Below are 72,089 nucleotides of genomic sequence, written 5' to 3' on the forward strand. Positions count from 1 at the left end.
TACTCAAACTCCACATATCAAAATGACCAACACAATATCCATCTACACATTAGAAAACTTTAATTGTATGAACTGCGTTATCCATTACTCACCTGATGGCTGTGTGCTCCTAACGAAGCATGGACAAATGACAAAAATGCTTGTGACTTTAAATCTTGAGTTTTATTTTTTTGGAACATAGATGTGTGTTGTACATGGCGTACATTTCAAAACAAGATAGATACAGAGAAAGGCAGAGTGACAGAGAGTGAGAGAGACAGAGACAGACAGATACACACAGAGAGAGAGAGAGAGAGAGAGAGAGAGAGAGAGAGAGAGAGAGAAAGAAAGAGAGAGAGCTTTCAGTTAAATGATCATTATTCTGCTTGGTTAGCAGTGATCTTCCATCCGGGTGTCTCCTCTGCACACCGCTCCACTGGCGGCTCCGTCTGTGTTGCACCGGCGCGTCCTGCTACGTCTCCCTCCGCTGCAGCCGGCCCAGCTAGACCAGCAGGACCAGTTACCTTCCTGATTCACTGCAGGTCTTTTGACTGCAAACACATTGTTAACAAAATTAATACATGAAAGAAGAATTAACTAGTTATTGGAATATGATACAATGTATTTAAATGTGCTATTTATAAATATTTCTGAAACAATCTTGTTTTTCCTCTGATGATCATAAATGACATGTAGGCAAACGAGACAATCAGTGTAAAGAACGCTATTTTTATATCGTTTTTTCTTAATGCTTTTGTCATGGTTACGCTCACCCAGGAACTACAGCTGGCGTAGTAAACACACTACCGCTTTTGTCCAAAGGGTGTGGCAAGAATGAACACAAACTGAAAGTTCCTCGGAGCACCTTTAATGTTTTGATTGATATTACCATCCCACTGTTTATTCTTACTTTTTACTCCAGCTTTGTCCCCCTTGAAATTCTGGCAGGCCGCACCGTCAAACACATTGGAGCAAAGGCACATGCACTTCCCGTCCAGCAAAGCCAGAGTGCCTCCGTTCTGACAGGGCTTACACTTGCACACGTTGTACTCTGCCACGTAGGCCTCCGTGGCCCGCTTCAGGTTGAATATCCTGGAGTTAGCGTCCGGCATATCCGTCGGAATCAACATATAGATGGGCTCTGGCTGTCGGAAACAAGTGAAATATGTGCACAATTTCACTCAGCAGAATATAATAATAGAACAAATTATATTACATCATCTTTAATTGATGGATGGATGAAGATAGATAGATAGATAGATAGATAGATAGATAGATAGATAGATAGATAGATAGATAGGGATGGATGGATGGATGGATGGATGGGTGGATGGATGGTTAAGGATTTATAATTCCCACCCTACCTCACTGTGGAGCAGTGCAGGGGCTAAAGCGATGCTCCGTGCCCATTCCTGATATGTAGTCAGGTCCATCAACCTATCTATGTCCAATTTCTGCCTCATAGAAGCCGCACTTTGTAGAGTTCCTCCTTTGACCGATGTCATCACCCTGTCCACCAATGCTTTTCCTCTCACCCTCTCTGTGAAGGAATAGGGGACCCAGTTTTAGCAGTCCTCCATAATGTAAGATTTAACACATCTATCTATCTATCTATCTATCTATCTATCTATCTATCTATCTATCTATCTATCTATCTATCTATCTATCTATCTATCTATCTATCTATCTATCTATCTATCTATCTATCTATCTATCTATCTATCTATCTATCTATCTATCTATCTATCTATCTATCTATCTATCTATCTATCTATCTATCTATCTATCTATCTATCTATCTATCTATCTATCTATCTATCTATCTATCTATCTATCTATCTATCTATCTATCTATCTATCTATCTATCTATCTATCTATCTATCTATCTATCTATCTATCTATCTATCTATCTATCTATCTATCTATCTATCTATCTATCTATCTATCTATCTATCTATCTATCTATCTATCTATCTATCTATCTATCTATCTATCTATCTATCTATCTATCTATCTATCTATCTATCTATCTATCTATCTATCTATCTATCTATCTATCTATCTATCTATCTATCTATCTATCTATCTATCTATCTATCTATCTATCTATCTATCTATCTATCTATCTATCTATCTATCTATCTATCTATCTATCTATCTATCTATCTATCTATCTATCTATCTATCTATCTATCTATCTATCTATCTATCTATCTATCTATCTATCTATCTATCTATCTATCTATCTATCTATCTATCTATCTATCTATCTATCTATCTATCTATCTATCTATCTATCTATCTATCTATCTATCTATCTATCTATCTATCTATCTATCTATCTATCTATCTATCTATCTATCTATCTATCTATCTATCTATCTATCTATCTATCTATCTATCTATCTATCTATCTATCTATCTATCTATCTATCTATCTATCTATCTATCTATCTATCTATCTATCTATCTATCTATCTATCTATCTATCTATCTATCTATCTATCTATCTATCTATCTATCTATCTATCTATCTATCTATCTATCTATCTATCTATCTATCTATCTATCTATCTATCTATCTATCTATCTATCTATCTATCTATCTATCTATCTATCTATCTATCTATCTATCTATCTATCTATCTATCTATCTACTATCTATCTATCTATCTATCTATCTATCTATCTATCTATCTATCTATCTATCTATCTATCTATCTATCTATCTATCTATCTATCTATCTATCTATCTATCTATCTATCTATCTATCTATCTATCTATCTATCTATCTATCTATCTATCTATCTATCTATCTATCTATCTATCTATCTATCTATCTATCTATCTATCTATCTATCTATCTATCTATCTATCTATCTATCTATCTATCTATCTATCTATCTATCTATCTATCTATCTATCTATCTATCTATCTATCTATCTATCTATCTATCTATCTATCTATCTATCTATCTATCTATCTATCTATCTATCTATCTATCTATCTATCTATCTATCTATCTATCTATCTATCTATCTATCTATCTATCTATCTATCTATCTATCTATCTACTATCTATCTATCTATCTATCTATCTATCTATCTATCTATCTATCTATCTATCTATCTATCTATCTATCTATCTATCTATCTATCTATCTATCTATCTATCTATCTATCTATCTATCTATCTATCTATCTATCTATCTATCTATCTATCTATCTATCTATCTATCTATCTATCTATCTATCTATCTATCTATCTATCTATCTATCTATCTATCTATCTATCTATCTATCTATCTATCTATCTATCTATCTATCTATCTATCTATCTATCTATCTATCTATCTATCTATCTATCTATCTATCTATCTATCTATCTATCTATCTATCTATCTATCTATCTATCTATCTATCTATCTATCTATCTATCTATCTATCTAACTATCTATCTATCTATCTATCTATCTATCTATCTATCTATCTATCTATCTATCTATCTATCTATCTATCTATCTATCTATCTATCTATCTATCTATCTATCTATCTATCTATCTATCTATCTATCTATCTATCTATCTATCTATCTATCTATCTATCTATCTATCTATCTATCTATCTATCTATCTATCTATCTACTATCTATCTATCTATCTATCTATCTATCTATCTATCTATCTATCTATCTATCTATCTATCTATCTATCTATCTATCTATCTATCTATCTATCTATCTATCTATCTATCTATCTATCTATCTATCTATCTATCTATCTATCTATCTATCTATCTATCTATCTATCTATCTATCTATCTATCTATCTATCTATCTATCTATCTATCTATCTATCTATCTATCATCTATCTATCTATCTATCTATCTATCAATCTATCTATCTATCTATCTATCTATCTATCTATCTATCTATCTATCTATCTATCTATCTATCTATCTATCTATCTATCTATCTATCTATCTATCTATCTATCTATCTATCTATCTATCTATCTATCTATCTATCTATCTATCTATCTATCTATCTATCTATCTATCTATCTATCTATCTATCTATCTATCTATCTATCTATCTATCTATCTATCTATCTATCTATCTATCTATCTATCTATCTATCTATCAATCTATCTATCTATCTATCTATCTATCTATCTATCTATCTATCTATCTATCTATCTATCTATCTATCTATCTATCTATCTATCTATCTATCTATCTATCTATCTATCTATCTATCTATCTATCTATCTATCTATCTATCTATCTATCTATCTATCTATCTATCTATCTATCTATCTATCTATCTCTATCTATCTATCTATCTATCTATCTATCTATCTATCTATCTATCTATCTATCTATCTATCTATCTATCTATCTATCTATCTATCTATCTATCTATCTATCTATCTATCTATCTATCTATCTATCTATCTATCTATCTATCTATCTATCTATCTATCTATCTATCTATCTATCTATCTATCTATCTATCTATCTATCTATCTATCTATCTATCTATCTATCTATCTATCTATCTATCTATCTAATCTATCTATCTATCTATCTATCTATCTATCTATCTATCTATCTATCTATCTATCTATCTATCTATCTAATCTATCTATCTATCTATCTATCTATCTATCTATCTATCTATCTATCTATCTATCTATCTATCTATCTATCTATCTATCTATCTATCTATCTATCTATCTATCTATCTATCTATCTATCTATCTATCTATCTATCTATCTATCTATCTATCTATCTATCTATCTATCTATCTATCTATCTATCTATCTATCTATCTATCTATCTATCTATCTATCTATCTATCTATCTATCTATCTATCTATCTATCTATCTATCTATCTATCTATCTATCTATCTATCTATCTATCTATCTATCTATCTATCTATCTATCTATCTATCTATCTATCTATCTATCTATCTATCTATCTATCTATCTATCTATCTATCTATCTATCTATCTATCTATCTATCTATCTATCTATCTATCTATCTATCTATCTATCTATCTATCTATCTATCTATCTATCTATCTATCTATCTATCTATCTATCTATCTATCTATCTATCTATCTATCTATCTATCTATCTATCTATCTATCTATCTATCTAATCTATCTATCTATCTATCTATCTATCTATCTATCATCTATCTATCTATCTATCTATCTATCTATCTATCTATCTATCTATCTATCTATCTATCTATCTATCTATCTATCTATCTATCTATCTATCTATCTATCTATCTATCTATCTATCTATCTATCTATCTATCTATCTATCTATCTATCTATCTATCTATCTATCTATCTATCTATCTATCTATCTATCTATCTATCTATCTATCTATCTATCTATCTATCTATCTATCTATCTATCTATCTATCTATCTATCTATCTATCTATCTATCTATCTATCTATCTATCTATCTATCTATCATCTATCTATCTATCTATCTATCTATCTATCTATCTATCTATCTATCTATCTATCTATCTATCTATCTATCTATCTATCTATCTATCTATCTATCTATCTATCTATCTATCTATCTATCTATCTATCTATCTATCTATCTATCTATCTTATCTATCTATCTATCTATCTATCTATCTATCTATCTATCTATCTATCTATCTATCTATCTATCTATCTATCTATCTATCTATCTATCTATCTATCTATCTATCTATCTATCTATCTATCTATCTATCTATCTATCTATCTATCTATCTATCTATCTATCTATCTATCTATCTATCTATCTATCTATCTATCTATCTATCTATATCTATCTATCTATCTATCTATCTATCTATCTATCTATCTATCTATCTATCTATCTATCTATCTATCTATCTATCTATCTATCTATCTATCTATCTATCTATCTATCTATCTATCTATCTATCTATCTATCTATCTATCTATCTATCTATCTATCTATCTATCTATCTATCTATCTATCTATCTATCTATCTATCTATCTATCAATCTATCTATCTATCTATCTATCTATCTATCTATCTATCTATCTATCTATCTATCTATCTATCTATCTATCTATCTATCTATCTATCTATCTATCTATCTATCTATCTATCTATCTATCTATCTATCTATCTATCTATCTATCTATCTATCTATCTATCTATCTATCTATCTATCTATCTATCTATCTATCTATCTATCTATCTATCTATCTATCTATCTATCTATCATCTATCTATCTATCTATCTATCTATCTATCTATCTATCTATCTATCTATCTATCTATCTATCTATCTATCTATCTATCTATCTATCTATCTATCTATCTATCTATCTATCTATCTATCTATCTAATCTATCTATCTATCTATCTATCTATCTATCTATCTATCTATCTATCTATCTATCTATCTATCTATCTATCTATCTATCTATCAATCTATCTATCTATCTATCTATCTATCTATCTATCTATCTATCTATCTATCTATCTATCTATCTATCTATCTATCTATCTATCTATCAATCTATCTATCTATCTATCTATCTATCTATCTATCTATCTATCTATCTATCTATCTATCTATCTATCTATCTATCTATCTATCTATCTATCTATCTATCTATCTATCTATCTATCTATCTATCTATCTATCTATCTATCTATCAATCTATCTATCTATCTATCTATCTATCTATCTATCTATCTATCTATCTATCTATCTATCTATCTATCTATCTATCTATCTATCTATCTATCTATCTATCTATCTATCTATCTATCTATCTATCTATCTATCTATCTATCTATCTATCTATCTATCTATCTATCTATCTATCTATCTATCTATCTATCTATCTATCTATCTATCTATCTATCTATCTATCTATCTATCTATCTATCTATCTATCATCTATCTATCTATCTATCTATCTATCTATCTATCAATCTATCTATCTATCTATCTATCTATCTATCTATCTATCTATCTATCTATCTATCTATCTATCTATCTATCTATCTATCTATCTATCTATCTATCTATCTATCTATCTATCTATCTATCTATCTATCTATCTATCTATCTATCTATCTATCTATCTATCTATCTATCTATCTATCTACTATCTATCTATCTATCTATCTATCTATCTATCTATCTATCTATCTATCTATCTATCTATCTATCTATCTATCTATCTATCTATCTATCTATCTATCTATCTATCTATCTATCTATCTATCTATCTATCTATCTATCTATCTATCTATCTATCTATCTATCTATCTATCTATCTATCTATCTATCTATCTATCTATCTATCTATCTATCTATCTATCTATCTATCTATCTATCTATCTATCTATCTATCTATCTATCTATCTATCTATCTATCTATCTATCTATCTATCTATCTATCTATCTATCTATCTATCTATCTATCTATCTATCTATCTATCTATCTATCTATCTATCTATCTATCTATCTATCTATCTATCTATCTATCTATCTATCTATCTATCTATCTATCTATCTATCTATCTATCTATCTATCTATCTATCTATCTATCTATCTATCTATCTATCTATCTATCTATCTATCTATCTATCTATCTATCTATCTATCTATCTATCTATCTATCTATCTATCTATCTATCTATCTATCTATCTATCTATCTATCTATCTATCTATCTATCTATCTATCTATCTATCTATCTATCTATCTATCTATCTATCTATCTATCTATCTATCTATCTATCTATCTATCTATCTATCTATCTATCTATCTATCTATCTATCTATCTATCTATCTATCTATCTATCTATCTATCTATCTATCTATCTATCTATCTATCTATCTATCTATCTATCTATCTATCTATCTATCTATCTATCTATCTATCTATCTATCTATCTATCTATCTATCTATCTATCTATCTATCTATCTATCTATCTATCTATCTATCTATCTATCTATCTATCTATCTATCTATCTATCTATCTATCTATCTATCTATCTATCTATCTATCTATCTATCTATCTATCTATCTATCTATCTATCTATCTATCTATCTATCTATCTATCTATCTATCTATCTATCTATCTATCTATCTATCTATCTATCTATCTATCTATCTATCTATCTATCTATCTATCTATCTATCTATCTATCTATCTATCTATCTATCTATCTATCTATCTATCTATCTATCTATCTATCTATCTATCTATCTATCTATCTATCTATCTATCTATCTATCTATCTATCTATCTATCTATCTATCTATCTATCTATCTATCTATCTATCTATCTATCTATCTATCTATCTATCTATCTATCTATCTATCTATCTATCTATCTATCTATCTATCTATCTATCTATCTATCTATCTATCTATCTATCTATCTATCTATCTATCTATCTATCTATCTATCTATCTATCTATCTATCTATCTATCTATCTATCTATCTATCTATCTATCTATCTATCTATCTATCTATCTATCTATCTATCTATCTATCTATCTATCTATCTATCTATCTATCTATCTATCTATCTATCTATCTATCTATCTATCTATCTATCTATCTATCTATCTATCTATCTATCTATCTATCTATCTATCTATCTATCTATCTATCTATCTATCTATCTATCTATCTATCTATCTATCTATCTATCTATCTATCTATCTATCTATCTATCTATCTATCTATCTATCTATCTATCTATCTATCTATCTATCTATCTATCTATCTATCTATCTATCTATCTATCTATCTATCTATCTATCTATCTATCTATCTATCTATCTATCTATCTATCTATCTATCTATCTATCTATCTATCTATCTATCTATCTATCTATCTATCTATCTATCTATCTATCTATCTATCTATCTATCTATCTATCTATCTATCTATCTATCTATCTATCTATCTATCTATCTATCTATCTATCTATCTATCTATCTATCTATCTATCTATCTATCTATCTATCTATCTATCTATCTATCTATCCATCCATCCTTCCTTCCTTCCTTTACTTATCAGTGATATCATATAAAAAACACTCACCGTAGACGTTTGATGTGACATTACCACAACGGCTAACGTTTGCGTGCACGCCTCCAGTCACGCCCTTGATGGTGACGTCTGCACTGATGCCCGCTTTGAAACACTCTCGGATCGATTTTTCCGACACCTCTGGAAGAATCACGAAAAACGATGGAGTGTGTGAGCGCTTTACACTTTTTTTATTTTGGTCAACAACATTGTGATTTTGAAAATTAAAAAAATTATTGGTTTTGAAAAAAGGTTGACATACTTCTGTGCTTCATGATCTCCTCGTTGAGAACATAGACCAGCTCGTATTCGCCGCCTGTCTTGCCGTTTTTGGTGTAGTGAGTTCCGTAGTCCTCCAGGAAGGCAAAATAAATCCCCTTCTCGTACTCCAGAGGCAACGACTGCACGTGCTCCAAGAATTCATTGGCGATTTGGAGATCGCGGGAACGCATCCTGTAGGTGCTCAGTTGCACTTTGCCCTTCACCCGCATAAAGCTGTTGTTCTGGAGTGTGCAGGAGACAGGTTTTTAGGAAGTACAGATACAGATGGTCTTTAGATACTTGTATTTGTGCAACATTTTCTGTTAGATTAAAGGTGGAGTCAGCAATCCTGGAAAATGCTTGTTAGTAAAAAATCACTTATTGTCAAAATCAGGGATCTCCTCACAAACCTGTCTTTACTGTGTGTGCGTGCTGGAATTAAATCTGGTGTTAATATACTGCAGCCTAGACTCCGTAAACACTTTTGTAAACAAAGAGTGAGGCCACTGTAGCTTTCAAACATGCCTGTTTATTAACACAGGATTAATTTTTTAAGCGCACACACAGTACAGACAGGTAGTGTATCGTGAGGAGATATTTACTGATTATTACAAAAAAGTGATTTTGACAACAAGAATTATCAAGAATGGCTGACTCCACCTTTAATGTTCCTAAATACTTTTGAATTACATTGTGAATGGCTTGTCGTCGGCTGACATTTTACCTTAGCGGTGGTTATCTCTGAGATGTCCTTGATCATTGTTTTCTTCTCGTATTGTAATCCTGCATTCAGAGACACAGATGCATTGAGCTTGGACATGGACTTCTCACTTGGCGATAACTTTAGGGAAAGTCCCACATCGACTGACAGGCTCATCTCTTTTATCATTTCCCTCAGAAGGCTGTGTGAGTTCTCGTAGATTTCTCGGGAGACAGTTTCTTCCACAAGGGTCTGCAGAGAATTTTCGACATCGGCACAGCATTAACATTTTACACTGAAGTGTTACGTAAAAAAACACACGAAAAAGGCATTTTCCGGGATACAATATATAGGAAAAGGATTCTGGCTGACCTGATAGTGAAGAACACCGACGTTCCAAGGGCGCCTGTCGTATTTACCATCGTTCGGGTCCCTCACTCGATCACACTTCCCGTTGAAGTAGTCGTTGTAGAAGGGGTTCATTCGAGGATCTGCACCCAAGATGTTGATTCTATTGCATGGACACAGTATAGCCTCCTTTTAGACTAGATACATAAAGTATTGTGCCTACTTGAGTTTTTAAATATACAGGTTCTACTTCACACATGAATAATTAAAAGAAATTGATACCACTCAAATGTGCACTTTAAAGGTGGAGTCAGTGATTCTGGAGGTTGATTGTTGTCAAAATCCTGTTTTGTCAAAGTCATCGAATATCTCCTCACAATCCGCTGCATACGGAGCACACACATGCTCTGCAAACTGGTATGTTAACCAAGGGGGCCCACCCTATAGCTGGCAACATACCAGTTTACAGAGCCTAGGATGTGTATTGATATTGGATTTATTTTAGATCACAGTACGGATATGACTCTATCATGGTTGTTACCCGTATCCTGCCGTCCTGCCTTGCTCATTGGTGTCCAGCTCCTGAGAGCCACAGGGTTTACGTGGATTATCGCAGTCCTCATCTGCTCCATCCTCACAGTCATAGTCCCCATTGCACACTAACCTCTTCTTGATGCAATTACCTGCATAGAAATGAATGTTTAAGGCAAGGCAAGTTTATTTACACAGCACCATTCAGACACATTCAAAGTGCTTCACACGGGCATAAAATACATCAAGATTAGATGTTAGAAATTTCATTTAAGACATAGTAAAAACAAATGAAAATACATCAAGAATCAAAACATCGATGTAGAATGGCTGCAATGAAGATTACGTGACTGACAATATGGATACTTTCTGTATAGCCAATTTAAAAGAAATACTCTTTTCAAAAAATCTAAAGAAAAAAAGGTTCTATAGATGACTTTGAAGAAGAAATACCTGCTTCGCACTGGAACTCTGAGTCGGTGCAGGGGGCGGGAGGCAGTGGCACACAGTTATTATCTGGTACACAGAACTCCCTCTCCCCTATGGATCCCTGGCAGGACCCCCCTCCAAACTGGCCAAATGCTTCTATACCTCGAGAACGCCTCTGAGGATAAAAAATGATTTTGTTGAGCATCTACACGTTCTTAAAGGCAGTAAGCAGTAACTACAGAAACAGTGAAGTCTTCCAAAACTGTGCAACAATTAAAAATGTCAGAGTCAGCAATTCTGGAGAAGGCTTGTTGTCAAAATCAGTGCATATCTCTTCATGATCTGCTACCTGTACGGATAAAATCGGGTACACAGCCCAGGCTCTGTTAACCTGGGGTGTAATAAAAAGGAGAGGCAAACAAAGGAGGGCCACTACAACATGCAACAGCTACTTTTTTAAGCACACACACACACACACACACACACACACACACACACACACACACACACACACACACACACACACACACACACACACACACACAGTACTGACAGGTAGTGCATCGTGAGGAGATCTTCACTGATTTTGATTGAACAAAAAAAAAAGAAGTCAGAATTGCTGACTGCACCTTTTTAAAGTATATCAACCAAACCAAATCACACCCAAAGCCCTAAAGGTGACCAGAGTTACTGCACTTTGGACTCACTCTGGTTTTGGTGCAATCACAGGAACTCCACTCCGTCCAGCTGCTCCAGGCACAGTTGATCGCTTGTGGATCAGGAAGGTCCGCCCCCCTGAAATACACATACTGGCTCAAGATTCAAGAACTTTAAAGGTGCACTATGCAGTTTCAGAGGAGGGGGATTTGTTTACATTTGCCGAGCCTGTAGTTCGTTTACAAAATATATTTTTATTTTTGTACTAATTCTTAGTATTGAATAATTCTATCATCATAAATGAAAACTGATTATTTTGAGGCACTTTCGAACCAATGTGTAGGGCCCTGCTGCTGTAAAAAACAACAACAGTGAAGGGTAACTTTTCAGGAAGCTTTCCAACTTCAATCTGTGTCCTAGGGAGACAATTTTCCTGCAAGTAAAGTTTGTTTATTTAGATATGAGAATATACCTAGAATATTTTAACTTCTCCGAAACACCCAAAGTTACATAGTGCACCTTTAATCATCAAACAGATGATGGATGGGTAGTGTAATAAAAATGGCAATGCTTGAAAGGATTGTACAAGGAAACAATAGAATAAAGGATAAGATAAAGGAGATAGAAAAAATATTATTAATAATAACAATAATCGCAAATTACTATATTAATTGATTCAACTCTTGGTCCAATAACAACCCCTAAGTTTCTATAAACAATTTATGAAATAGGAAATATACATACATTCCTTCTCCAACGAGGGAAAGTGCCAGACAAAGGCCACAGAAGCCCAGCTGTAGAGCAACGTCAGTCCTCATGATGAATCTTTGAAGAGACAAACAGCGTCTGTCCCTTTTTACTCTCTCAATCCACCTCTCTGTCAATTATTATCTATCTGCAACAGTGCCATGTTGTTGTCAAAGTCAATAGTTTTGATTAAAGGTGCAGCAATGTTGATTCAATGCCGGGAAACTTCTCAAAACCAGGGTCTACATTACATGTTTGTTTGAAATCAAACTTCTTGTGTATCCAATAAGCAACATCTTTCTTTAGTGTGCAAAAAAGGCCTTTTAATATTAAACAATTGTTAGTAAGTCAAAGTGATGTTTCATTTCATCTCATCCTCTCTGCAAAAAAATAAAATAAAAAATAAAGTTTTCGTCAGTAAATTGTGGTTTAAACTGCACCTTGATTTAGTAAAAAGCCAATAAAACAGATACATTCGCACTCAGATTGAAAGATGTGATATAACTCTATGTTTTGTAGATGGCTGTGAAAGCTGTTTCTCTTTTAATAATCCACTTTTGATACTGTATATTCAAACTACCAGAAATTCCTGCAAAAAAACAATTTAATTATAAAGAAAAAAAAGTCAAATTTGAAGACCTTTTGAAGTCGTGGGACACATACATGAATGACTGCATCCTAGATGTCTTTAGTTTTCATTTATTTACACTTTTTTATTACATCTCAGAAACCATGGTCATTAAATTATTAGGTGGTGCATATTATTTAAAAAAAAAAAGTTCTACTTATTCAGTCCTCCTCACAGTCATGGAATCGGGCTGGAAACGATCCCAGCATGCACTGCGGGAAAGGACCAGACACACTTGGGACACAAAGTCCGGCAAACAGTCTTAATACTTCCAGTTTGGGCCTTTCTTTTAGTTTAGTGCATACACACTGTCATTAAAATGTGTTTTTGGTGTTTTGTTTCAAGAATCCTTTTATCAATTTGAGACCCGGTTCATTCCTGTGTTTCCAGACTTATGCAATCATTCAGGCAGGTTTACAGCAAACACAGAGCAAATATTTGCAGTGGCAGCTTTTGACTTTTGTGACACATTTACGGGAAACCTGGTCCATGGTACATTCAGGGCCTTATGTGAATATTGGATAAACTCAATGACAAATTCAACAACGCAACAACTGCTAACTCCAAGGATGTTGTCATAGCTGCCAGGCTAGGGGATAAGTGTATTGCTGTTGCACCAGTTTATTAGATTAAAGGGTTAGTGCAACTCTTTGTCCACCAGATGGCAACATTGAACAGTTAACAGCACTGGTTGGCAAGTTGTGTCAATGTCTTTATATTCCACACACTGTTTATATATAGGGTGAAGACTCATACCATTATAGAGACTATAACAGTTTATACACACAAGCACGCTATCATTAATTTCTTTCTCTTACCAGTCAAACATTATAATGTATATTTTTGAAAAGGCCTTGCACAACGCAGAGGAAGTTTTAAACTGTTGCACCTAATGATCTGTCATGTGATCTGAGAGAGACTTTCTGCTGAGTCTGCACTACTTTGTTCTTCAAAAGGACAGAGTGCAGTGGCTTTAAATGACAATAGAAAAAAAAACATGTCTCGGCGTAACCAGATAAAACAAAAAACAGCTGTGCTAAAATCTTAAAGTGGATCATGATCTAATTAGCTCAATCATCCACAATCAGGTGAATCATTTATTCCTAAATTTACCAGAGGTTTTTATCCATCTTGAGAGAGAACACATTTTTTTTTCTGCTGACTTAAATAAACACAAGTGGGACTCTTTCCCCGATGCCTCCCAAAGTCAATGTGGGGGTCTTTCCCTGTCCCTGCTTTCTTTCTTTCTTTCTTTCTTTCCGTGGATATATCTGCCGGGGTAGTCTAGGGGCTATGTGGTCACGGCCCGTTGGAGAGAGGCTCAACTATGTGCTGAGGTCACCACTTTTTACGAGGTTCGGCAGTTTTCCTCCCCAGCTCTTTTCTCTCAGGAAACCAGAGGGTAGGTAAGGTGCTTGCCCAATATTTCTCCTGACTAGAAAGACTTCCTGTTTTTTTGTGGGGGTTTGTGGGGGGGGGGGGGAGGGGGGTTGGGGAACTTTGTGGAAACCCTTGTGGCACCTCCCTTGTATTGCCCCCATTGTACTGTACTGTACACTGCTCTATATCCTATCGAAATTTGTCATCATGTGCGACAGAATTTGATGACGTTGCTTCCTGCATTGCCACTTACCATTAAGGCTCTATGTTGTATTTTTAGAACTGAAACGGTCAAAAAGCAGCGAAAGGCAGTCGAGAGTTAAAAGGACACAGAGAGAGAGAGAGAGGATAAAAATCTTAGGACTGCCTCAATTATGGACTGGAGATAAGTGGCTATCTTAAGGTTCTGGTTGTGGGTAGAAGCCATGGATTCACGCCCTATAAAATGCTTGATGTTTGGATTGTGGCCTTCCTGTCATAAAGTGGGAAGGACACTCTTCCCATTAGATTGTCTCTGTCAGCATTCTATCATACAAATAAAATAAAAACTCCGATGTCCAATGTGTATGTGCTGACCTGTGTGTGTGCCTGTCTGTTGTCTGTTTCTTGGAATGGTTGTCCCGTTCTTTTCCTTTCTGCTATTGGAGCCGACAGAAAGATTTGAAGTGCTATTGGCAACCATCATTTCCTCCTCCATTGGAAATGTATTAATATACATGTGGGGGTATACGAGATACTGTCTATGTGCATATGTCGTACATAATAATGGATAGAATTTATAAAGCGTTTTATTCCCTAAGGACTCAAAGCGCTTACAGGGTTCCAGGTTCCATTCATTCACACACAGTCATACTGGTGGTGGTAAACTACGATAGTAGCCACAGCTGCCCTGGGGCAGACTGACGGAAGTGGCTGCCATTCCGCGGCAACGGCCCCTCCGACCACCACCTCAAACATACATCAGTCAAACACATTCACACCAGGCAAGGTGGGTGAAGTGTTTTGCCTAAGGACACAGCAACCATGACACAGGTGGCCGGGCGGGGATCGAACCGCCAACCCGCTCTACCAACTGAGCCACGGTCAATCTATATACATGTGTGTATACAGAATGTATGTACAGTATATCTAAAGTTAAATGTTGTAAATGGTACACAGTGTCTACCATCTCTACCACTGTGTCCTTGAGCAAGACACTTAACCCCAAACTGCTCCAGGTGTGCTGTACTATGGCTGACCCTGCGCTCTGACCCCATCTGAAATGTGGTAACTTGAGAGGGGATATGCGAAGAATGAATTTCGATGTACCATGTGCAAATTGACTAATAAAGTAACTGAATGTTGTATATTGTACATAGTGTTTGCACTTAGGATAAGTAAAATAAATAAATAAATAGCTAATACTTGGTAAGTACAACTATTAGCCCCCATCATGCCTCCTGTTCATGTGTAGTTGTGTTGGGCGTGCTGCTGATCAGAAAACAGTGAATCACATTCAGAAGAATAGGGAACCATAATTGTTGACCTAGCGTCATCAGACAGTGATGCGGAGATATACAGTACGTCATTGATGGGAAAAGGTATACGATCTTTTGCGAGAAAACACATTTTACTAATGCAGTTTTCAGGATTCGCAGTATATATTGTTGAGTTGATGCGCATCACAAAAATTAAAGGGCATAAAGAACTTCATAAATTACAATTGTTTTATGTCAAAGGTGATGCAGCAGCAACTCTATATGTTTTCATGCATTTCGCTTCAGGTTAGGCAATATGAATTAAAGTCTGATGATGTTAAAGGCACAGTGTGTAATATTGGTGCATTTTTACATCAGCTAATGGTGAAAGTTCACAATTGCAATGCTCTGTTGCTAACCCTCTCCATCAAAATAATTTACACAAGTTACTGTGGCCTTTAAGGACAAGTATAGACAGTTACTAAAGATGTCATCATCCACCACTGCCTCAAGTCTTTCCACAATATCAAGTGATGAGGTGAAGTTGTATTTAGTTATTTATTCTATAGTACTTCTTCTTCGTCTTCCACCCACTATGTATAAAACGTGTAAGGCCGTTAAGTTTGTCTCTTCTGTGCTACTGTAGAAACATGACGGCACACACCGCTCCTATGTAGATAAAACATTTTCAATTAAAGTTAATAAAATAAATAACTTTTATTTTTGTATGCAATTATACACTAATTAAAACATAGCATACTATGAACAGACTATCAGATTCCATTAACTACCAAGTCTGCTCTAAAAAAAAGTCCTTAAGTTACACACTGCACCTTTAAGTGATTTAGAAGGGGTTAGGAAGAAGATTGTTCCAGTGGTTGGTGACTTGTGGGGAAAACAGACACTCTCAGCCCAGTCAGTAATCTGGCTTGTGAGGGGCTCATCTCCAACAAACCAGCCTCTGTCAGCAGAACACAGGATGCTAAGGCAGGAAGGACGTCCTTCCTCTGTCCCTTTCCCTTCATTTCTTAGCTCATACATAGCAAACTGTAAAACTCTTAAAACATCTGAAAAAAAAATCTTTGGTTTTTGGTGGGAGAAAAAAATGTGTTTGAGATGTCAGACTTATACATTGTACATAGGCTACTGCGCTTGGATCTTGGAGTAGATGTGATTGTTATGTCTTGCTGTTGGTTTGCTCTGCAGCAAGATAACTTCTTAGTTTTCATCTAAAATATCTGAATGTCATTTTTAGTTTCTTTGTTTTGGGTCATTGTGAAGGTCCGATGTTCCTAATCCTCTTTAAGCAAGTTGGCGCCATGGACCACTTTTATCAAAAAAGCAAACTTGGAGTTTATCAGTGTGAATTAGTGTCTAATCACTTGAAAATTCAAGTTGTTTTTATGACCTTAGAATGAGCCTCTACATAAAAGTGTGGCACCCTATGTTATAGTAGTACAAAACGGACACACTAAACAGCCTCAAACATTTTTATATATAGTGGAAATGCACCTGTTGAAAGTAGAAGAAGAAGTTCTATAGAATGAATAACTGAATTCATCTTCACCACAACTCTTGATATTGTGGAAAGACTTGCGGCAGTGGTGGATGATGCCATCTTTAATAACTAGCTTCTTATCCTTGAAGGCCACCGTAGCTTCTGTAAATTCTCAGAACAGGAGGGGTAGACGCGGAAAGTTCACCACTAAAGATGCCCCCCAAGATATAGCCTTTTTGTTTTTTACACACTGCACCTTTAAATTCTATTGAAAATCCTTACTGAATGTAAACGTGAATACTGATGCTCCTACGCTTCCCACACACACACACACACACACACACACACACACACACACACACACACACACACACACACACACACACACACACACACACACACACACACACACACACACACACACACACACACACACACACACACACACACACATCAACGGATTAGACTTTCTTTTAACCAATAGCACACTGCCAACAGTAATATTATCTCAACCCAAGGCCATCAGCTGAGTTTGTACCACACAGCTTGTATCACCCTAGTAGGAGGTTAATCTGGTGTTCTCATTTAAAAGTTGTATATTGTACATCACTGTTTAGCGATAGATAGCTCTCCATAGTTATAAAACACACACACATTTTACAGAAGTGAAACCCTCCCACCCCCACAGGAAAAGATCCACATTGACGTCACTACTCCTGTTGGTACATACATAGTGTTATGCTATGTTGTAATGTTTGCTCTAGTTGTTTAGCTACAGAGTTGATTTCCTTTCCCATTTTTTTCTATTTGTTAAGGTGCACTTTGCAGGGTCAAGGGAGGAGGATTTGTTTACATTTGCAGAGGCTTCAGTTACGTTACAAAACATATTTTCTCTGCAGGTAATTCTTAGTATTGAATAATTCTATCATCATAAATCAAAACTAATTTATTTTGAGGCACCTGGAACCAAACATAACACTAGAATAGGTTTATAAACCAAACTGGGGGCCCTGCTGCTGTAAACAACAACTAGTGAAACAGTACCTTTTCAGGAAGCTTTCTAACTTCAAACAGTGTTCCGGGGATCCGATTGTCCTGTGAGGAAAGTTTGTTTATCCAGTTATGAGAATATACTTTACAAAATGTTCACTTCTCTGACACACCCAAAGTTACATAGTGCCCCTTTAATTTTTTTTTTTTTCTGATGACAAAATGCAGAGTTCTTTGTCATTTTAACTGTGGATTCCCCTTGCTTATGCCAACTACCCGGTTCTCACCTTAATTATCCCAAACAAACATCTATTGACGCTTCAGCAAACATGAAACAAAACTCGTGGTGCTTGAGTATATTTTCTTCCCGGGGGAAATATCATGACTGGCATTTACAGAGCTTAGAAAAGCAAACGTGAAAACGGTCATTACGTGGCTTTATCGCTATACGTGGTTCCAAAGGCAAAATAGACATTTATACGGAGGAAGTTGATGACCTGTTTTCAGCCATCAGTTTACTGTAATTGCCATGACACCGGTGCATGGTAAAGGAAATGTAGTGCAAGGTCTTTAACAAAAAATGTGCTGTGTGAGCAACCTTGGAGCTTTCTTTTCCAGTTTGGACCCCTTAGCTCTCCCCTCACTCCTTCTGCATTTTTATGATAAGATCCCCGGGTGTGTGTAACGTTAAAGGTGCACTATGCAGTTTCAGAGGAGGTGGATTTGTTTACATTCACAGAGCCAGCAGTTAGTTTACAAAACATATTTACTACATGTCATTCTTAGTATTGAATATTTATATCATCATGAATCAAAACTAAATAGTTTTGAGGAACCTGGAACCAAATGTAAGACAAGAATATGTTTGTAAACCAAACTGTGGGTCCTGCTGCTGTAAACAACAACAGTGAAACTGTAACTTTTCAGGAAGCTTTCTAACTTCAAACAGTGTTCCTGTGAGGACAGTTTTTTATTCAGTTAGGGGAATATATTTTAGAAAATGTTCACTTCTCTGACACCCCCAAAGTTACATAGTGCACCTTTAAACTGACATCAATAAGCTTTTCTTCATACCAGTGTTGGAAGGTATTTACTGTATGCCACAGATGTTGAGAAACAAGAAATATTTGCTTCATCTTCTAAGCCATCTTTGGCCATTCTGCCCCCCTTGCACCATATGAAGAATGTGCATACATGTTTCATATTTTTATTAAAATCAATAAAGATATGCTTTTTTGTAAAAACAACAATGAAAAATCTAACTGGGCCTATCTTTAGACATTACTCAAAGGCTCGGAGCAAGGGCATACTTGGAAGTCATTATATTGGAATGCAATAACTTTCTTTTGGAGACTTGGGGGAGGAGAATTGTTAAACCCTTTACTGTAAGGGTGCACTTGTTTCCAAACTGTATCTCATTTGTACATCATGCAGATGCAGCTTACATGCTTGAGGCAATTCAAAATAAATATGGAAATCAATCTTGTTACATTAGCGAGCTAGAGAGCTCATGAGAAAATATTCACGATTCACCAAATGCATTGAATTACATTCACATAGCCTGCAGTTAGTTTACAAAACATACTTACTCTACATGTAATTCTTACTATTGAATAATCATCATAAATATAAACTAAATTATTTTGAGGAACATGGAACCAAACTTAATATGTTTCTAAACCAAACTGTAGGGCCTGCTACTGTACACAACAACAACAACAGTGAAACAGTAACTTTTCAGGAAGCTTTCTAACTTCAAACAGTGTTCCAGGGATCACATTTTCCTGCAAGGAAAGTTTGTTTATTCAGTTATGAGAATATACCGTGGAAAATGTTCACTTCTCTGACACACACAAAGTTACATATTGCACCTTTAAGTACACTAAAGCGCACACAAACTTGCGATGCAAAATGTCTTAAACATCTTTATTGTTATACCAAATTATATTATAGGCTATTCTGTTTTGATGAAAATTTAAGATTTGTGCCAAAATCCAACACTGTAGGAACGCAGAAGTTGAGTGCAAACAGGCCTTCATTGTTTAATAGATTGTTATGCCTATGAAGAAAAAAAACATGAAACCAGATTTTCTTTTGACACAACGTCATGAACGCAACATTTATCATGGCCCACTTTACTGCGCGTGTAGGCTATGTCCAGTGGGCTCTGATGTTTTTTTCTTACACGTGAAGAGACCGCCCCCCTCTCATTTCTCTCTCTCTCTCCCTGTCCGAAATCTGCAGTGAGTTAGGATCTGTCAGCCAATGAAAGGGTTAAACTGGGAGTTTGCAGCGCTCTCTCCTTTCTGTCCACGACATTTAGCGGAAAACATCTGACTCCGGCTCGTTTTTTTTCCGAGGCTGTGTTTGGTTTTTACTCATTTTATCGCCGGAGCCGCGGAGGCATCACGGGAAGAACAAAAATCACTGTTTTTCTCGACAGCGGGGCCACTCAACGTCTCACTGCGCCGCTTTCACACAGGTAGGTCACTTGTTTGGTAACATTTTCCATCCATGCATCAATTAAGGATCCTTTAAAAAGAAAAAAAAAGCACTACAGGTAGTCGTTTAAAAGTAGGGCGAGTTACAGAAATGTTGTCAGTTGACTTTGCCTGTAAAAGTCAGGATAACTGTCTGCTACGAGTAAAGTTGGTATGAGTTGCTCTGCAGACTGACGCAAAGTTAAAAATCAGTTGTTTTCCCCCCATTAACTTTAAAAGAAGGCATCCTTTTTGAGGGGTTAAACTTCATCAAATATGTCTTTCAGTCACTCGTTTCGTTGTCCTTTTGTGCGTCAACTGTTAGAATAACCTAAAGTTGTTTTGTTTTGTTTGTAATGGCTGCAACATCTTTTTTTTTACTCTTTTTAAAAACACTTTAGGCTACTTCAATGACTTTCTAAGTTGCCTCTCCTATCCACATATCTGTAGGTTGCATTCATGTCCCACTTTTCAGTACAAAACTTATTTCCATCTGGTGTGAAAGTGTTTGCATGCCCTTTGTGTTCACAGTGGGCCTGCGGTATTTCACCATCTCATTCACTTGCAGACTGACTCATTCCCTGATTTCCTCCAGATGTGCAGTAGTTTACGTTTCCTGGCGGCCCTGGATTGTGACATTTCTCGCTCTTAGCCGTGCAGTTATTTCTGCTGACAAATATGATTTTTTTTTCACTTGTGCTCTGTGTGGGCCTTAACTAAGCCTTATTTGCTTAGCTTTAAAAAAATAAAATGCCACAGAATTTTATTGTCATCCATTGCCTTTCGGTAGCAGAGTATACCTTTTGAGCCTGTCATTAAAATGGTAATCCTTTAACTCCAAACTGCAATGAACAGCTGACATTTCACTTTTATTAGCCTTTCTTCCTTCGGCTTAGAGGGACTCTGACACCACCGTGGGTTACTGGACAAGCGCAGTCATGTGTCACGCTCTCGTAAAACGGAGCATCAACAAGTGTTTAGGGTTATAATGTCTTGTTTTTTTTCTTCTCTCCACTTCTCCGCACAGCGACAAAAACAGTATCTGTGTGTGCCTTTGCTGGAATCAACATGTCACCATCATGGCGGAAACAAAGATACATAGGCTTTACCCTGCCTGTTTCCTTGACCCTAATAGTGGTGACAAAAGAATAGTGTTTATGTTTGGTTTGGTTTTACAGCTTGTAGCAGTAGCTCTTGTAATAAGCATATCATGCTTGGGTATGTCAAGTGTCTCTGATATGTGTCCCTATCAGATATGGTCATGTGGGATTCACACAGAGGCAACGGTTGGCAGTCACACAAACCTTGAATGCACCGAGTGACCTGAGAGTTCCCATATCTGTTATCTCATCCTTAATGGCTGTCATTTCCTTTATGAATGAAAACATATGAACTGCCTGATCTCTTTACGTCATAAATGATAACCTATGGACTACTGGATTGTGAAGGGATTTGTTTTGTTATCCAAATATCTTTTATTTAGATTAAAGAATTCAGAATTTTCCCCCAGATCACACAGGTGTATTTGGACTGTCCCCCAAATTGATTTTACCCTGATTTCAAAGCACCATTGATAATAAGTGTAGGTTTTATAGACAGGCTTGTGACAATGAGAACATTGCATTGTGGGTGACTGAGTGATGATTCCAAACGACTCCCAATTACCCGTGCGTTGTTGTATCTTAGCTTGGGGGGCATCACGGGATCTTTTGCTCTGTTAGCGTAAGATTAACCTCAGGTAATTGCTCAACCTTTGCCCACTTTCAACCTTTGGTCCAGCATGCCTACAGTATTTTCACTCACAGCCTCTCCGCACTGTTAACTACTATAGCCAGTAGAGCTCCTGGAACTGGTCCTAAAGGTATGTAGCTATGTTCCACACGGAGCCATGTTTACGTTGGTTATATTCCAGTAGTTGTACAGATGTGGGACTCTTTTATGGCTTTTTTTTTACCTGACTGAATGCATGCGATTGTTTCTACTTGGTTTGGATTTTTTGATTTATTAAGTGACTTAAATGGCTATATATCCACGCAAGAGAAGTTTATTCTACTAAGCCAAGGAGGAGATGTAGGTGAATTTAGCATCTGCTTCCTGCAACTCCCTGTGATGTTTTAGTGTCATGTGACATTGCCTTGTGTTTCCTGTACAAACGCAGAGGTTTTCAAACCTGATGTTGACAGACATATTGATTTTGAGGTTCTTGTTGATGTGCATATACGTGTGTGAGTAGCATGTTGCTCCCTATAGCAACAGTTAGAACTACAGCTTACTGGTTTTGGATGGAATTTTTTTTATGGGTCTGACAGATCACATGATGTGCTTGAAAGCTTGAAAAGAAAATGTGTTTTTCTTTAACCGTCTGTACAGTTATAGCGGTGCCAAGTTATTCGTCCTTAAGAAACCCTGGCTGAATCAATGTTGAGTTCAATGGCAGGAGAAAAAAATCGAACGTAAAGAGGAGACACAACTGGTCAGGCAATGGCTTTAGGAGCATTTGCCAGTTTACGGGGCTGCCGAAGCACTGACGCAGCATGTGTGTAGAAGCAGGGTTAAAGTGTGTGTGTGTTTTCTCCGTTCCTGTCCTTATGAGACCATGAGGTTTTATGGGTCAGGTGTCCTGTTATACTTCACTGTCTGTTTTTTTGTGGTTGTAAATGTTTACTGTGGATTGTTAAAAACTAAGGATGGGATTGTTTCAGCAGCTACCTACAAAACCTTTTTTTTAGCGGTAGCAAAAGTATTTTAATTGTTGACCTTTACATACAGACCAGTAGTACCTTGTTCGCAGTTTTACCAGGAAAGATTGTGTAACTATTCACATTCCATCTCCTTTTCTTGGTATCTCTCCATCTCCCTCTGCTTCCCTCCTACCTTAATAATATTGTCTGTTTGATGATTGATGAAGATTTGTTTTTTGCTAATTATTTTAAATTTAAAATCAACTAAAAAAAATCTCTTTCTCTCTCTCTCTCGCACGCACCGTCCCCACTTCACTTTTTTTCTGCCCCAGACGAGCGATCAAGAACAGCATGTGTGGGTGTTGAGGAGATTCATCTGTCCGGTTGACCTCTGTGTTGGGCTGCGGTCTGCTTAACCACCACCACATCACCCCCTGTCTGACGGTCCACTCTCCCAGTGAGGCTCACACTCCACACACCATGTCTGCTGAGGTGGAGACCAGCCTGCCTGCCGTAGCTGCTGATCCCAGTGCAGTGTCCCCATCCGGCACCCCTCCCACCACCCCCACCACCGCCACATCCAAGGTCGCATTCAAGAAAGAGAAGAAGAAGGGTGAGTGATGGAGGATTTAAAGGTGGAAGTCAGTGATTCTGGAGAATGCTTGTTGTCAAATTATTATTTTTTTTAAATCTAGTGTTAATACACATCCTAGACTCTGTAAATGGGCATGTTGCTTGCTGCGGTGGGCCCCCTTTATTTAAATATACTTTGTTCACATACCATTTTACAGAACTTAGGCTGTTCTGGCAGGCCACACACAGTACTGACAGGTAGTGGATCATGTGAACATATTCACTGATTTTTTTTAATGACTAAGGCTGGATATTGGCAAGTACTTCATGATACGATACGCATCACAGTACATGGGTCACAATATGATATATCATGAACATTGTGATATGGTTGTTCTTAATACACCACATGGCATTATATTGATAAAATAACGTACACATTGAAACAAAACTATTTTAATTCCAATTCGAAACCCGGCAATCCGAGACAACTAACCGTATACTGCGACATCTACAGGAGCGGAGGTTGTAGTTCACAACCAGTTTAAAATTAGAATTTTATTATCTTCAAAATATTGGAGCGATACCATACACGTATCATGAAATAAAGTATCAGGATATATTGCTGTATCAATTGTTTGGCACAGCCCCATGCAATGACTGAAGATCATGCCATGAGCAACACATCAAACTGACTATTCAATTAGAACATTCTCTGGTTTAATCTTGTAGAAATCATAGTTTTTCTTGACTATTTTTCCTTTTGGTTCTAGTCCCGGAGAAGACAGATGAGTACCTGCTGGGCAGGTTTCAGGGCGATGGCGTGAGGTACAAGGCAAAGCTGATTGGTGTTGATGACGTGCCAGAGGCCAGAGGAGACAAGATGTGCCAGGACTCCATGATGAAACTTAAGGTACATCAGAAGACCCTGTATTGGTTCTTGTTATCTTTTAAAAGTCATGAAAAACATTCTCCTTTCTGAAAACCACTTTTTTTGGACACTACACAATGTAAATAGTTTTCTAGTAGAAACACAAATTACAATTTATAACCTGGAACATTAGCATAGTATGTTACCTTTGGAACCTGTTTCAGGTCATCTGCAAGTGCTTTTCTTTCCACATTAGGCAGTGACTGATTCAAGACAACAGCTGCCTTCCACAAGAACAACATTGTTTTTTTCTGTCAACATTTCCTCACTGCACAAACTTTTAGGATATTTAAATGGCTTTAAGTCAAAAGTCATGTTTTAGTTTACTTAACAAAAGAGAGAAATATTAAAATATGCATTATAATTTATTTCACCAGGGCATGGCAGTAGCTGCACGGTCTCAAGGCAAACACAAACAGAGGATCTGGATCAACATTTCCATGTCGGGCATCAAGATCATCGATGAGAAATCGGGAGTGAGTTGTGCCCCTGCTTTACCTTTACTGTCACACCGGCTCATATTTATAGTGTTTTTATTGTCATGTTGATTAGCCTAGATTTGGTTTTGTATTGTGTTTTGAGCATGTACAGCACTTGGTTCAACTAAGGTTGTTTTAAAGGTGATGCGAGAACCTTTTCAGTATTTCTGAAACTGTCACATTTTTCCACTGATGACCATAAATGACATGTAACAGCAAACGAGACCATCAATGCAAAGAATGCTATTTTTATATAGTTTTTCTAAATGCCTTTGTCGTGGGTACGCTCACCCAGGAACTACAGCTAGTGTAGTTTCAACACTACCGCTTTTGTCCAAAGGGGGTGCAAGAATGAACACAAACTGAAAGTTCCTTGGAGCACCTTTTTTTAAATGTGCTATATAAATAAACTTTGGCTTGCCACCACATTGTGAGGTCCATTAGATTTCGTTTGGTCTGTATTGCTAATAAAACCATTTTTGTCCTTTTTATAACTCAGGTGATTGAACATGAGCATTTGGTGAACAGGATCTCGTTCATTGCCAGAGACGTGACAGACAACCGGGCGTTTGGATACGTGTGTGGAGCAGAGGGGCAGCATCAGTTCTTTGCCATAAAGACCGCTCAACAGGTAACACTCGCAATTCACCATTGCAATTGATGTATATTTGTTCAAAAATACTGCTAATAGCAAGCAAGAAAGCTATCACTTGGGCATTGGCGTAGGGAGACGCCCGCTGATGAAAAACCAGTGGCGAACAATTGTTGAAGAGATCTTTTTTTAATGGAGAAATTGACTCACAAACTGATATAAGGCAAGTTTATTGATATGGCACAATTCAGGTACAAGGCCATTCAAAGTGCTTCACAGGGGCGTAAAATACATCAAGATTAGACATTAGAAATTGCTTTTAATTTAAGTGGTAAAACACTCACTCGATAGGAAACCGACACACAGACTCACATATCTGTCTTTGACACAGAAGAACAAAAAACTGCACAAACCACTAAGAACACGAGGAGAAATAATATGCTGTCTATCTTTCTGTCCCCACACAGGCCGAGCCCCTAGTCATTGATCTGAAAGATCTCTTCCAGGTCATCTTCAACCTGAGGAAGAAAGAGGCAGAGGCCTCACAGAAGGTACAGTAACCGCTTCACAAGCATTTCACTTTAAAATGGAAAAAGTGTGTTCTTTTTTTTCTTTCAAAAGTCAGACAGTGAGAACATTTTCTCCTCAAAAAGAAAAGCAGTGACGGGACACACACACACACACACACGCACACACACACACACTCACACACACACACACACACACACACGCACACGCACGCGCACACTGCATGTACCTCCCGAGTGTCAACACTGCCTCTCTGTGTTCTGTCAATGAATCACATCCTTGGACATTCCATTGAAATGATGTGAAAATGACACACGCCTGGGTGAATTAAGCAAATAAGTCAATAACAGTCTACGCTCTGTTTACAGGGTGAAAATGGCAGCGCTGTAGTTGAGGTAAGCACTTGGAACCAAGCACTTTGTTTTCTTTTAAAATAGCTCCCTCAGACTCCCGCCTCCTGCCTCCCTTAACCTTCTGCTTTTCTTTTCTTTTTTTTCTCTCTCTCTCTTGTTTATAGAATGGAAGTGATGCCCTGCTAAGTGTGGACGGTGCAGTGAAAACAGCCCAAGTAAGAATGGCTACCCCTGTGGTGTTGAGTATAATAGGGCCGATTTAAAGAAGCTGAGCAAATACAGTATGTTTTCTGTTTCTTTTCTTGACATCCAGCCAGTGGAGCAGCTTGACCTTTTTGGAGACATGTCGACCCCTCCAGACATCCAGTCTCCAAATGTAAGTGTGGTGCCACGGTTAAACATGTTCCCTTTTTATTTGGGCAACATAGTGGAATACTTATTCAAGGAAGTGAAGCATGGGTGTACTGTATATACTGTATACCATACATACTATACAGTTTTTACACATCTTAAGGGCTGGAGAAGGGTTTTATCCCAAGATCTTTTTGAAAACGAGGAAGTAAGAAGTGTAGCCATATAGCAATATGGTTTGCTACATGCTGCTTTTATCAGATATTGTTTTCTGAGATCTGCTTTAGTGTGTTTCTTCTAGGAAAATGCCTCTTCTAAAATAACCTCAGCACCTCCAAAAATCATTCCATGTGTGTATGGACTCAATTCTTAAAAGGTCACACCTTTTTTTCTGTGTTTTAATTATTGGCTGTAAGTGACATCACCATTCATAAATTGTCCAATCAAAAAGGATCTTTTAAGAATTGAGTTCATGCTTCATGCGTATACCAATCTCTCATTGTTGTCCATCGAACCTTTTTAAAGCTGCAACAAGTAGAATCTATCAAAGAGATATTTTTTTGTGTTGACTCTCTGGTGACACCTGGAGTCAGTCTACTGGTAGTGTTTTTAATTCTGTTAAATCGGCCAGCTCATCAGCTGAGTATCAGGCCAAGGAGCAAGTGCTGACTTCAGCATAATTACATACAATGCTCTTGTCCAGGGCAAACAAGAATTGAGTAGCAACTTCAATGGACTTTAGACTTTACTATGCAATTAAACATTTTGAGTTAAATATTCTACTGGTGGCAGCTTTAAATTACCATGTCTTTTTCACACACACCATGTGATTCATTTTTCATTTTGTTAACACGTGTGTTCTTCTCCTTCTGCAGAAAGTGATTCATGAATCTCTTTTGTTTTTTTGTCTCTCTCTCCCACTGCCCCCTTCTCTCATGTTAAAACCAGGAATCTAATGATATTCTCTTGCTGGACTTTTCCGCTGAAGTTGACAGCAATCAGAATTGCATAAAGGACTCGTACTCATTTGTAACTTCCGGCGCCCCTGACCACAGGGCGCCTAACCAGACAGAGAACCCCTTTTCCTCCACATTTGGCTACTTTCCAACCCCAGACACTGACCCTTTCAGAGACGACCCCCTTTCTAAATCGCCCGACAATGCGCATCACATCTCCGTCGCCACCGCCAATCGCCTAAACAGCACGGCTAAGACAATTATGAACGGTGTTGGTGGTGGTTTGAACGGAGACTCTGAACACCTCAGCAGTCAGCAGATAAACGGGTTATCCAGTAAGACTATGATCCTGGCTCTCAGTAACGGACAGTGGCCACTAGGGGGCAAAATAACCCAGGGCAACACAATTACCATGATGGACGGCAATGAATCGGGAGCGGCCCTCTCCACCAAAAACCCCTTTTTCGACTCATCTTTGAAAGCCGCCCCTGTCGTCTCTAACGGCATAACTCATCTTCACCCGCAACCCCCGGCGACCCATAGCAAGGACTCTGTAGTCATAAACCCCCCTCCGCAGAGCTCTAAGGCTGGACGAGGTCGAAGGAGTGCAAAGGTGAAATTCCATAGCACAGATGAATCATATAGTAGAGTTGCATGTGTGATGCCTAAAAACACTGGGTTTGATGCACATTTCTCTCCAAGGCCTTAATACGTTTGGTAACAACTCCCTCTCCCTCCTATGAGCATTTGGGTTGCGCATTGGGTGCCTGAAGTGATATGCCGCGGGATGCATTTGGTTTACGATGAGATGCAAGGCCTGTAATTAAGAATTGCAGTAAAGGGCACGTTGTTGGTGTTGTTTGTTTTTGATCTGTCCTGTCTGCATGCATGCACTGGTGGTCACATGCTTCTCTGTCTGGCTTGAATACATTTACACTTTGACTGTGCTGCTGCTGACCACCACACACTGTACCCTTTCTCAATTCTGCACTTCATCTATTTCTCTTGCGTTCATGCTTCAGTGATAAAAGTACTGGTAAGTGGCAGAGCATGCATATGTTTCAATGTTTAAGGTAATTACTGGAGTGTTTTGTTCTGACTACATAATTATAGGACTGTAAATAATTTGCCGTTAAAACATTTGTTTATTCTTAATTTCTACGTACTGCATGGTTCAGTTGACGAGTATAAATGATGCCAATGTGGTGCAAAAATTATTAATTTTTGATTTTCTGTGAATAGTCCACAGCCAATGACCTGTTTGGAGCAGAGCTGTTTGCTGCGCCCAGTCAAACTGAGGTTGGCTCATTTGCTCCGAGTGACATGTTCAACAGTACACCTGCCAACTCCACTCCAGTCTCCTCCATAGCTGCTCTGGGTAATATGCAAGACAGGAACTTTGTGTTTTATCCAAATATTAAGATGTTGTTTCAGCTTAACGTTGCACCTAAATGACCAGAACAAGTTGCACCTTGTATTTATACTAGTATTAAAGAAGACATGTTATGGAAGGAAAATAGCCAAACATCTCAAAATTGTCCAGTTTCTGCCTTAAACTTTCATATTGCTTATTCTTTCCTTCCAGGGAACCTTCAGTTAGGTCCTCCGGTCACTACAACTATCCCCGCTGCAGGCATGTGGGGAGCCCCCTCCACTGTACCCTCCATGTACCCTATGCAAGGCCACATGCAAGGCCATATGCCCGGCCATATGCCCGGCCATATGCCCGGCTACCCACAGCCCTCTGCCTTCGGTGGCCTACCCATCCCTCCCACAGCCTGGGGTCACCAGCAGCAGATGCCTCCTCAGTATGCCAACCAGCCTCTATCCCCACCCCACATCTTCCCACCGGGCCCAACAATGGGTGCTCCCGGTTGGGGTCAGCCGGCCACCACCAACCCCTTCCAGTTCCCCGCAATGGGTGACCCGCACGGTCCATCACGCCCCCCTCCCAGGCCGCCCGGTAAAGAAGCCCCCGCTAAGGTAGAGCCCAGCGCCTTCACGTCTCTGGACCCACTCGGCGATAGAGAGAAGAAGTCGGGAAAGGACATGTTCAAGGACTTCCAGATCGCCAAGCCCCCCGCCATCCCAGCGAGGAAAGGGGAGCTGGGGTCCAACTCGGCTCCAGTGCCCAACAACCAGGAGGCCGGGGCCTTCGACCAGTACTTTAACAGTAAAGTGGGGATGGCTACGGAGACCGCAGATCACGACGACTTTGATATCAATCAGATTTCAGCGGTTGTTGGTAAACAAGCTGCAGCAGCAATGCATTACACAGTATGGAAAAATAGGAAATATTTTAAAGTTCCTTGTAGATAGCTACAAGGAACTTTAAAATATTTCCTCTGACGATCATAACTACCATGTAACAGCTAACTAGACCATGAGTCTAAAGCATCTTATTTTTATATAAGTATTAGTAATGCCCTGTCATGGGTACACTCACCCAGGAACAACAGCTGGAGTAGTAAAAACACTACCAGTGTTGTCCATAGGGGCCGCTAGAATTAACACAAACTGAAAGCTCTTCGTAGCCATTTTAAATAGTTGCAAGTTTATGTGTAAAAGACTATGAGATTTGTCACTAATTGTTTCATAAAGTGCCTGTTGTTTCCATGTTCCCAAACCAGCTCCTGCTCCGGCTGCAGCCCCAAATCCAAGCTTTAACCCTGGCCTCCTGGACGATGCCTTCTCTATGGCTCCCATCGCCAATAACTCGGGACCAGCCGACATGTTCGATAAAGCATTCGGGGCTCCAGGGTCCAGTCCGTTTGGAGCGCCGCCTGTAGCTATGGTACAGAGATTCACACATAGATATATTTTACACCTCACAACGTGTCACAGTATGTAATATTTTTAAAATGTTATGCCCTTTTTTCTATTCTTACAGCAGCCTACTACTGCACCAGCTGCTTTTGGGGATCCTTTTGGAAATCCTTTTGCCTGATGATAACTCCGTCCATAAGTAAGTATATTTAAGTTATCTTTATTAGCAAATTTACACAAGGCACATTGAAATGCTTCTTTTCGCATATCCCCTCTCAAGTTACCATACTTCTGAGGGGGTCAGAGCGCAGGGTCAACCATAGTACAGCACCCCTGGAGCAGTTTGGGGTTAAGTGCCGTGCTCAAGGACACAATGGTAGAGATGGTGGTCACCGTAGATATAATACCAGCCACCACTAGTTTACTACTAACACCCTCCTGTCCAGTGCTGGGGATCCAACCAGAGACCTCATGGTTACTGGTCGGCCCCTCTTTCCTCTATGCAATCCTACCACCCTGTTTTCACCTGTTTGTCTTTTCTCTCCCCTCACAGTTGCAATGAAGTAAATTGAGAACATGGTGGACTTCACAGAGGAATAACATCTTTGGGACGAGCTGCTACAACGTGCGCCAGACAATCCAAACGATGAACTCCTGTAACTCTTGTCCCCTGACCCCACCCCCTTTTATTTTACACCTTCCGCCTTTTCATGTTGTTTTTGTCTATTTTTGTCCAATCAATCAGTAGTTTCCTTATTTGCCAAAGACCACTGATCGTAGAAGTAAATGTTGTGTCATGATCTGCTGAAGAAAGAAATGTGTTGTGTGTATGAGAGAGAGAGAGAGAGAGAGAGAGAGAGAGAGAGAGAGAGAGAGAGAGAGAGAAGGCACGTCCAAAGAGGTTCACTGTCTATGCTGTCTGTGTTTAAAGAAATAAAAGAATCATAATGCAGCAACGTCTTGATGTGTCCATTGCTTTCTTCAGACCAAGTAAGAGAATGAACATCCAGAGTTTGAAATCCACTAGAGACTCAACAGACAGACTAGTCTTTGACACATTTCTGTCAACATTTTAACTGGCAAATGAGCAGCTTCAACTTGCATCTTTCTGGCACCAACAGAGGAAAATCGTGGAATTTCAGCTGAAATATTTCCTATTATAAATATATTATTGCATTAATAATTATGATGGTGAAAACATGTGCCACTAATATTTAAGTTAATACGAGGTGGAACTCATTTGAACTACTATACAGTACAGTTTAATTTGTAACAGCACATCATATTTAATTAGGTTGTCATAAATTATGAAAGTAGCCTACCATTTGAATTGACAAAGTAAATGGCAAAAAAAGTGCACTATTTTCCATTTAAACATATAGAAGTAGCCTACAAGTAGGCTACCATAATGTGGAGGAGGAACTCAAGTAAAACATAACTATCTTAAAATGACAGCACTTTAGTAGTAGTAAAATGTATTTCACCACTGGCAATTATATACAGTCTAACACATAAGATACATTAAGTATGTTTAAAAAGGGCAGGGCAAGGAAAAGAAAAACTCAAAGAACAAAAATAAATAAATTACATGTTTTACCAGTGGTGGAAACGAGCTAAACATGTAAGAAATGTGTATTTTGATATAATTTGTATTTTCAGTTTGTTAATGATTTATACATTTTGGTCAGATATAAAAATCTGAATGATTTGTTTTCCATATTAGGCCTACTGCATACTTATTAGCTATATTAACTCGGCCTAATCGAAATTAGCTTCAACTAGACCTGCTACCGCAGAAACATGCTGCTTTTTTGATTCATCATTGTCCATTATCAAATTAGCCCATGTTATATTTTAGGGTAAAACAAATTATACTAAGCTAAAATTATTAATGCTTATTATTTTTGGAGTATTCAAAAGTGGGGTTATTGTTACATTTACCCTATTATGTCACCGAGGAAATAATAAAACCATTTCAGTTCAAATGTAATTGAAAAAGAAGACCTGTTTCTTGCCTGTAAACTGTTTGATCTTGCCTCATCCACCGCTATTGCGATCTGACTACACTTCCCACAATCCCTTTCGCGCACGATACTATCGCTGAGTAAAAAACATGGCGGATTAGTGTGTGTGCATGGGGTCCGCTACTCTTTCCACCCGTCGTCGATTAAATAACGTTTATTTCTGCCAGCAAAGGACATATTGCTGCTCGGGTAAGTTGTTACGAGCTAAATAACCTTTGTGGAAGTGATAAAATGATAAATGTGGCTCTCTGGGCTTCTCGCCATTAACTAAAGCACGGTGCAAGTCAGGAAGGACTGGCATACTAAAAGTGTTGTGCTATGAGTTTGAGCCTAGCTTTGTGCACTTTCTCACTTTGTTCTGTCATTAATGTACACGTTTTTCTGTCTTGCATTCGTTTGAATACGGCGCGTTAGCTTATTAGACCTCTTGTAGTTATTTCATTATGGGTTTATTTACGCCCCGACTTAACGGCTCCTCAGCTGTCAACGTCTCAACTACTGTCAGCTAAAGGAAAAAGCTGAGGTTTGCAAAACAGTGAATTGCGGTGTGCAACCATGTGTGTTTGCGATAGGTATTATTTACCGGTTTGTTGCTACACACACGTACACTTAAAATGTACAGACAGCAACCTGTTTGTAAAATATATGTCGGTGCTTTATTAGCCTGTCCTGAAGTGACGGTGTTGGAGTTGTTGTTTTCAGAATATTACATCAGGCAATGCGTTTATTAGAACATCATCACACTATCCCCTCATGCTAAATCATTTTAGTATTTTGAGTAACATGGTCACTAGACAATAACTTTTCAGTGGTGGAAGAAGTACCCTCAGATTCTTTAATTCAGTGAAAATAGAAACACAGAAGTACAGAAAAGTAGGACGGACATCAGTGTGGACCAGATACTTTCTGTTTAATACTGCTGTGTAGATGTTTAGTATGTTACTGTATAATTCATATTAGCGCTTGTGTTTTTTATGTTATGTGTTTGATAAGTGTAGTGGAGAAAAAAGGACACTATCACAATGTCAATATTGTACCTGTGTAGGCTAGTGCTTCAGTAAATGCACTAAGATGAGTGAGTGAGATAAGAGATTTGAAAAGCCATCATTTAAAGGAATTGTTGAACATCTTTAGGCTCAAGAAAAGGTGACAAAATCCGTTCCCGTAACATGTGTGCATTTTTGCTATAGAATTGGTCAAAGGTCGCTAGTCCAGGCTAGCTTAGCTCAAACACTGTTAGTCAAGGGGAGCAGGTAAACATATACACTTTACAACTTCACTAAACACTTGGTTTTTTGTTGACATCCTATCCAATATTCATTTCTGGAAGAAAAAAAATCTGAATCAAGTAATTGATGAGGGTAAATCTTTAAATATTTGTATGTTTTTCTGTGTACGGTTATGGTCATAGGTCATACTCCTGTTTATTTCACAGTACATCATGTACCTCACAAGTACTTTCATCAGAGATATTGTGGGGTTTTACTGTTGTATTCTGATGCAGTTGTGACTTCCTGTGTGATTCCAGGTCAAAATGTTTCGCCGGGCCAGATTTAGCGTTCGGCCCAATGTGGGCACGGCAGGTAGAACCACAGCCACACCTCAGGACCCCCCCTCAGCGAGTCAGGAGGCCACCGCTGAGACCCCTAAAGAGGCCAGTGAGAGCAGCACTGCTACTGCTACCGATGTGACGGAAAACAAGACAGTTGTGACCCCTTCGGAAAAAGCTACAGGACCGGGGTGAGTGACTTGATTCAATGGCTACAACTTAAAAAAAAAGTTGTAGCCATATATCAAAAAAATTATTCACAACAACTGCCACTAACTCTTTATTTAATTAATGTAATATTATCATTACTATTATTGTTTTTTTTCCTTTCTGGATGAAAATATTTCAGTTTTGTGTTCATTCTTTGTAGTCAAATTGTCAAAATGAAAATAAATTTGGATAATGCTGAGGGACACTACTTTTGACGTTTTGTTGTTGTTGTACAAATCCAATACTCTTGGCTTTGTTACGCTCTTCTGTTTATAACGTTTTATCATTTGCACAGTCAGTGGATGTGATGTGAATTTCCTAATAAAAATATAATTGAAAAAAAAAAATACTATTAGAAAAAATTAAAATAATAACCATTCACACTGTTTCACTGTTTAGGGTCGAACAAAATGTGGAAGGTGCCAGCTCCTCCTCCTCTGCAGCAGCTGTCCAGAGAAGGAAGCGAGTCACTATCAAGCCCAAAGTGGCTCCAGGCCGCCCCTCGGCTGCTGCTCGAACACCAAAGTCCCCCGTCAAGGCTCCAGCGGTGGTCCCTGAAACCCCTGTTGTTCCAGTGCCCGAATCGGACCTCGACAATTCAGCAAAAACCACCCAAACTGGGACTACAGCAGCACCTGCAGAGGAGAGCGAAACACAACCACAACCCACGCTCACCGCTTGTGACAGCTCAGAACCCACAGTTGCTCCTCCAATCGCCAACTTACCAGAACAGCTACCGGCGGATACTAGCAGCAAACGATTGGAAATTACGGCAGCCAGTCAAGTTAAAGAAGCCCCTTCAACACCACTAGACTTTCCCTTCAAAGTCCCACCCTCTCTACCAGACAAAGCGGCCATTGAGATATCGGAGAAAGCCAAGACTCTGATATCGTCCAAGGGAAAGATTTACATGTCACCACCGGAGTTCTCCCTGAGTAGACTACTGAACGACCCGTCAGACTTACACCGGCTGGCGAAGGCCCGCAAGCTCCGAGACCTGCTCAAACAGGAGATGCACAAAGACAAGGTGAGGAAAGATTATTCAGTAGGCATGCTTATTGCTAACGCTTGTTGTCAAATCTCGTTTTGTCCGAATCAGTGAATATCTCATCACAATCCGCTACCTGGCCGTACTATGAGTGGGCTGAAAAAAAAAGTCCAGTCTTATAATACACAGCCTAGGCTTGTTTTCCTGTTACCGACTTCTTCCTTGAGTTCCTTCTTTATTTGTGTGTTGTTCTTCTGCATTGAAAGCTATTCGACTTCCGAGCGACTAGGCCGTTTAATGCCTGCTTGACCTTTATACATGTAGGAGAAAATCGACTCCCAACCTAATTATATCTACGGTAGTTGTCTTAGCTCTAGTTTGAGAAATTCGCTTTAGTTAGATTTCAGTCGGAATAACATGTTTTTACATGTACTTTTAAATTTCAGTTTTATTCGGATTACACAATAAATAGATGGTAGCTGCTGCTATCGGTGTATCAATGTGTGTGTGAATGTGTACAAAACAATGTAAAGTGCTTTGGGTCTGTGAAAAACAAGGGAAAAGCACCGTATAAGTGGAGTCCATTTACCATATCACATTAAACGTCTTGACACTTTTTGTTGCAGAAAATCAAGAGAGCTAAGGCTGTTACTAAGGAATTTACTATCGATCCCGCCAAAATGACCATGAGGGAGCTTATCCGTTATCTGCCGCTGTCCAACCCCATGACGTAAGTGTCTCCTCTGAAACTTAGTCAGGCTTTTTTTTAACGATTAATCCTGAAGTCCAAAGGTAATGTTTTTCTGTTGATTATTTGACCTTTGCTTTTGTGACTATAATTTAAATTTTTTTCCAGATCTAGTTTAGAAGAATCAGTTCCAGAGAATGAAACTGTGGTCCCTCCTTCTCCAAGAAGAGAAGAGTAAGTTTTCCCCCCATCAGTTTCTAAAATCTAATTCCATATTTGTATTGATGTTGTACATAGTAGTGAGGGAAAAAATGATTCATACATTTGAGTTATTGTCCCTATTTGAACCCATACTTCAGTATTGAACAAGATAGGATGTATTCATGTTAAGTTTTGTACACTATCTGTCACCAGGCATAGTTTTTAAAGTGACTGGGGGGGGGGGGGGGTAGTAGATAGCATATTATAGAGGTATACAGGTAACTCCTTTTTTTTTGTATTAATAATTTTCTTTATTTTACACAAGTGAATACAACAGTTTTTACAAGAACCAGACTTCAATATGAACGCCCCACTGATGTATGTTTCACCACAGGTCTCCAGAGAGGGCACAGGTGCCTGAAGTTGCCCCCAAAATAGCAGCAAGCCCGAGGGTAGACGGAGTGGAGGAGGAGGACGAGGAGGCCGATGAAGACCAGGATGACTCATTCATGGTTCCTCAGGTCAAAGTAGCAGAAGATGGCACATTGATCATTGATGAAGAGAGGTCAGTTGATATGTTATGAGACACTTTCCTTCAAGTTTTTTCCACTTCTCTTTGCTCAGTTATTGTAGATACTATGTTTTACAATTTGACTTTTCTCTATCTACAACATAACGTTGTCCAGAAATGTGCTTTTCCTCTTAAAGTTGTAGTCAGTGATTCAGGAGAATACTTGTTGTCCAAATAAACTTAGTCAAAAATCAGTAAATATTTTCTCACAATCCGCTATATGTGCGCTTAAAATAAATTCAGTGTTAATTCACAGCCTAGGCTCTGTAAACTGGCTTATAAACAAAGGGCAAAGTACGGACAGGTAGCGGATCATGAGGAGATATTCACTGATTTTGACAACAAGTAGTCTCCAGAATGGCTGACTTTGATATAAGCATTGTTCAATTATTGTGATATTGGAGACGCTGAAATTAATAATCATATTCTGTCGATGTGTGTCTCAGCTTGACAGTGGAAGTCCAACGAGCCAAAGGGCCAAACCTGGCCCAGGAACGAGATGCCATCTTTGAGCGCGGCTCCACTACAACTTACTCAAGCTTCAGGAAAGGGACTTATACTAAACCATGGTCCAGTGAAGGTAAAAAAATATATGTATAATAACTATAAATAGCCTTAATTATGACACACATTATGCTGTGATGCTTGGTTCATATTGTTTGTTTTTTTCTTAATATGACTGTTTGCTTTTTGCCTTCAGAGACAGACATGTACTTCTTGGCCATCAGCATGGTGGGGACCGACTTCTCCATGATCTGTCAACTCTTTCCTCACAGAGCTCGATCGGAGATAAAGGTGATAAATACAGATATACACATAGTTAAAGATGGTATAACTATTCAACTCACTGCTACACTAAATACACTATATATTTGTTTGTGCTTATTGCTTTGATTTTACATTTTAGAACAAATTCAAAAAAGAAGAACGACAGAATGCCTGGAGGATTGATAAAGCGTTCAGTAAGTGTTTAGGACTGCATGTTTCCGTGGTTTTAATATAACGTCATATATATATCTCATGTCTCTGTGTTTTAATGTAACACATACTGGTGATTGTCTTGCAGAGGACAGGCGCAAACTGGACATTGAGTATTTTTCCAAGCTGCTCGAGAAGATTCTGGAAGTTCAGAAAAACAGGAAGAAACTCAAGTCACTCGTTGAGAAGAATTCCCCAAAGAAGCGAAAGAGAAATGCAAAGGGTAACTATCTGTTCATGCTTTTCATTATGTTTAATAGTGGTATATTATTTCTTCATAACTTAAAGGTGCTCCGTGGACCTTTCAGTTTGTGTTCTTTCTTGCGCCCCCTTTGGATCAAAGTGGTAGTGTTTTTACTATGCCAGCTGTAGTTCCTGGGTGAGCGCATCCATGACATGATGAAAAACAACCTAAAAATAGCATTCTTTGCACTGATGTTCTCGTCTGATGTTACATGTAATTTATGATCATCAGAGGAAACATTTGACTGTTTCAGAAATATTTTAAAGTTCCTCCTAGGACCTTTTAAATGTTATTTTTGAATATGAATTTAACAACCGTTCCCGCTGAGTTCATAATAATAATCATAATTGTTGCTGTGACACAGCATGAATAAATAATGATAAGAAAATGTATCACATATCCTTGTGTGTTTCATATCCCTCTAGGCAAAAAAGCTGGCAAGAAGCTGAGTGATGTGGAGGAGGATGATGAGGAAGAGGATAATACAATGCCAGACCTTGAGGGGGAGAAGGAAAATGAGGATCTCTGTAATGACGGAGGAACGCCTGTGTCCAAGCCCAAAACGAAACGCAAACGAAAGAGTAAGAAGGATGCTTCAACTGAGGAACCCAATGACAAGAAAAACAAAAAAGGGGAAACAAGCAATGAACAAGGTAAAGGAGCATTCAGTTGTAATACATTGTTACAAAATTGAGTATATTTAAATAATGTAGGTACTGTATGTTTGCACAAACATTGCAGTGTAAGAATATATATCCTTTGGAACAACAATTCTGTTGTTTGCCATATTCTTCAGGAAAATTAATGAGGTAATTAGGCCTCAGAAAGTTATCTTGACACAAAGTTATCTCAGTTTCTCCATGTGTGTTTGTCCTTTGTTGATTGTTGCTTGGGGCTCAATTTTGTTTTTGCTTTTACATTCCCAGATGAGGCCGACATTCCCGAAGATGCTGAGGCAGCACTTCCCGAGGACAATACAAATACCGACATGTAATGAATTTATTTTGTAGTATTTTGAAGTATTTTTTATGCATCTTCGATATGCTTAAAAACTCTTCTTTTTCCCCTCTAACAATTAGTTCTGAGAATGTAGACAAGGACACTGCGATCAAGCCAGCTAAACTCTCACGAGGCAGACCACCGAAACCAATACTGCCTTTGGGCCGGAGTAAGAGGGGTAAAAAGCCTCCACCACCTTCCAAAGAATTTGTGTCAGAAGATGGGGAGGAGAGTGTGAGTGATGGAGCCTCTAAAGAGCAGGTTAAAACTTATTACTTATAACTTACTTACTTGGTAATTAAAGGTGTTCCGAGGAACTTTAATTTTTGGTTCATTCTTGCACCCCCTTTGGACAAAAGCAGTTACGGCTGTTGTTCCTGGGTAAGCATACCCATGACAATGGCATTAAGAAAAACTATATTAAAATGGCATTCTTTGCACCGATGGTTTCGTTTGCTGCTACGTGTTATTTATGATCATCAGAGGAAATGTTTTACTATTTCAGAAATATTTAAAAGTTCCTCGTAGCACCTTTTAAGCTTAAGGTCATCAGATTGTTCTACTGTGTCACCTTGCCTAACTGAAAGGTCTGCTAACCTTTTTTAGGAAAAGAAAGATGCATCACCTCTTAGACAAGCTGATAAGAGAAAGTCAGCTAATGATGACATACCATCTGACGAAGAGGAGGAGGCCACTGTTCAACCTCCGAGACCTACCAGGTACAATCATTTCAAATTCCACTTTCAACATTTTATCCAAACACAGACCCATTCCCTCAACAATATTTTTGACATATTAAGATAGGAATGTCTCATCGTTGGTGTTTTATAGGTATGGGAGAGTGCCCAAAGCTCCCAAGCCCTTAAATTACCCTGCCAAAGAAGATTCAAACTCCTCTGCATCTGAAAGCACACCCAAACCCACTGCCAAGAGGAGAAAATCATCGAAGCAGAAATCGACCCAAGAGTCCAAAAAGCCCAAACTGGTCACCCTCAGGGCTTCTCAGTCCGAATACAGTGACGAGGAGAATGAAAAGCACTCGGATGAAGAAGAGGTGGAGGAGGATGCATGTTGTTCCACCAAAGACAGCGATGCCACTGCGTTTGTGCCTGCCAGCCTGCGCTCCCCGCATCCTTTTATTTCAGAAGTTGAAGAAACTATGGAGGAGGTATGGAATACTATTCCCTATAGTGTGTTGCACACATTCACACCATCCATTTTTGTCAAACATATTTCTTCATAAAAAGCATATTTGTTATTTTTGTGTATTTTATTTTTTGTGTGCATGGTTTTACCCTCCATAATTCCAACCCTCCACTCTGACATCCTCCCATCCCACACATAGCTTGATATCTTTGCCAATATGCCTGATGATGTGTTGGGCATGTCCCAAGATGCTCTGTGCCGTGATGCCTCTTGTGAGCAGGCACATAATGAGACCTGTGAACATCAGTTGGACCTGCTAGTTGTAAGTGTCACGTGGCTTTTAAAGGGATGGTTCAGTATTTTTTAAATGGGATTGTATGAGGTCCTTATGCATAGTTACTCTGTTACCTTATGGCGATGACGGTTAGCGCAGTCATTTGAAGAAGTTTGGGGGTAACTTCGCTACACAGCACTGGCAGACAACAGTTTTATTTTTTTGGGGGGTGGGGGGGGGGGTGAAAAGAGCATTTTTCAAATGGCCCTCTTTGAAACAGTACAATGCTGACTTCTGCTAGAGCAACTATCTCTTTAAATGTAATGCCAGTGATATTAAATTATTTCCACAGTACTTATTATTTTAATATATGTTTTAATCTTTAAAGAATTCATGTGATTTGATTTTTCTGTTGAGCTGGCTGAACTCACAGCAACATTTTTGTGGCCAAATCTAATCAATTGACAAGGACTGTAGAAAGAAAATGGCACATCACATCCTTTCATTGGTTTATATGGGAATATTTTAATCTGACTTTCTATATATGTTTGCCTTGCAGGATGTTATAGACTTCCTTTCTTCAGAAAACCCAGACGGTATGTTGAAGAGATTTTCTCAGTATGACTGAGTGGATAGATCTCTGTCACTCAAAGTAATCATCTTTTTGTTTTAGTATCTGAGGACGAGAGCTACAATGAGGCTGCCCATACACTGTTGGCGATCGGTAACATGGCGCACCTCTCTCAGTCAGCACATGATCCAACAGCCACACAAGATCACACACCAGGTTAGAGACATAGAAAACATAATAGTGCTTTTAATTGGGAATTGATTTCATTAGTTTGAATTTAAATTGCAGTAAATGTAACATGCAACATTTTTAAATTGCAGAGACAACATCATGTGATGTGAATGAAACCAGCCAACATCTAGAAGAAAAGAGTGCTTCAAAGCCTGATGCACAAGAGGAAAAAAGTAGTCCTCTTGTTATGTCTGCAACTTCTCATCACAAAGTTGCAGAAACATCAGAAACTGTTGCTACTGTGGAGCCACAAAACAGTACAGCAGACGATGTTGAAATTCCTGTTATTGAAACCAGTGATCAGAAGACTGATTCGGATGTGGACCCTGCCCCTCAGTTGCACTCAAGTCCAGACGGCTCAAAGAAAAGTTCTCTTCAAACCAGAAGAGGACGCTCATCCATGGTGAAACCAAAACCTAACATACGTCAAGCCTCAAGGACTGCTCAGTCAAAATCCCAACCAGAGACCTTGACTGTAAGAACAGCTATAGACGACCATGCAGTTGCTTCCGACCTTTCTCAATCCACTGAGACCCCATCAGAGACCCCATCAGAAACCCCTAAGACAGGAATGCAGAGTCATTGCTCTTCTGATTCTAAAATGGAGCCGAGTTTGGAACAGGCCACCAGAGACTCAAAATCAACTTCAGAGTCCACAGATGAAATAATGATGCCTAGTGTTGGGACAATGGAGAGTAGTTGTAATAATCATCTAACATCTGAATTAGGAGTACCAGAGTCACAAGTTGAACTAGACTCAGCCCCCATGCAAGAGAGCACTGAGCATCCTGCTCCATGTGTTTCTAATGTAGAAGAGTTGCCTGTCAGTCAGAAAGAAGAGAGCGATGATGCATCTACTAGCCAGACCAGAAGAAGTCGATTCCAGAAAGTCAAACCAAAACCTAACATACGTCAAGCCTCAAGGACCGCTCAGTCAAAATCCAAGCCAGAGACCTCAACAGTAAAGACAGCCATAGAGGACAGTGCAGCTACTTCCAACCTTTCTCAATCCACTGAGACCCCATCAGAAACCCCTAAGATAGTGAACCGTAGTCAAAAATTGTTAAACGATGACATTTCTTGCATTGAAGTCAAACCTACTGAAGAGCCATCTGGGAGGCAGGAGGCATCTGATGTTCAAGTTAAATCAAGTGCAGCAACATCAGACCAGACTTTCCCAGGAATGCAGAGTCATTGCTCTTCTGATTCTAAAATTAAGCCGAGTTTGGAACAGGCCACCAGAGACTCAAAATCAACTTCCGAGTCCACAGATGAAATAATGATGCCTAGTGTTGGGACAACGGAGAGTAGTTGTAGTACTCTTCTGACATCTGACTTAGGAGTACCAGAGTCACAAGTTGAACTAGACTCAGCCCCCATCCAAGAGAGCACTGAGCATCCTGCTCCATGTGTTACTAATGTAGAAGAGTTGCCTGTCAGTCAGAAAGAAGAGAGCGATGATGCATCTACTAGCCAGACCAGAAGAAGTCGATTCCAGAAAGTCAAACCCAAACCTAACATAGGTCAGAAATCAAGAATTGTACGTTCTAAACCTCAAACCACCAAAGATCCAGTGGAGAAAGACTCCAACCCAACTCAATTCCATGAAATATCTATTTTGGAGGTTGAGGCAGAACCATCTTGCCATTCCACACCTGCAAAGCCAAGTGAAAGAACTGGCCCTGCTTCAGATGTTATACCGTCACTGGATTTGGGCTCTACTCTTACAGCCACAGAGGAGCTGTCTACAACTGAAGAGAAAAACACAGATGTTGGAATTGTTGAAGGTCAGGCAGAATTGGGTACAGCAACATCAGAGCAGAGTGCCTTAGGAAACAAGAACTTAATTGAAAGTCAGGTTGAACCCAGTAGTGAACAGCCCATGGAAGAAACAAGGCCATTATCTAAGTCCACAGACGAAGGACTGATGTCTCATGATGGGACAACAGAGAGTAGTTGTAGTAATCTGATGACATCCGCCTCAGCAATGCTAGAAACAGAAGTTGCTCTAGACTCGGCTCCCCTCCCTGAGAGCACTGAGCATCCTGCTCCATGTGTTACACGTGTAGAAGAGTTGCCTGTCAGTCAGAAAGAAGAGAGGGAAGATGCATCTCCTCGCCAGACCAGGGTGAGTCGATTCCAGAAAGTCAAACCCAAACCTAACCTGGTGCGGAAATCAAGAATTGCACATTCTAAACCTCAAACTACCAAAGACTCCAACCCAACTTCAGACCCCAAATTCCATGAACAAACAATATTGGATGTTGAGGCAGAACCAATTTCTAATACCTCACCTGATAAACCAAGTGAAATAACTGCTCCTGCTTCAGATGTTATACAATCATTGGATTTGGGCTCTACTCTTCCCACAGAGGAACTGTCCAAAACTGATCAGAAAAAGATAGATGTTGGAATTGTTGAAGGTCGGGTAAAATCAGGTGCAGCAACAGCGGATAAGAATGCCTTTGAAAACAAGAACTTCTCTGAAACCCAGTGTGAACCCACTAGAGAACAGGCCACGACGGATACACGGCCGGCATTTGAAATCATGGAAGTAACAACGGAGAGTAGTTGTACTAATCCACCGTCATTAGACTCTGCAGTCCCAGAATCACAAGTTGAACAAATGAAAAACATAACATCCGCCCCTGTCCAAGATGGCAGTGTCCATCCAGCTCCATGTGTTACACAATTAGAAGAATTACCCATCATTGAGAAAAAAGAGAGTGACGTTACATCTACTTGCCCGACTAAGAGAGATCGATTACAAGAAGTCAAAGCAGTCACACTCACGCAGCTTGTGGAGCAACCCTCAAGCTCAACCTCAAGGCCCGAATCACAGCCAACTTGCAGTACTGGTATTGCTTCAGTTGCAGCACCATCAGTGGAACCATGCTCTACTCATAAATCCACAGAGGAATTATCTTCCACAGAGGAGCCAATGACAGATGTTGGACTAGAGTCGAGTTCAGAGGGCTCACAAAAAAATGTACCTCAAAGGATGCAACGCTTCCCCAAGATCAAACCCAAACCCAATTTTGGATCATCCTCTAGAATGACACAGATAAGACTGAAGTCAAAGGATATAAGTAAACCTTCAGAACAGACGCATAAAGACACCTTGTCAAATGTAACCTCGGAACAGCCTGCGGAGAGTAGCAGTCCACAGACAGAGAAGAAACCCACAGAGAAGGACAGTAAACACTTGACACCAAAAGATTGTTCGGTACATCTAGAACTTCTCAGCTCAACAATGTTTGGACCTGTAGAGTCAGAGAAGTCACAAGACAGCACTAATAATAACGGTGTGTTTTCTGAAGTTACAGCCATAGCAACATCTTTGGTTGCCGAGAATCAGTCTATGATGGAAGTCCCAGTTCTTGAAAATAAGAGCAGTGAAGAATCCACAGTTGAAAGGGAATCCACAGGGGACAAAACGTCAAAGAATGACAAAGTGGAGGCTGGAACTGCTTCAAAATCGGACTGCAAACAGGACTTCTCTATTAGTCCTACAAAGACAAATACTCAACCAGCAGATCAACTCAACCTAACTGCAATTTTAGACGTCCTGTCTTCAGAAGATGGTATAACAGAGTCAAAAATGTCATCTTTAATCCAAACTGAAACACAGTCTACACCAGATCCTGAAAAAAACACTCAGGAGCCATGTTCAGTGAATGACTCACAAAGTCAAGATGACGTCCACAAGACTTCTGAGACCACTCAAACTAATCAACCGGCCTCCCAAAGGTGAGGCGTTAATAATATTTTCCTGTTTCTGTCCGCAAAGAAACGTAAGGTTAATTTTACATAGTGTAATCATGTTTTATTTAGAACGTAATTAAGTTAAGTTTCAAGGGACTTTTTTTAGTTTAAATTCTAACAAAGCTTGTTTTCCTCTAAAAGCTCTGACGTTGATCAATCGGAGCAAACAGACTCTTCAACGTCCTCAAGTAAAGCTCCTAAGATACGCAGGGGTCGACTAGTTAAACCCAGACCCAACCTGGGACGCAGCAGCCAACCTAAACAACCAACACAAGTGGGCAAGAGTACAGCACAAACAGAAACAGGTTTGACATCTTTTACATTTTAGATTTCCTTAACTCTTAGAATGCGCACCTTTTGTTGATCACTAATGTTCTTTTCTTTTCCGCAGATTCTGGTAACCGCTCAGAGGGAGTGAATGCTGCAGAGTCTGTACTCCAACCTGACACTCAGAAACCAGTAGAGGGAGCTCTTGAACAACATGGTGACAACAATCCCCCTTCAGATAATGCTGGGCCTTTGCTTGGCGGCTTGACACAAGCACTTGACAACTCCACTCAGGTAAGGTGGTCATATGTGCAGGGGGAGGCATATCACAGCATTACACGTTATTGCAGTGTCTTCCAGTTAAGCTTGTTAGTTTTAGCCTTGACCTGATATATATGGAAAGAAATCTTGTTCAAGAATCTTTTCTGATAAGAATGTACCTGCAGACATTGCACATCTTGTTTTTGCACTGACCGTCAGGCTCTATATCAATGCCTTTTTTTTAGTTTATTAGATTTTGTATGTTTTAATTTATTTTCATGTGTATATTTATATATATTTTTTATTTGATTAATCCTCAAATGTGTTTTTCTGATTCAGGATGTATCAACTGTCAGTACAGGAGGAGCCCAAAGTGAGCCAGGTCTCACAATATTCCCACATAGTAAGTCAATCTGAGATCACTTTCCACTCACATAGGTTGATTTTGTCATATGAATTTGCTCCTTTGTTTTGGCTGAAACCTCTTTCACTGTCTCTCTCAGTGCTGTCGGAGCAGGGGCCTTCAGATCCAGATGAACCCTTTTTCATTCTCTCTCTGACTGAGATCCCAGTGTGCTTATCAGGGGATGCAGGGGGAATTGCATTAGATCCCCTCCCCAACGTTCCAGTAACAGATGCATCAATACAGCAACCAAGGTTAGTACCTGCCTTCTTATCAGCTGGTCATTACATTCGTGCAGGTGTGGATCTGCTTTTGTACACTGTCTGACGCTACCTCTTTTCTTCACCCCTCGGCAGTGTTCCCGGAGAGGGTTTAGTGGTGGCTAGTGTTGCTGTGCCTGTGTCCATGGAAGTGAGTGGTGAGGCAGGCCCAAGCAACGTCAAAGATATTGGGCCGGACCAAGCTGCATGTTCTGTAAGTGAAGTTGCAATGGATCATTTTGAGCTGTGGTTAAATGTCTGCATTTGTATCTCACATTTTGTTTGTTTCGCCACACAACAGGGTCCCATCATGGAGAATCCAGTGGATCCACATGGTAGAGTGAAGAATTATTCTGTTATTTATTTAAACTCCAAATAAATATATTATAATAAGGATTTATGTGGTATTAGGGTGCAGTAAATGTGGATTGTTTGTGTTTTTGGAGCAGACGGTCCTACAATCCAGCCTCCCAAATTACAAGAGACTACAGAGAGCAAAGATGATACTGGAATTCTGCCTACAAAGCAAAAAGGAAGAAGAGGTATACAGAATATGAATACTGCTTACTCATCACATACACTCTTAGATAATTATACATGATCTTTTTCATAATGTGTCTGTGTGAACCAGCCAAACTGCAGGTTAAGCTCAACCCTCCAAGGAGGAGCCAGCCTAGCAGGACCGTTGCATCCAGGGGAACAGAGTTGACCCCCGTTCAAACAGACACAACCCAGGAGTCTGAGCTGCCTGGGTCTTCTGCGCAGCCCAAAGCAACAGATGATGGAGGGAAAGACCCTAAAGAGAGCAGCTCAGGAGCACAAACTAAACAGACTAGGGGACCTGGTAGTCGGAATAGGTGAGTGAGGATAATTGTATTAATTTTTTGAAATCTGAATAATGTTCCCAGTTTTAATGTCTATATCTAACAATTGTAATTTAATGTTTTTTTATACTTTACTGTAGGAGCAAAATTATGTTATCATCTGATAATGTTATTGTTCACATGTACAGCATCCTACCAAGTTTATATGTATTTTCAGTGAAAAATAATGCAGAAAGGAAAGAAATAGAAGAGAAAAATTATATATTAATGTATACATACATACACAAAATAAAAATAATTCATTGAAATTGACTGTTAATTCATTTTTTTCTTCAATACCGAACAGAAAACCCAAAGGCTCCACTCCCTGTGTTTCTGAGACAAGCAGCACTGCCCCTCCCAGCGTCTGTCCACCTGTCAAAGCAGCTTCCAGAGGCTCCAAGGTCAAAACTCCTTGTGCAGAAGGAAAACGGTCTGTTCCGAAACATGTAGCGTCGACGTCATTTGATGATGTCACTCCAACACCTGGCCCGACACAGCCACACGAGGAAACCCATCAAATATCCTCTGCCACATCACCAACACACACAGCCGGTGACAGCGGACAGAACTCTGAGCACAGCTGGCTACACTCAGACCCCACGTCAAGCTCTTCTCAATTTACATCTCAGGTAAGGAGGGTACAAGCGCTACTGGTTGGATGGGGATACACCTTAAAAGTGGAGTCAGCGATTCTGGAGAACGCTTGTTGTCGAAATAATTTTTGGGCAAAATGAGTGAATATTTCCTCCACGATCAGCTACCTGTCCATACTGTTTGTGCGCTGAAAAATAATCCAGCCAAACGGTAAGGAAAGATAGTGGATCGTGAGGAGATAGTCACTGATTTTGTCGATAAGTGTTTTTGACAACAAACATTCTCCTGAATCGCTCACTCCACCTTTAATGAAATGGATTTTTACACTCATACAGGGAGTCGACTACCGCTGATTAACACCTTTATTCATCTTGTGTTGCAGGTATCCACTTCTCAGTTCAGTGAGTGTTTGGAGAGCAGCTCTATAGAGGAGGAGCCCACCAATGTGTCTCAGTACTTCTTAAGTGACATTTTTACAGAAGTGGAAGAGGGATAACGAGAGGCGGAGTTTGCGAGAGTGATCCTGAGGATGGCTTGCCTTCTTTTATATTTTAAATCTCTATTTTGTTCCGTTAATTTTTGTCTTGTCTGTAAAGGTAAATTCATAACTGTTGTCGCTGTTGTGTGTCAGTATTAATGAAGTGAAGCTGAATGTATTATACTGACAAATGTATTTTAATTTTCACAAGCACTTTGTATGTATAGTTCAATTTGTTTTTTGAATTTTCTTATTTGAAACAGCCATTATATTAATTAATAACTATTGCATTGTGCATTTAAAACAAAACACACTGGTTAATCACTAGTTTGACTTATAGAAGTGGCAGCTTATTTATTATGTTCCAAGCCTCAGATTCCGTTATTTGGTTATTGTCTTACCTGTGAACTGTAAATATTGTACAATTGCAAACTGCCTTTTGATTTTTCATATTTGCTCCGTTTGAAATCACACCACAACATTTGTCTCAGGAAGAAAGACAGATCTCTTGGCATTATGTACGGTTGTACATTTAAATGTAGCCCCTTTTTGTAATGCTTCTTCTATGTGTTTTTGAGCTAATTTAAAATCATCAGTTCTCATCTGTTTTGACTTGACAAAAAAAGGTCTTAAAACTTGACTTAATTGGTCTTAAATTTTGACATCATTTTATTCTGCAAATTCAACCCATTCAAAACAATGGTGGTCAAACAAATCATCTGCTCACTACTAGTACACGTTAAGACATTGTGTTGTGTATAGTGTAGATGAGTTGAACGTCCAAAGAGGTCCTTGTATAAATATGAATCATTCAGGTTATTATGTTTTGATACTTGAAAAACAGACATCATGCGTTACCTGTCATAAGTGTATCATTGGTTCATTATGAGTTCAGTAAAACGATCTGAATAAAATTGTATTCTTCCACCACCACTTGATTCAGTCTTTCACCTACTGTAGTTGCTAGTTTGATAGTTTTTGTTTAAAGGTGCTGCGAGGAACTTTAAAATATTTCTGAAAAGGTCCATTTTCCTCCGATCATAAATTACATGTAATAGCAAAGCATGCAATATTTATATAGTTTTTCTTAATGCCTTTGTCATGGATAACGCTCACCCAGGAACAACAGCTGGCTTAGTAAAAACTTTTTACTGTTCCCAACTTATCTAATTCTTGTTTCCTTAACCAAAACTAAAATGGTTTCCAGAACTTTGAACAAATCTGCGGGGAATTTCTATGACAAAATGGGTTTCAGGTCTTAAGACATATTGCATTTGTCCATATTGTTATTTTCGATCATTTTATATTTTCAAACAGTTGGGTTCTTGTAACATATGAAACAAGTCAGAAAATGTCATGTGGACACTTTGATAGGAAATACAGTTACAGATTTGCAAATCTTTTTTGTTGGATAATCACTGAATATTTATTTCATCCAGATGGTTAGAGAATCTTTCAAATCTGTCATTTCTATTTTGAGGTGATACTTGGCTCTATCACTTGAATATAATGGCAATACATCATAGGCTGACACTCAGGAAGTATATGAAATGCTACCAGTCTTATTAAAATACCTTAAGAACAATGAGCATAGATCTGGGTCAGCCTAGATAATGTCAATCGTTTTAGATACTAATGCATGGTTGTGTGACATTAAATTTCCCTCTGGCAGAACTCATATGGGACTGAAATGTACGTCTGACTTGCCAGCCTTACTTAACAGCACTGGACAACGTTTGACTAAAACACCCCAGTTCCACTCTGTTGATATATTCTGTATGCGTGTTATTTGTTTCTGTCTATTGTCTGTCGGCGTGCGGCCCATAAATGTACCTGTGACGTGAAGAAGAATTTCCCCTTGGGGACAATAAAGTCTAAAGTCTATACACATCAACTTAACGATTTGACATGCTGTAATTAAGGAGTGACATTCTGAACACAGTAAAGGGGACACGATGCTTAACCCTACAATCATGCAAACCAATTATCCACATAACTTCAAATACTGTTCTTGGAAAGAGTGCAGTTACTGTGAGTGCTTCAGGCTAAGTCAAAAGGGAGAGTCAAAAATGTTGCACGATTGATTTGCATACACCTGAGTAGAGTCAACCCCCCTTTACTTGTGAACTAAAACTATTTTGAAACTATCCATGTAATTTCCATTGTGGTACAGATTTGTATAACGTATAGAAACTCAATTATTTTATTTTCTGCAAAGTTAAATTGGACAGTATCTGACTGCAGTGACTTTATTGTACTTCCTAGCCTACATTTACTGTATATGGTGCATCAAATAATGGAAAAGTCCATTCAAAAAGTGAAACTTTCATATATTCTAGATTCATTACACAAAGTGAACTACTTCACTCCTTTTATTTTTTTCTTAATTTGGAATACAAAATCTAGTAAAGAATATTTAATTAAACCAATAAAAAAAGAGACATACATACTGTAATTGTCAATCTTTTGAAAATTCAGTTTATTCCGGATTCATTTCACTTCATGTGTAATGAATCTAGAATTTATGAAAGTTTCACTTTTTGAATGAAATTATAGAGAAAAAAAAAACTTTTCATTGATATTCTATTAATTAAGATGCACCTGTAAATGTCTTGAGTTAAATGAGTTTTCAAGACATTTTAAATATTTAATCTATATTTATATATCAATTGTTGCATGTGATAGAGAGCTGACGAAAAACAACACTACAGGACTAATCCCTTATGCTGGAACCTCATGTAGTGGTAGAGGCTTAAGACGTTTTGATCTCTGTTGAGTAACAAACTGCAGGTCCAGTCAGTGAACACAGTAAGCTGTCATCAGTCAGTCCACTCACTGTATCGCCCACTGCAGAGACCGGAGCAGACCTGTGAGGCACTGCTCAAAGGGAACATGAATGATAACATCAAGGTTAGTGGAAGTCAAGAAGATGGTATTTGTAATTGTTAGCATTTCTGAATTATAGTGGTTCAGTACAGTAATGCATGTATAATTTAATTTAATTTTGTTCATTAAACTTTCTTAGGCAAGGCAAGGCAAGTTTATTCATACAGCACAATTCAGACACAAGGCCACTCAAAGTGCTTTACATGGGCATACAATACATCAAGATTAGACATAATAAATTGCATTGAAGAGATAGGGAAAACAAAGAAAATACTTCAAGATTCTTACTAGATAAAAACCTTTTTTCTATACATAACATGTGATTGTCACTTGTTAGACGAATATACAGTATTAACAAAAAAAAACTGATGATCAATGTGTGGAAGTGTTGTGTACTTTAACATTATGGTTTGTAAGTTGAGGCCCTTTGAATACCTACTGTACACTGTGCATCATGTGACCATCATAATACAGTATAGTTGATCACCATCAAACTTCAGTTTCTAGTGTGCCCTTGGTAATATTTCAAATCATTTGTAATTTGGCATTAATTAAAAATGTAAGGTTGTTGCTCAACAGGTTGAGTGAACTAACAGGTTTTGTTACTGTAATTATTTGGTATTTCAGAACAAAGACCGGTCATATCCACAGGGCTTAAGGTTTTAAGGAGGAGGAGTATTACATAATTCATGACTGAATTATGTAATACTCCTCTGATCCCTAAAGCTGTACTTAACTTAACATGTCAGGTAGCCATATGTTATCATGAACATGGTGAATCAATACTTTAAATTTTATCAAAGGTGCTCTTTGTAACTTTGGGTGCGTCAGAGAAGTGAACATTTTCTAAGGTATATTCATAGTACTTAATAAACAGACTTACCTCACAGGAAAATTGGTTCCCTGGAACATTGTTTGAAGTTAGAAAGCAACATGCAAAGTTACTGTTTCACTGTTGTTGTTTACAGCAGCACGGCCCACAGTTTGAATTACAAACATATTCTAGTCTTACGTTTGATTCCAGGTTCCCTTCAAATAATTTAGTTCTGATTAATTATGATAAAATTATGCAATACTAAGATTTACATGTAGAGTATTGTAGACATATATTAAGTAAACTTACTTCAGGCTTTGCAAATGTAAACAAGTCTCCCTCCTCCTGAAACAGCATTCCACACCTTTAATGGTTGGAAATTACAAAAATAATCTTTTACTTGAAAAAATAATCTGAAGTGTATCACTCCTATTCAAAGGACCATCATGTATGTATGTGTTTATATTAAATACTACATCAGAGAAAATCCTATGTGCATGGTTATTTTAACAGATTATGTAAAAATAGAAAAAAACAGATTGTCGTCATCATGACAATACATTACAATGTCCCACATAAGAAGTTTATAAATAGCACAGCTCACATAGAGACTCTTGTAGGCTATTAAGGCTTATTGAGAAACATGCAACTAAGTAGATTATCAATGAGGAAATCCATCATGGAATTCCATCTAGTATGTGGACTCTTTCCATTGTTCCATATACAGTATTACAATCGCCCCGTCGGAGAATAACACAATCTATTGTTACAGACCAATACAAAGGTAACATTGTCTTGTGACGGAAGTACATTACAAAAACAATGTCTCACCTCACCTATTGTTCAGGGCTCTGAGAACTGTAACTTTCCCCAAGGAATAATGTGATGCACTAAATAACAGTGACACTACGACAGGGGGACTTGACTCTGGACTCTCATCTAACATGTCTAGTTCAGTGTGGTTTGAAGCCTGTTGCTAGAAGGTTCAACTGGGGTTTAAAGGTGCACTTTGTCACTTTGGGTGTGTCAGAGAAGTGAGACATTTTCCAAAAGTATATTCTCACATCTGAAAAAAAAAAAAATCTTCACAGGTAAATGTGATCCCTGGAACACTGTTTGATGTTACAAAGCTTCCTGTAAAGTGACTGTCGTTGTTTACAGCAGCAGGCGGGCCCACAGTTTGGTTTGCAAACATATTCTAGACTTACCTTTGGTTTCCAATAATTATTCAATACTAAGAATTACATGTAGAAAAAATGAGGTTTATTAACCAACTGAAAGCTGTTCAAATGTGAACAAATCCCCTCTCCCCAGAAACTGCATATTGCTCCTTTAATTGTACACGGTAAATTAATAGTTATGATCAATGACTCTTTTCCCCCCTTTCTAATCTATGACAGGATCAAGATGTGCTGCGGCAGATAGAGAGGGAGGTGCGGATGCGTGAGGGGGCCAGTAAGCTGCTGGCGGCATGTTCCAGGAGAGAGCAGGCTCTGGAGGCCTCTAAGAGCCTTCACACCTGTAACGCCCGCACCCTGGCCCTGCTCAGCCAGCTACAGAGGAACAGGAAGGCTCAGATACTGCAGAGAGTGGGACGCAGGTCAGAGGGAGTGCAAAGATATACTGTGTGGGTGGTGATGGGGTGTTGATGTTATAATACAGTATAAAGTGTTGGGCATTGCCAAAGTAACTATACCTCTACAAGCCACTAGAGGTCATACAAGCCAGCTGTGTGACTGCTTGGAGTTCCTGAATTCCAAAACAGATGTTTTGTTTAGATATGTGGGTCTGTGCGATTTCTTATTTTTGTAACACATGCATGGATGTGTATGTAATATATTACACATAAGGATTCATCATTTAATAATAATAATAATAATAATAATAATAATAATAATTGATAGGTTTTATATAGCGCTTTTTTGGAGGTCACTCAAAGACGCTTTACATTGCATAGAATATACATAAAAGAAAATAAAAAACACGAAAACAAATTCAAAAATTCAAAAATTTAGAAGCATAGGCAAAGTATGCAATAGTGAATATGGTGGTGACTTTACGTTTGAATGAAATAATATAATAGAAGAAAAATATTATCTTTGTGAAACATTGAGTGTTGGATTTTGTTGATATTTTGTAACGTGTGCAGATTCCAACTAGATTGTTTTTGATGCTATCATTTAGTGATCTTTTTGTTTGGTCTATCCCATGTAGCTTACAGTATACTGCATTGTATACGCATTTATGGATAGTTGAAAATAATATCTATTTCTTTCACTGCAGGCCATCTGAAAATATACTGCCATGCTTGGGAAAAGTAGCCATTTCAGGTGAGTGTACAAAATATCTTGCTACAAATTGCATTAAAAAATAATATCAGAACCAAGCTTTAATATATTTTTAAATGTATTGTTTTCACTCCCCCCAGACCTGCGAATCCCCCTGATGTGGAAAGACTCTGAGTACTTCAGAAACAAAGGAGGTAAGTCTGAATGGTGAGCCCTGGGCCAATTAGCACTAATTTCACTGACTTCATTTAGATTGCATGGGGTGAAATAGAAACTTAAAGGTGCTACGAGGGAATTTTTAATATTTATGACATTTCTTTTTAACCTCACTATTATACCTGGTACAGATATGATTATATAGTGCAAGTTCATGCACAGAAAAGGCTGACAATTATAATATAATCTCAAGTACCTGAAGTAAAACAAATACATATCAAGACTTTTTGAATCAATCACAGGTTATTTTTTATATTCATATTATGATATTGGTTTATTGGTATCCTTGCAGAGCTACATAGCTGTGCTGTGTTCTGCCTCCTTCAGTGTGGCACTGAGATCCGTGACACTGATCTGATTATGGTAGACAGGACGCTTACTGACATCTGTCTTGAAGACACTATCATATTGTAAGTTATATTTTTTTAACAGTTTTTTAGAGGTTCAGATGCTTTTTAATTAATATCTCTGTGTTAATATCTGTGTGTGTGTGTGTGTGTGTGTGTGTGTGTGTGTGTGTGTGTGTGTGTGTGTGTGCGTGCGTGCGTGCAGCAACAATGTCGGTCCCAGCTTTCAGCTTCGTGTGGAGCTGTATAGCTGTAGATGTACAGTGGAGGATTTTTCCCCGGGGGCACTAGGACCCAGGAGAGCGAGCCTCCTGGGAGGAACTCTGGGAAGATCCTCTGGGAAAAAGATCCGCGCTGTGTTTGGGTCTTCGGCTGTTCGTGGATCCGTCCCGAGAGGAGGAGATGCCGGGCCTCGAAGTGTTTCGCTGCCCACATCTCCCAACCTGCCTATACGGTGAGAATGACAGTTCTCCCCCGAAAATATACACAAGAAAGGGAAATATTATATAACTGAGAAAAATATTTATATTATTGATTTTGCCCAATGCTTTCTGTGTGAAGGGGGCCTAAGTATAACTTGCTGGCTCACACAACACTGAGGATAGATCACGTTCGGGGAGGATTCAAGACGCATGATTTGTCAATAGCAGCAACAGGTGAGTTGAAAGTCCTCCTCTCTTCAATGCAAAAATGAAAAAATAAGGAAAACTTAACATTTTCAGTGCAACTATCTGTGCTACATGTTTGAGGTTTTTAGGCGAATTAAAGCACTTAAAGCAAAACTAAGTAAGCAAAACAAGACTGCCTACATTTGAGCCAACTCGTTATCTTTTGTTGATTTAACGTATCATTCATATGTTGTGTAACTTTAAGTCTTGAGTTCTGCATTCTAAGAATTCCAAAAAATTAGAATTGTGCCAATTTATTTTTTCTTGTTCAGACCGTTTTAACACTGTTTCATATTTGAATCAACATTTTGACTGACCTGGTTTTTGTTTGTTTTCTGTAAGATAGATAATTAGTTGGCACAACTGTTATTGTTTGAAGTTCTTAGTAATTAGAACTCCGAATTTGACGCTTGTATACACATGAACGGTATGTTCTTATTAAATTATTATCTCAACAAAAGATAATTAGTTGGTTCAATTGTATGCAGTCTTGCCTTGGCCTTAAAACTCAAAAATCTAGTGTTACCTTGACAATTTGAGTTTTTCATTTTTACTGTTCTCTGCTCTGCTCTCCTCTCCTCAAAATCAAAATCAATCTCCAATCTTGCATTTCTTTTCCAGAGGATAATCCATTCTGGTTGCCTCTGTATGGCTCTATGTGCTGCCATCTCGCTGCCCAGCCACTCTGCATTACTCAGTCAGTCATAAGTGGCCAACTCAAGGTTAAGGTGACGAGATTTTCATATCTTATTCTTCCATGTGATTTATATATATTTTTATTTATATTTAATATCGTATCACATTAATATTCACTGTATCACTTTACTCCCTTGGCTCTCATTCAGTTCGATGAGAACCTTGATTGCTGGGAAAGTGTCTACGGTGTCCTCCGGGGGCAGAGTCTTCACTGCTACCAGGGTCAAGGAGAGCTGCAGTTTGAGGACAAGCCGATACTTGTCATTCCCATCAAAAAGGTTGGTTCTAAGAGTAACGTCTCATGAATAAAGAGAGAGATTTATCCACGGCTATGGCTGTGTTGATTACAATAACATGCTGAGGCCAACAGAGTGCACTGGTAATTTAATTAAAAATATTCGTACGAGAAGAAACCCCTGTTGGGAAAGGGGAGAGCATCGGAAGATTGGAATATTTGATGCAATTTCAACCATATAGAATTTCTGTCACAAGTCCCGTCACACACTACATATTAGACTTTTGCCATTTGAGAAGATCATTTTACGGTTATGAATGCAGTCACCTACTGTACATTTACTTTTCACTACTCAAACAACAACACAAAATTGCAAATACAGTGGTGGAAAGTGGCTAAATGTATCAAGCAGTGTCACTATCACTACTGCCAGTCTACATGGTGCCTTGTATGTATTCCCTTTTCCCTGTTAACCCATCAGATTGTCAATGTCATTTAAATAACTGATAAAGCCTCAAGAGGTGTAAATATTAAATATTTAAAAAAAATAACCCTAACAATGAATACATAAACGTTTTGAAATAACTTATATATATATATATTTTTTTGTATATCATTATTGAAATACAAAAAAATCATATACTATCTGATGCATTTATGAATTAAAAATGAGTCAGAAAGTAAAACGATCTGTCGCCTACGTCGCAGGATCATATTCGTACTCCTGCAGATTTACTTTGAACTTCTGTCGAGCTGACTGTCAAGCTGTCGGACTATTTAGCTTTGACATGTCAAGTTATTGACATCTCAATGGGCCAGTCAATTCAATGAGCTTTATTGGCATGACTATTGTTGCAAACAGTATTGCCAGTCATAGTTGTATTATCATGGCTACCTGTAACTGCTCAGCTATGTGGCTGTTTTCCCAGCAGACACTCCTTTGGTCCTTTGCCATGTTCATTCAAGCAAGTCAAGAATCATACAGAGTAATTCAAATCATAACATGGGAATTTTGTTGTGTGTGTGTTTGTGTGTGTGCGTGCGTGTGCGTGTGTGCATGTGTGTGTGCATGTGTGTGTGTGCGTGTGTGTGTGTGTGTGTGTGTGTGTGTTTGTGTGTGTGTGTGTGTGTGTGTGCGTGCGTGTGTGTGTGTGCGTGTGTGTGTGTGTGTGTGTGTGTGTGTGTGTGTGTGTGTGTGTGTGTGTGTGTGTGTGTGTGTGTGTACTTGTTTCTGTCAGGATACCCTTGTCTGTCTGTCAGAGAAAGATGCTGCTAATCTCCAGAGTATATACATCAGCACACAGCAGCAAGGAGAGGACGTTACCTACACACTCACCGGGCACACACCTGAAGAGACACAGCGCTGGACCCAGGCCCTGTGGCAGCACGTCTATAACATGAGTGAGGCCTAAATGAACTACATTCATATTCTGACCCTCAACTAGCCTCTAGCACTAGCTACAAGCAAAGCTGCCAAGACATTTATTTAAAGGTGCTATGAGGAACTTTTAAATATTTTTGAAACAGTCTCATTTTCCCTCTGACGATCCGAAATGACATGTAACAGCAAACGAGACCATCAGTGCAAAGAATGGTATTTTTGTATAGTTTTTCTTAATGCCTTTGTCATGGATACACTCACCCAGGAACCAGTACTCACTCACCCAGTCAAAACACTACCACCTTTGTCCAAAGGGGGTGCAATAATTAACATTAACTGAAAGTTCCTCTGAGCTCCTTTAAGCAGCCTATAGGGACAAGTTTGAAGATTCTGTAGGGCAATTATAAGGTGGTTTTACTTAAAATGCAATTAAAATTGCTTTTGTTTTGGCTATGTCATACATGTCATAAATTTCTGTAGCAATATCACCTGTTGTATTGTTGTGAGAGGTTTATAATAGGGTGTGACCACAGAAACAGAATTGGCGCCAGATCACAATCCAATACACAGCTGTCACTAGGGGTGTGAACGGTTACACAACTTAAATTTTTACGTCTAGGCCTACACGTTCAACCGCCATACTGGGGGGAGGTCGACGCAATTATTATTATTTTTTTAACGATGCTGTTGGAGTGACAGTGTGCAGTGGAGAGAGAAAGACAAGCAGGCAGATAGACAGAGAGAGGCAGAGAGGCCTTTATTTCATAATTAGCTTTTTGACTTCGTAGTGATCATAACTAGCTTAGTGATCATCTGTCTTTAGACTGACTCCCGCTGTCGGGGGCGTTGTCGGCTCGAGCCGATCTGCTGTTTGACACTGAGATGAAAACGAAAGTGAAGCTGAATTCATGTTGTAACCAAACACAGTTAATGTGTTGTGTTATTTGCGTAAGTAGCCTACAGTAGCTCATGCCCCCTGCCCCCTCCTGGAAATAAATGAAGTAAGTTTCCAAACTTTAAAAAAAAAAGGGGTTTTTGTTATTTGATTTTTCCTAAACGGTTATGATTTACTAACCGGTTACACATGTACACGTATACACCCCTAGCTGTCACTTGCACCCAAAAACCACTTGTTCCGTTCTAACTAGAGAAACAAAATGTTCAAGTGATTAGCCTATAGCCTTGTCTCAAAACTCAGCCAAGTGTCTACCGGGAAATGGTTAGAGGGGATGTTTATCAAAATATACCCGTTGATACTTGCAGAGCAGCATTCCTCAATGACACGTTTGTGGCATCAGTGAGACTCCGCGCTTGCGTTCTGTGAATAGAATGTCAAAAAGAAAATATTTGTCTTTTGTCTGATTGAGATCATGAGATTTATGATTTATGACACATGCACACACACACACGCACGCACGCACGCACGCACGCACGCACGCACACACACACACATACAGACACACACACACACACACACACACACACACACACACACACACACACACACACACACACACACACACACACACACACACACACACACACACACACATTTATGGGCTTTTCACCCTTATCTGGTGAAGCCTTCGACGCAGTAGCCTATCAGGGCCACGTTGAGATAAAGAAAATTAAAAAAATACGAGAGTTAACTTGTTATTTTACCAATTTTAAGATGATAAAGTTGTAAGTTTTGGAGAAAAAATTGCATAACATCACAAGAATAAAGTCATAATTTTACAATAAAAATAAAGCATAATTCATCAAAACATATTACCAGTAGTTTATCTACAACAACAAGGGCGAGAGCAACATTCTTGTCACCCACTGTTTGCCTTGCCACACACAGTCAAACAGGTCCGTGGTGCTGATGTGCCAAAGATTAAGTAGCCTAAGCTGTTTCCTTATATTCTAAACCTATGCTGAAGTAGGCTAAAACTTTACAAGATGTCCACATTCCTCATTTGTAATACCCGGAGTGACCCATCGTAGCTAGCAACAATGCTATAGATATAGGCTAGGCTACTGATCGGCTTATACTTTGGCTTTCATACTTATTTCGCTTCAACACCTATTTAAATATTTACCGGCTTATTGTCACACGTTCTACAGTGCTACTAAAAACACATGCCTCCTTTACATTTCAGAACATGACTTTTGTATGTTTTACACATTGTAAGTTAGCACAGTTTACATTGCACTGATGGATGGGGCCGCCACACCCGCTTTCTATTAATAATCCTTTTGTTACAATGGTAACAAGCTTTAAGCTGGTAATGCTTCTTTGATTAAGGACAAAGGTAGCACAGTGAAACAGGGATTAAGGTGTGAATAAAATATTAGTCACAGTACAAAGGCGTGTTTTGTCGGTAAGAGCAATCAATGTGGTTTTAAAATGGCCGGCAGCCTGTTCACTGATAATAGCATTCAGCAATCATACACGGAATGATTATAAATGAAATAAAAAAAAATAAGTTTTATAATATTATATAAAAGTGAGGGAAATGTTCAGTAAGACAATTTTGCCAATTTTCATCAAAATGTGAACATCACATTTTTTGACGTCAATTTATTTTGATGTCAAATTTATTTTGATGTCTAGACTTTTGTTATACAGAAACAAACATTAATTTGAGGAAATTACCACCCTGCCTGAAATAATATAGTCACTGTTAAAAACTCTTCTTACATACACATCATACAATAATGTGTATTTCATTAACTAATTAAAATAACTTCCTATCTGTATATATATATTTAATCTGCGAGTGCTTTTTATTATAACATCAGAATAATCGATAGCACTCTAGGCTCTCAAAGAAACTGCTTTTTCTTTTAAAATTAATATTGCAGTTCTCCCTACTATAGAATCAATAATATTTGTACACATAGCAAATGCAAATGCCCCTGTGTGTGTTAGCAAGCGTGGTATAGAGTTTTACTGTTGGGACTTGCTTTTCCTTTTAGAGGAACTTGAAGAAGTCATGGAGATGACTTATTAACAGACAGAGCGTTTGATTTGACATTGATTGAATACATCTCAGTGTGTTAAACCAGAGAATTTGATTGAGTAAGCTAACCAGGCGAATCGAAAAATACTGGTAGGTAATGAGTTAATCCTGCAGACACACCTAAAATACCTAGGCAATGTTAAATCATGGCCGCCTACCTTTTACTTCTCGATCTGTCTGTCTCGATCTTGTTAGAGGAAAACATTCCAAACCTTTGATTACGTCAGTCTGGGAAAGAAAGAGAAGACAGGTACATGTATGTTAACGTGCCACCACCAAAGGGTGTGTCCCTATACAATTATAATGCAAGATGAATATAAGACCTCAGGGCCAATGTTGTAGCTTGTTTTTTCCTTTGTGCAAGCCTTACAAAGTTCAGATAGAGATTTAATCCCTAATTAGAGAGTCTTTGTATTAGAGAAATTGCATTTTGCACAGTAGTGTTTGCTGCAAAAAGACTATAGAATGTGTTTTCACTATAGTTTGACTTGCTCTTGCTGTGCAGAGAACACTACTCTATTACTTTGGCCTTTAGAATGTGCCTTTGAACGTGTCATAAAAGTAATATATGGTTTAATTAAGTGTTATGATGTGCCACTCAAGGGTTGTGATCAAGGGTGTGCTTCTTTCTCAGCATCTCATGTTCGGATATTTGTCACATGGCCAACAACAACAGAAAACAGACGTTGACTTTGGAATTCTTTTTTCTCCAACTAGGCTGAAGACAATTTATTAAGTGTAATCACGCAGGTGTTAAAGAAAGTAAATGCAAAAACAAAGGGAGAGGACATAATAAGTGCAAAAATAGGTTAATGAAATAGAAAATCATTTTACAATAAAATATTATTTAGAATGAATTAGAATATAGTTCAGTTAAATGGGATACTTGGTAGACTGTCGATGGTGTAGGGTCAGAGTAAACTGGATTTATAATATATACGGCTCTGGAAGAAATAAAGAGACCACCACTCCAAAAAGTTAAATATCTCAGGTGTTATTTTATTCTAAAGACTACTGACAGCACCCCCCCACCCCCCAAAAAAAAAATATATATACAGTATATACAGCATATATATTTATAATGTATATTTATAATTTGGAGCATTACTATTCATTTATCTGGAGATGACGATTTAAGAAAAAATTGGATTGGTCTCTCTCTGTTTTTTTCCAGAGCTGTATGTGTACTGCAAATTGTAAGTATGAGCAGGTAGAATATACATCTATGAAAACAGATGTATTTAATTATTTCAGTACAGCTACTTATGACAAATGTGTACAGGTCTTGTGCGTCACAGAAGTACATTTACCATACAGTTAAAGGGGTGATTCCTGGAAGGTATGGGAGCTTCGGGCACTTGCAGCACTAACTCAATCTCACAGTTTGTCCTTTGAAGCCAAGGAAAGAATTTTGCTTAGACTCAGTTAAAAATCAAAGAGTCAGTGATTCTGAGAAAGCTTGTTTTCAAAATCAGCTGAATATCTCCTCACGATACGCTACCTGTCTGTACTGTGTGTACAGAATTCACAGAATATGACAAAAAAGTGATTTTGACAACAAGCGTTCTCCAGAATCACTTACTCCACCTTGAAGGCCTTAGCGTAGTTTCAACGTGAACACACCTGCGCGGCACAAAAACTATTAAATGTACCATTGATTAGATTATCCAGAAGGGATTACAATGTTGCAATGTACAAGGTTATCATAGCAACCTTGGCAGCCATAAGTAATCAGCTGTATTGTAAAACTGTCATTCATACCTCATTGCATTAGTGTTGAAGTTGTTCCAGCTCGCCACTATAAACACAGACACACAATAGCTGACAGCAACTGATTTGCTGAGAAGAGTTTTGACTGTTTACACTGTGTGTTGCAGGCCAATGGAAGCAGTGTTGCGATTACGTCATGAAGATCGAGAGGCCGAGCCCCAGGAAAAACATTGCAGTGAGGCAGGGGTCGCTGTTCAGTGAAATAGGTACTGGAACACAAGTGACATTTTAGCATCCTACTTATTAATAGCTTTACATCATGGCTCATAATTCTGAAAATGATATACAATTCAAAAAAAATCTGGTGTAAATACACAGCCTGGGCTCTGCTGCTAGCTACAGTGGTTCCCCTTTCTTTACATCTTTGTGTACATGCCTGTTTATAGAGCCCAGGCTGTATATTAACACTTTATTTTTTTTTACTGCGCACACACAGTAAGGACAGGTAGCGAATCGCGAGGAAATATTTACTGACAAAAAGCGCTGACTGCACCTTTAGTCTTCATTGTGGCTGACTAAATAAAATAAATAAAGGAAACTATTAGTAGCCTCGAACAGCAGGAGAAAATGTGCAAACAATCTCTATAAAAACAACCATATCTACGGATTGATCAGATGGTCATGCACTACTTCCACTCAGACATCTGTCCCTTCATGCCGGAATTTTCAAAAACTATAATGACAAGTGAAATGTAATGCTTCATTTGCACACACCTTGACCTCATGTGCAGTTAGCTGCAATGGCGCCTGTTCTGAAAGAAGACAGACGGGTTAAAGCAAACAATGATCGAGAACAGCATATAGACACTTTTGACATGAATAGAGAATCGTCACAACGTGCTGACAAAGACATGAGTCATGCTGATAAAAAAATATATATATACAAAGCTGTACAAATATGCACCTGTTCACCTATGCACCTTCAAACAGCAGTGTGTTCTTAAAAGAAAAGAAAAAGAACATTACCATCACTAAAGCTATATATAGTGTGTAACTTCTGTTGCCACCGTGAGGAATTCTGAGTAATTATGATAAAGCTATCGGCTTATGCACATGAAGCCTTCGGTGATTGTGCATTTATTTGAGTCCTTCTGCTGTAGGTCCATGTTTTTTCTTAACAGCAGAATCAACAACTGAAACATTTCGTGGGCGCTTCTTGAGCTCCCGCACCAGTGTCAGTGGGTGTCACCAGTTTGTAACCGCTGCCATACTGATAAAATACAGAGAGAGTTTTGTGGCGCTGATTTGGCTTTCGTTTGGCGATGGCTTGAATGTAGCTTCATTTATTAGAATGACGTTACGCACTGTAGCTTTAAGAAAAGCTATGAGGAAAATAAACAACTCTCACAAGGAAGAAAGGACAGTAACGGAAACAAAATAATGTGTTTTGGAATTCCCCCTTGTCAGTCATCTTATCATCTAGGGAGGAAATGTTTTCCATTCACAAAGGGAAATGTTTGAAATATTTGATCAAGCGTCAGATGTCTTTAAAAGTTGTCAATCAAAGTAACTCCACTTCCTGTTTGTCTTTTTTCTTTTTCTTCTTCTTCCTCTTCTTTTTTTCAGTGTCACCCTCCTATCCCAGCGAGGGTCTCGTGGTTCCCGATTTGTCCGTTGAGATCCGCACTTTGCTCTCCTCCTACTACAAGAAAAGGTAAAGCCATTCCGCATTCACGTTCTTCAGCTATGCAAGAATGACGTCCTCCAGGTGTATTTGAGAACAAGCTAATGGCCTGATGCTCACCATGACATGTCCTAATTAGGCCTACGTGTTTGTGGTGACAGTCCAACAAGGCTTGCAATGTAACAACGCAACAAATCAAGTAGGACACACTTCTGACTCGGAGGCATGAAGAAAACAAAAAACAAAAACAAAAAAAACAAACGCTGTGATTGACAAGAATGTTTTTCTTAAGTTAAGTTATCTTTCTTAGGCAATTTACATGGGGCACATTGAAAATCGTCTATTTGCATATCCCCTCTTGAGTTACCACACTGTGGAGGGGGTCAGAGCGCATTCAACAATAGTACAACGCCCCTGGAGCAGTTTTGGGGTTAAGTGCCTTGCTCAAGGACACAATGGTAGAGATGGTGGGCACCGTAAATGTAATAGCAGCCCCCACAAGTTTTACAAGTAACACCCTCCTGTCCAGTGCTGGGGATCGAACCAACGACCTCATGGTTACTGGTCGGCCCCTCTTTCTCTCTAGGCCATCCTACCACCCCCTCTGAATTTCACCTTCCCCGGATGACAGTTGTCAAGTGAAAACTCAAATTCCTTCCTCCTACGTAGTTTAGATAACCATGCGTATCTTCAAAAACATCTTTTTCTGTCAACATTTCAATGCACACATGTCAACAAAGGCCTTCAAAATATGTCAAAGAAGGCATAGATATAGATATAGATATATGAGAGGAGAATTATTAGCAATATCTGAAAGTTTCTTTAGTTTTCACACCGTTGCAGTAAGTTGTATTAGTATCTGCATATAAGTATGCAAGAATGTAACATTGCGTGCAGTCTGTTTTGTATAATTAACAATATTAATAATTGGTAATTACTCAGTGAAATCATGTCAGTATGATTAGGCTAGTAATGAACATGGGAAGGTGTGTTTCTATATTGTAATGCTCGGAAGTCATTCAGACGAGTTATAATTGACTCGTTCTAACTAGGCTTGGCTTTGTTGTTCTGTCTGTTTGGCCAGTTCTTTCATAATCATGGGAGGACAACTGTTATGAATAATTAAATCGTTCACAAACAACTCTTAAGTGCATTCATTGAGCTCAGCAGTGACACACACGACCTAACAGGTGACATCAGAGCTAGACAAAAACCAATACCTCTTTGACCCAAACACAGAGTAGTCCTCTTATATGCCAACCATGTCATCAAACACTGCCTGTTTTTCCAGCTAATTTGACTTGTAAGGACGGCAAACACTAACAAAGTTACAAGCGTAAGCCCGCACACAATGCACCCGCTGTGTCAAATGTGTTTGATATTGTTCAGGAGTGTCATGGCGTGTGTGTGTGTGTGTGTGTGTGTGTGTGTGTGTGTGTGTGTGTGTGTGTGTGTGTGTGTGTGGGTGTGTGTGTGTGTGTGTGTGTGTGTGTGTGTGTGTGTGTGTGTGTGTGTGTGTGTGTGTGTGTGTGTGTGTGTGTGTGTGTGTGTGAGAGAGTGTGTGTGTGTGTGTGTGCAGAGGAAAAAGGCCATAGATTAGTCAAAAGATAGAGGGAAAACAGGTTCTACCGGTGACTATGATAGGTGATATATGTGAAGTAACAAGCTTAGCACTTGAGGGTGTCTGGCGTTTACAATGCTGGCTTTGTGTTGACTATGAATGCTTTGTGTGTCAATATCTTGACGTAATGAGTCACACACATCTCTCTCTCTGTATTGTATGCACAGCCATATTGTGTTCAGCGGTACATTAGACACCACACAGAGATGTTTGTAGAATGTGTGTAGCTGTGGTTTCCATCCCTGCAAAGACAGGCAATGAGATAAGTCAGGGCAATTTTTTTCTAACCGTCACTGATTTGCATAGAGATTGTGACATAATCTTCAATCGCATTTCTTTGAATGTGGGAAAAAAATATGAGCCACGAACGATGAATTCATAATAAATGGCTTTAAATGAACTCTGCAGCGATAATAAAAGCAGCAAAGACGTTTTTTAAAAATGGATAATGAACTTTGTCTTTAAGAATTTTTGAGAGTACAAGCCCTGTCATGCCTCATTTAATTATTTAAAGCAAACCTTAAATACTATGTAATCAAGGAAACTTTCTATATTTGCAAACCTTTCTTATGCAGAATAATACTAATAGTATTGTCTGTAAAAATGACTTTCTACAAACTAAAAACATGATGGTAAACATAGATTATTCTCTCAGCCAACTGGCAACTACCAAATCAAGATTTTGTTGTAAGCGATTCCAATCTTATGAACAGAAGTGTGCTTTCAAAAACAAATGGAAAAAAAATATGTAATGCATTTCCTCCTGTTGCACCGTAGGGGGGAATCCAGCCAACCAGAATAGTCATGTAGTGACTGCTTTATCACGATGATCAGGCGAATAATGCATTGTGTGTCTGCTCTGGTAAATAAAAGGACTATATCCTCATAGCAACCAAAGCCAAGATAAGAAATTGGCAACGTTACAGTTTGAGATGCGGTTTCAACATCAATGCTCAGTGTCAACTACCAGGAAGGTTTTATTTATGGTCTATTCAAAGAGAGGAATGTTGTACACAATGTGTCTGTGTTTGTGTGTGTGTGTCTGTGTGTTTGTGGTCTCACGTTTCTATTTTGATGATTTCTCATACTAATTTTCTTTTCTTTCTTTTTAATTTTTACAGTTATTGACGACCCAACCAGCAGCGGAGGAGAGAGAAACTATCCTTATTCTATCATTGTATCGTTGCTACCGTGCCCGCTCAAGGAGACAGACATGGACATGATAAGTGGTGCTAAAAAAGTGCTGTTAATATCAGCTATTTTTTATTTATGTACCCTTTTTCTCCACCAATCTAAACTGTTTACCCCACACAAGGAAAAGTTATATTATATATAAATATATAAAAAACAAGACTGAAGAGTGTGAACCTGATATCCAAAGCCGAAACGGACTCCGCTCCCATTTCAGATGAATTATGATCAACACATGTATCAATGTCCTTTGACAATTTATACACACTGATTCCACAGAAGTGGTTTGGCCTGGTTGCATCCCTCTGCTCTCTGAGTCATGACACAAACAGTCCAAGAGTTTTTTTAATTTGATGTGGGTGGCTTGTTGTCATCGTGATAGATGCGGACCATCACACGGCCACACCTGTTTGAGGCCATTCCAACTTGATACGGTGTCTGAGGTTTACCTGGTGTGCACAGCTATTTTCCCTACCACTCAAAAGCAACATGAAGCAAAGGCAAGACACTGCATGTGAATAGGGTGAAATGTGTAAGATATCATCATTAAACCTTGCCAGAACTTACAGCAACAAATTAAACTAAATAACTTCATATCCTTTAACCAATTTAAACAAACTATCTTAAATCTGCCAAACTCTACCTGTAACTGTTTTAATTAGGCTATATTGTACTTTCACCCATTTAATTTTAATTGCTGCCACTTAACCTTCACCACTGTGTAAATGTTTCAATTGTTATTCTCTTCACCTGTTGTTGTGTATTTGATGTATTTGCGTTGAATATTGTTTATGTATTGTTGTTTTTCCTTTGAATTTGTTTGAACTCGACGTCATTGAAAATGAGGGTCACCCCTCAATTGGTCTCTCGAGGATAAATAAAAGTTAAATGAAAATGAAAAATTAAAGATGATTATGTACATTACATTTTTGTTTTCTTATACAATTTTTTCAGAAAAGTTGAGTAATATGCAAATGTGTAAATATCTAAATAATTATGCATACATTTGAATCTCTTTAAAAAACTAAAATCAATAGAGACTAAAGAGGAAATTCAATATCGAGAAAAAAAGTCTAGCTTTTAAGACTACATCAAACAGTTCATGTGACTGCCTCAACCAAATGCCTTGTGTAGATGAATAATGAAACTGCACTCCAAGGATGTAGGCGCCTATAGGCTCGGGCTGGGGCAGCTCAGCTCCTCACATAGCTGTCAGTCGCTCCCCTTACTGCATTTAATGGACCAGAAGAGTCGACTTTTTTAAAATCGATTTTGAATTTCATCTTTATGCGCAAAATTTCCAATCTATTTTTCTTTTTCCTTCCTGTGGCCATAATACTCTAACATAGGTAATGCTGTGTGTGCTGATTTAAAAAGATAAATGTTTTCATGCTGTCGGGCATAAATTCCAGTCGAATGCAATGTATGGCACTTCCAGTTTTTTGCTTTGTAGGCCCAAATAAAAACCTATACTGAGCCCAATAAATACCTCTCGCCGACCACAATGCCTTGCTAAAAGGAATCTCGAAACTAAAGTGTTAAGATAAAGTGACGCAATAATAACCTGCTGATAAAATAAAAAAATAAAAAAACTTGACTCAACATGTTCGTTCTGGAATTTTCTTCCCAATCAAGGCTACCATTTCCCCCTGACTTTGTTTGAACGTCAGTGGTGCCTTTCAAGCCATTAAACAGGTCAACAAAACAAACCAGAAGGGAAGTGGAATTAGCTTTCTTGGATGAGCAAAAATATCTTGAAGGCAAAGTGCTCTACATACAAAGGATTCTAAGCTGATGTCTTCTTCAATGCAGCTGTCTGTCATCCGTGTCAAACCCCATTGAAGTGAAAAACATTTTCTAGAGACAGAATTACAATAGCAATCGCTGAACTTTTGTGACGTTAATGAGTGATGTACACGCGATAATCTAAAGTTACAGTGATGGGAGTGTCAGGTGTATTATATATTTAATGGTGTTGTCACACCAGAACATTCCAGCCATCACATAATGAATTGTATAAAGATCAAGCAAGAGCAATAAAAATAAAAATAACATAATTGCATAATAACAGCGTCAGTTATGCAGTTATGTCACAAGAAACTTGTTAAAGGTGCACTATACAGTTTCCAGGGATGGGGATTTATTTTATTTTTTTACATTTGCCTAGCCTGCAGTTAGTTTACTAAACATATGTTTTCTACATGTAATTCTTAGTAATGAATAATTATTTTGATGCACCTGAAACAAAACGTAAGACTAGAATATGTTTGTCAACCAAACTGTCGGTTTTAACTGCTTGTTAAAGAAATAGTTCTGACAGGACACAAAATAATTGTTATAGCGCACAGAAGCTATACATACTTAAATTACCACACCTCCTACTGAATTTGGCTTGAGTCGCAAGGTACCAAAGCATATTTTCTATTCTAAGAAATTCGACCATATAATATAACTCTCAAAAGGAATCGACTGATAAGCCTGATAAAATGCCACTGTTTAAATGGACTCATTCTAACCCATGTACATTCCAATGGACATAACCTTTCCGGGATTCTTAGAACCCTAACCCTAACACTATGGAAATTCGAGAGGTTGTAATTAGATACTGTATATTTTAACAATACCCACAAAAGTGATATTGTATGGATCCTAAACAACTTCAACAAGTTTTACTTCTTTGATATTAAGCCAATCAAATAAATATAGAAAAATAATAATAGAATTATAAAAAAAAAATTACTATGGACTGACTGCTTAAATTATGACATAACATGTTTTTTTCTTCCAAAATATATATGTAATATATGTGCTTGAAAGCGTGACTTCATTCATTGGTATTAGTTGTCCATTGATAGAAATAAAAAAAGCTATTTTTTGTTGGGAAAAAAAGCTCTTCAGAGAGAATTTATGGACATTTTTATTATTGGGTCGTGTCTTGTGTAAGATTATTTTTCAATAGGTGGCAAAAAATAAAAAATCATGATTGGGTTCTGAATGGGTTAAAAAAACTAGTTATGTGACCAGAATCACCTTATCAACAAATAACTCATGGAATTTCACATTTATTTACTTGAATTTATTTAGATTTACATTATAATCAGGTTAAAAAAATTATTACAAAACTAATTTCTGTACAAAAACAACAAAGTTAAACAACACACATTCTCTTTAAATCAAACGTTGCTACAGATGAGAATGAATTATCATTTTAAAAATATAATAATATAATATTATACAGTATATGAAAGAGCAATGCTATGCGGGTCAGCTTTAGTGTAGTGTTGGAGTGTTTTTTTTTTTTCTTCATAAATATTCACTATGAGTTGGAGATGATTTTCTTCAGCTTGAGAACTTCCTCAGTGGTGAGGTGCAGCAGTGAAGTGGACCCGTTGTTCACCAAAACAACCGCCGAGGAACCCATCTCGGGCTTCCCCTTCGCTCCCTGGATAGTGTCTCCATAAAGGGTTTTAGACCCTACAAAGTCTCTCTGAGCTGTGAGGGGGCAAGAGTCAATTGTCACTTGAGCTGGGTTAATACCCTGGCTCTTTTTGTCATTGCTGAGGTCCCAACAATTCAGGGCGTTGAATTTGGGGCTGTACGACTTGCGAATACCGCTCAGATCAAACGGATACCCATTCCGTGTGGGTGAATCTTTCGGAATGCCCACTGAAGGTAGAGGCTTGTAGCTGTTGAAGAGGTCCTGTCTTGGGCTGAGGTGATCACTGGTTGTCTGCGTGGTCGGTGAGGGTGTGTGTGTGTGTGTGGTGGGACTGTGCCTCAGTCTAAGGTCCTCAGGCTGCCGTTGGGGGTTCATGTGAAATGTCACATTTGCGGGATGGATATCTGTGTTGGGACCATTCCGTTGTCCAGATGGAAGAGTGGGCAACTGCTTGTTGGCTCCGTTGATCATTGCAGAGGACCCACACAACCTGAGCCAGTTATAGAACACGGACAGCGGGATCTCAATCTCCATCTTGCCCCCGTTCTCTCGAGGGATGTTGGGTAGGAGATGACTGAGGTTTAGCCTCGTGACTCCTGGGCTCTCTCCCTCTCTATCTTCAGCTGAATGGATGGTCGATTCTGGTTTTGGAGAGATGGGTTTTTGTGCCAGTGTTGTGGGGGAGCCTAATACGTCTGTGTCATATGTTGGGCTGCTTGGGGCTGGTATGGTGTCAACGTCGATCGCGTCTACGTCGATGACACACCCTTCGCTAGCTTTCGGGCTGAAGGAATAGTCTTCTGAGCCAGCCTCAGCATCTTGGGTGTCACAATCTTCGTTCTGCATCCCCTGTTGCTGCGGGCATCGGACAGTGTACAGAGTGGACGGTTTGTTCAAAAACTTTG

General features: G+C 38.3%; 5 protein-coding genes across 9 annotated transcripts in view; 3 read left to right on the forward strand and 2 right to left on the reverse strand.

Moving 5' to 3' along the window:
• Positions 1 to 369: 369 nt before the first annotated feature.
• Positions 370 to 12,872, reverse strand: c9 (complement component 9; the record flags this gene model as incomplete). The annotated part of the gene is made up of 11 exons (XM_080046575.1): positions 12,787 to 12,872; positions 12,093 to 12,180; positions 11,410 to 11,560; positions 10,967 to 11,108; positions 10,450 to 10,588; positions 10,102 to 10,329; positions 9,379 to 9,619; positions 9,129 to 9,257; positions 1,344 to 1,519; positions 890 to 1,124; positions 370 to 530 (listed from the first exon to the last, which is right to left on the reverse strand). Exons 1-11 carry the CDS (start codon positions 12,858 to 12,860, stop codon positions 370 to 372), a joined length of 1,764 nt encoding a protein of 587 aa, XP_079902701.1. The 5' UTR covers positions 12,861 to 12,872.
• Positions 12,873 to 20,989: 8,117 nt separating this feature from the next.
• Positions 20,990 to 32,373, forward strand: dab2 (DAB adaptor protein 2). 3 transcript variants are annotated; one of them, XM_080046515.1, is made up of 15 exons: positions 20,990 to 21,224; positions 24,236 to 24,516; positions 25,250 to 25,389; positions 25,785 to 25,883; positions 26,386 to 26,517; positions 26,946 to 27,029; positions 27,375 to 27,401; positions 27,524 to 27,574; positions 27,673 to 27,735; positions 28,659 to 29,279; positions 29,909 to 30,044; positions 30,252 to 30,911; positions 31,297 to 31,460; positions 31,557 to 31,631; positions 31,986 to 32,373. In XM_080046515.1, exons 2-14 carry the CDS (start codon positions 24,384 to 24,386, stop codon positions 31,611 to 31,613), a joined length of 2,367 nt encoding a protein of 788 aa, XP_079902641.1. In that variant the 5' UTR covers positions 20,990 to 21,224; positions 24,236 to 24,383; the 3' UTR covers positions 31,614 to 31,631; positions 31,986 to 32,373. The 3 variants fall into 3 exon arrangements, with proteins under 3 accessions (XP_079902641.1, XP_079902642.1, XP_079902643.1); XM_080046516.1 differs by having other exon boundaries at positions 31,560 to 31,631; XM_080046517.1 differs by lacking the exon at positions 28,659 to 29,279.
• A 1,166-nt stretch (positions 32,374 to 33,539) lies between these two features.
• Positions 33,540 to 49,922, forward strand: LOC307265163 (uncharacterized protein). 3 transcript variants are annotated; one of them, XM_080046778.1, is made up of 29 exons: positions 33,540 to 33,645; positions 34,985 to 35,196; positions 35,615 to 36,242; positions 36,830 to 36,933; positions 37,060 to 37,125; positions 37,487 to 37,657; positions 38,110 to 38,243; positions 38,364 to 38,458; positions 38,571 to 38,625; positions 38,730 to 38,864; positions 39,311 to 39,538; positions 39,812 to 39,875; positions 39,965 to 40,145; positions 40,491 to 40,603; positions 40,716 to 41,052; positions 41,230 to 41,352; positions 41,864 to 41,900; positions 41,978 to 42,091; positions 42,196 to 45,856; positions 46,013 to 46,176; positions 46,263 to 46,432; positions 46,739 to 46,802; positions 46,903 to 47,056; positions 47,159 to 47,276; positions 47,364 to 47,397; positions 47,509 to 47,604; positions 47,694 to 47,919; positions 48,233 to 48,557; positions 48,905 to 49,922. In XM_080046778.1, the coding sequence occupies exons 2-29, from the start codon at positions 34,991 to 34,993 to the stop codon at positions 49,016 to 49,018; spliced, it is 7,917 nt and encodes a 2,638-aa protein (XP_079902904.1). In that variant the 5' UTR covers positions 33,540 to 33,645; positions 34,985 to 34,990; the 3' UTR covers positions 49,019 to 49,922. The 3 variants fall into 3 exon arrangements, with proteins under 3 accessions (XP_079902904.1, XP_079902905.1, XP_079902906.1); XM_080046779.1 differs by having other exon boundaries at positions 47,512 to 47,604; XM_080046780.1 differs by lacking the exon at positions 41,230 to 41,352.
• A 4,181-nt stretch (positions 49,923 to 54,103) lies between these two features.
• On the forward strand, positions 54,104 to 69,309 carry LOC307265494 (rhotekin-like). Its single transcript, XM_080047243.1, has 12 exons — positions 54,104 to 54,300; positions 54,984 to 55,030; positions 55,129 to 55,182; positions 55,497 to 55,614; positions 55,757 to 56,005; positions 56,113 to 56,207; positions 56,841 to 56,947; positions 57,065 to 57,193; positions 58,389 to 58,551; positions 63,417 to 63,515; positions 64,876 to 64,963; positions 67,676 to 69,309. Exons 1-12 carry the CDS (start codon positions 54,140 to 54,142, stop codon positions 67,680 to 67,682), a joined length of 1,317 nt encoding a protein of 438 aa, XP_079903369.1. The 5' UTR covers positions 54,104 to 54,139; the 3' UTR covers positions 67,683 to 69,309.
• Positions 69,310 to 71,023: 1,714 nt separating this feature from the next.
• The window catches only part of arid6 (AT-rich interaction domain 6), a 4,470-nt gene continuing 3,404 nt past the window's right edge, over positions 71,024 to 72,089 (reverse strand). The window contains exon 6 of the mRNA XM_080046538.1: positions 71,024 to 72,089. This exon is cut by the window's right edge and continues 361 nt beyond it. Within this exon, the coding sequence (XP_079902664.1) occupies positions 71,062 to 72,089 (1,028 nt within the window). The 3' untranslated portion in view covers positions 71,024 to 71,061.

This window comes from Ammodytes marinus, assembly GCF_949987685.1.
Source record: "Ammodytes marinus genome assembly, chromosome: 18".
NCBI lineage: Eukaryota > Metazoa > Chordata > Actinopteri > Uranoscopiformes > Ammodytidae > Ammodytes > Ammodytes marinus.

Coding starts and splice junctions, on each gene's coding strand:
- dab2 (XM_080046515.1), top strand. CDS start 24,384: ATGTCTGCTGAGGTGGAGACCAGCCTGCCTGCCGTAGCTGCTGATCCC. Junction 24,517..25,249: donor CAAGAAAGAGAAGAAGAAGG/GTGAGTGATGGA, acceptor TTTTGGTTCTAG/TCCCGGAGAAGACAGATGAG. Junction 29,280..29,908: donor GAGGTCGAAGGAGTGCAAAG/GTGAAATTCCAT, acceptor TTCTGTGAATAG/TCCACAGCCAATGACCTGTT.
- LOC307265163 (XM_080046778.1), top strand. CDS start 34,991: ATGTTTCGCCGGGCCAGATTTAGCGTTCGGCCCAATGTGGGCACGGCA. Junction 38,865..39,310: donor GCGAAAGAGAAATGCAAAGG/GTAACTATCTGT, acceptor ATATCCCTCTAG/GCAAAAAAGCTGGCAAGAAG. Junction 46,433..46,738: donor CACTTGACAACTCCACTCAG/GTAAGGTGGTCA, acceptor TTTCTGATTCAG/GATGTATCAACTGTCAGTAC.
- LOC307265494 (XM_080047243.1), top strand. CDS start 54,140: ATGCGTGAGGGGGCCAGTAAGCTGCTGGCGGCATGTTCCAGGAGAGAG. Junction 55,183..55,496: donor GTACTTCAGAAACAAAGGAG/GTAAGTCTGAAT, acceptor GTATCCTTGCAG/AGCTACATAGCTGTGCTGTG. Junction 58,552..63,416: donor GCAGCACGTCTATAACATGA/GTGAGGCCTAAA, acceptor TGTGTGTTGCAG/GCCAATGGAAGCAGTGTTGC.